The sequence below is a fragment of the Chrysemys picta genome, unplaced genomic scaffold (assembly GCF_011386835.1).
Source record: "Chrysemys picta bellii isolate R12L10 unplaced genomic scaffold, ASM1138683v2 scaf32, whole genome shotgun sequence".
NCBI classification, from domain to species: domain Eukaryota; kingdom Metazoa; phylum Chordata; order Testudines; family Emydidae; genus Chrysemys; species Chrysemys picta.
The window spans coordinates 196339-268427 of NW_027052739.1; the positions used below are offsets into that span (position 1 = coordinate 196339).

Sequence of the window (72089 nt, forward strand, 5' to 3'; positions counted from 1 at the left end):
AATCTAAGTCATCATTTACTAGCATAGCAATACATGGTAGGCAGTCCTTAAGATTGGTTCATAATAAATTTACTAACCAGTTGACCCAGATAATTCAGACATGTCCATGTCATCATCTTCAAAGTCATTGCTTTCTGAGGAGCATTTTTCATAATGTTGTTTCATTCTGATAGCCAGGCCTTGTATCTCTTTATTATTCACATTTGTTCCATTGTTCACATTTGGTGCACATTTCTTTTTTACCTAGAAGTACAGGACTTTCTTGAAAATATTCCCAGATAGGGTGGTATTTGTGACCTGAACCTAAGGCAGTTTTTTCCTCCAGTTCCCAGTCGTTGACAATACTAGAGGCTGCACTCTGAAGAATATTGCCCCTTCTTCCCAGATTGTGCTGCTTGGACATCAGTGTTGTTCCTTGCTGGTTTCACACACAGCTCCTTCTCCCTTGTTACATAACTCCTCTGCCACATCCCCACCCTACCCCCAGAAAAACAAAAGAACGAACAACAATCCAAGACTTTCGCTTTTGTAACTCATGTGCCTTTGCACTGCGGTCTTTTATTTGTTTAGAGAGAAAGAGAGGGAGTTATTGGAGAAGTTAATGGATTTCTGTTTGTTTGTGTATCAGTCTGTGTAAACATGTAAGGAGACTGAGCAAGGCCATTCACGAAGTGCCTAGAACCATCCAGAAGCAAGGGCTGATAGTTACTGGGCCTATCAGTGTTTTTCTAAGAGGTAGAGAGTTTTTCCTTGTGGATGGAGTCCTAAATATTCATAATTTGAGAACTGAACCCATCAGAGCTCAGGTAGGGAGACCCTATAAAATAGGAGTATGAGCCCAGGTGGGCTCAGTGGATGATCCTAATGATACAAGATGATGTCTCCTGGAGTCAGAGGCTAAGTCTCAACGCCTGTGATGACTTTTGCACCCAGTAGCACAGCCCCTCATTCCCCCACAGGACAAGCCCTTAATACAAACATGACCTATTGTGCTTGATCTCAGAAGTTAGATGTTTTTCTCCTCATTCTTTCTTCCTATAAAAAAGCAGCCTTTAACTTTCTTTATATAGAGAAGCAGTCTTCAATATATTGGTTTTATTTAACTGCTTAAAAGATTATAATAAGTTTAGGGCCATCCCTTAACATATTTTGTATTAAATTTGGATTTCATTTTAAAGTGGTCTATTTTTAAAAAGAAAAACATCTTGTAATTTAAAGAACAAAATAAAACAATCCATTTAAATCAAATCAGTTTCCCCCTCCCATAAAATCATTGATTTTTATCCCCCTTGCATAGGGAGGCCTGTGACATTCTTCATTAAAACTTACTTGAGATAAATCATATTGCACAATATGATTTATCTCAAGTAAGTTTTAATGAAGAATGTCACAGGTCTCCCAACTTATATGTTCATGAAGTCGTCATTTTGGCTCGGATACAAAAGAATTTGGTACATCAGATCAGTCTGGAAGATGAACAGTTCAGCAACCATATACATGTACTACACTTATTGAAGGGATGAGTGTGTATGCTCTGAGGAGCGCAGGGGAGTAGTAGTTTAAAAAAAAATGACATGAGCCTTTCTTAAGATATCTTATTCTGGAAGTGTTATGTACAATTTTACTGTAAGATATTCCCAAAATCATAGTTATGGGCTCGATCCTACTCCTATTGAAGGGTGAAGGACCGGCCCCTATATTTTTATTCTGTTAACATCCTGCTAGCCATATCTATGTGGCCATTGTTTCATAGAAGCTGAAATTCATGTTGAGAATGTCAATACTGCCACACAACCACCCCATGATTGCTTCTCAGACCGGACCTATCACATTCAGATCCAGCATCTTCTGGGAATACTGAGTGAAGCTTGCTGTGTGCGAGAACTTTGCAGTAACATCCCTTTCATAATGATCCTGTGGTGCAGTGCTTATTCATTCTGAAAAATGATCTATCTAATTCTTGCCTATGTGAGGTTTTTGTTGCAATGTACTCTTATGGAAGAAGATGTCAGGAGAGGAAAATTATTGGAATGTTCAGCTCTCTGTTTGGGGTGGGGAGGAAGACTGCCTCTGAGTTCAGTGCTTGCTTCCCATCTTGTACCCTAGCAACATTTGGAAATATTGTTAGTTTTGGTATGTCCAGGTTTTCTCCTAGTCATGTTTTACCTTAGTTACTTCTGTAGCATGTTAACCAGAACCTGTCAGTCAAACAATTGTTAGAGAATGTTATGACCAAGGTTTGACTCAGAACAGAAGCTACAAACAAATTGTTGTTTTGGAACGTACCAGACTCAACCTTCCAATATGAAAAGGTTGGCCAGACTGGAGCTCATATGTCATTTCTACATCTACCCACTTTTTCCACTTCTGTCTGCTCAAGCAAGGGACAGTACTGTTGGTCCTCAGCTCATTAAATTAGCTGTTGTCTGAACTAACCTAATGAACTGACCCTATGTTCTTTCTAAAATGTAGGCAAATAAAAGGGAGCAACATATTTACACGCAATTTTGTTCTTGATCCTGCACCTACTGAGCTCAGTTAAAAACTTCTGTTGATGTCAGTGAGAACAGGATTGGTCCCATAACTGCCACTGAAATAAATGGAGCGGAATTGGCCCTTAACCTATCCATAGCAAAGATTAACAACTTTGCTTAATTACATTAAGTTTTCTTTAAATATAGCCATGCATGTGTTTTCAAAGAAGGCTGAAGACTAGAAACAAGCCATTATTGCCCTAGAAGGAAATATTTTAGACTAAATTCAGTTTCATATCAGAATAATTTGTAATGACCTACAAAAGCAATTTCACAAGTTTTCTTCACACTTTGTGAAAACACTTACTGAAAGATCTGGCAGTTTTCAGGCCAATCTAATTTTTCAAGTCAAAGTTACAAGTATTTAAATAAGGCTTTGTAGTAGAAGCTGATTGTAACTTTTACCTCCCCATGACACATGAGTATTAATGCAACTATTTTGTTAAATTCCCTTCCTCCTGTGAAATTAAACTAATTTACCTCACATACTTTGCTGATACAGTATATAAGTAAAAAAGGCATATTGATTTAAGAATTTCTGTTTATCCTTGACTTGCCTCCCTTCTCTTACTCTGTGACATCATTGCATTGCCTCAAAGTCTAAGGAGCAGTTTTATTATGCTTCTCAGACTTGTTCCCCACTTTTCTTGAAAGAGATTATTACGCTGTTTCTAAATATTAGTGCGTTTGTCTGATCTGCATATAAAATTTATTCTTGAAGGGAAGCAGAATACAGACAGATTTTCTGAGTGTAAGACATAACTGAGTTTGGGCCAGAATTAAAATGATGTAGGTATTATGATAGTAATGTTGCTTAAATGTAAACATATGGCAGTAAGCTAATATATTACAACACCAATATTTCTCAAAGCTGTTCCAGAATAAAACGTTTGGAATGGGCAACACAATTTCTCTCTGCTGTAACATAGTTACAGCCTGTTGCATGTTTGAGCTCCGTCACAGAAGGGATTGAACTGTTGATAACAGGAGATAGAGCTTAAAAGTTTGAAAACCATCCATGCAAGACAAGTCCACATTTTAGCTATCTTTGCTGTACCAGTATTATAGGCAGCAACACATACAATTGTAGGTTGATTTTTTTTTAATTTGTCAAGAGAGAATCTTTTTACTAGTTATTGCACATAGTGAGCTTCAGCATTTTCTGTTATCAGTGAGAACAGTATTGGGGGCCATAACTCCTATTGAAATAAATGGGAGCATAATTGGGCTCAATCCTTGTTCCAAAGAGACTCAGTCTAAAGATAGACAAAAGGTGCCATATCAAAGTAGAGTGATGAGATAGTGATTGGCCATGTCTTGGTAATACAATGCTATATTAAAATGATTCTGTTTTTCTCCTTAAGCTTGCTGTTGCCAGTCAGCAAGTTTCCTATAAGCATCAGGGCAGACATGTCTCTTCAGAGGGAGTTGAACACTGCAAAGTGCTGATGAGCTAAGGAAGGGGTTCTCTGCATTGGATCTGGTATGAAGACAGTATAGAGACAGTTGTGGGAGAAGTAGACAAACGTTGTATAGAGGGAGGAAAAGGGAAGGGAACAACTTGGAACAAAATAAGGGTAGTGCTATGGAGTTATATAGAAGACAGTGACAAGAAACTTGACTTTGATGCAGTGGGAGCTACTGTAGGAATTCAAAGACAGGGTGACATGGATAAAAAATTAGGCAAGGAAGGTAGCCATTAGTGAGTGAGTTTTGTAATGTCTGGAGTGGGAGTGAAGTGGGTATTGGGGTGGCGTACATTGATAAAGATGGGAAATGATGAGGACCTGAACTCATGACCATAGTGAGGAGTTAAAAAACCATTTGATACTAAACACTGATGGCTGAGAAGTTTAGAATGTAGGATTTGTTGCCAGTACAAAACTAAGATGTTGTTTGTCTTACATTGAGGTAGATTTTCAAAGAGATGAATGGATTTTTAGTTTACATGACGTCTCTTGTCTTAAAAACTTAAACTTAAAAACTTATCAATTTTGCCTTACATAAGTATATATGGTTACTTTTGTATCTGCAGTATTCCCTTTTACTTCCTCTTATATACTACGCAGAATATCTGGAATTCAAGAAATATTGATGTAAAGTTATTTAAACCATTATCTAAAGCAAGTGGCAGGTTTTTATGAGTGATCATGTTGTTAACTCAGACTGCTCCTATCTGAATATTTGCCCTATTCTGTTCACATTAAAATGCTCTTTAGGAAAAACCCCATATGTGCTTTTAATTGGACTGTATAGCTGTAAATTGGATTGCCAATTGTTGTATATTGGCATTCTGATTAAAACAGTGTCCACACATTCTCGGGGAATCATTTCCAAGGTGATTTTCATTTTTCAAATCAACAGGACTCTCCTCACAGGGAGCTGTGCAGTCTTGTTACAGCTAGTTAGTAAAATAACATGTTCTGGTATTGCAAGGCTATTTGTGATTTAAATCAACTGTATCTTGGTTCCTAGTATTCAAGCCCATTACGGAAGCAAACAAACACACACTTCATGCCATGCATGTTGAAACAACTGGCAAATTCCTCATCTTTCAAGGACGTCTATAGAGCAGATTAATTGTAATTTCTAACTGTTGTTGAAAACATATCATTAGTGATGAACACCATGAAACAAAATACTCTTACAGCTTTCTCAGGACAAATTGGGAATAAACAGCTTGCAGTGATTCTCAGAAAAGGCTGTTTGGGATGGCACAATATTTTGGGTGTTACAGCTTTCTCTTAGTTAAAGTATGACTCTTTAAAACGTTAGCATGCTCAGTATACAGTACTTCATTATCTAGTAATCAGTTTAATTTTATTTATCCAGCAACTTTTGCCTCATGGGTGCCAAATATAAGGTGTTTATGTACAATAAATAGTCCAACAGGGGAATAGATCAGCACTAATATTTCAAATGCAGCTTAGTTAAGGTAGTTGTGAATTTTTTTCTTGTTATTTAGTGTTGTGATATGCATTTTATTTTCTTCTTTTTAAAGGATTTCTGGAATCTAATCAGAAATCAAGACAATTAGATTTTTCAAAGTTAAGTAGAGATAACTAGGAATGGGAGAATTAGTTGTATAAAATGAATAACCCAATGCGAAATAATGGGCTCCAGACTCTAGAACAGAACTCTACAGTTGTGGTTCATGTTCTGTTTATTTCTACCTTAAACATGAGATCTGAGCTGCTGCATATTTCTTTGTATTTTAACATATGTATCTTATAACCTTGTAGTCCTAGAAGAAGGGCCAGGATTACTTTCAAATAATAAACTTTAGTTTGTCTAGCCCAGCTTTCTGTTAACTGGAAGTAAAAGTTACAGTTAAATTTCTGTGGTATGGAAGTAAAAGTTACAGTTAAATTTCTGTGGTATGGTCTATGTTAATGCAGACATCGGGTTCTTCCTCCTCACTCTCTGTGAAAGGCAAGAAGATCACCTGTTGTGACCCAGAATCTAAGGCTTTCTCCTCTTTCTCTCCAGTTTGGTTCATCCCCTGCAACATGCAAAAGCAGTTCTCAGCTTCTCTCAAACTGAAAACACTTAAAAAAAAAAAAGTGGGTAAGGGAACTGTGCCTGTTGAAGTAACTCTTTCCCGGGTAGGTTATCTTAAGGGGGATTTTTGCTGTAGAGCTTATGCAGATGCCTGTTCAGCACAGGGAACATGGTCTCTCAGGGAAAAGAAAATCCCACGTAAATATGCATTAGCAGCAGGTAAAATGTATAATTTAATCCACTAAAACAATTGCTATCTGCTGGATCAGAGAGCAGAGTCAGCAGTGAACAAACTTTGCAGCAAACCTGCTGCCTAGCATTCCTTATACACTTCACCAGGCACTATTGACTGGAAGTGCAGGTATCTACGGATGCATCCCTGATTACAGAGTGCCAAATTTGTTGAAGTGCCTAACTCCCACTGATTTCTGTGGGAGTTAGGTGCTTACAAATCTTTACAAATCTGGCCCTGACTGCTTAGAGCAGGGCTTCCATAAGAAACTATGTCTAGAAAGAGCTGGTGAAGAAATCAGTGATTCCCTTTCTTTCTACTCCTTCACCTTCCAACTCAAGGCTCTTCTAGTTTGGCCTTGAGTCTCTTGTTCTTCCTCTGTAGGATGTTTTCTCTCTACAGATCAAGCCACATAACGCAATTATAAGGAACCAATCTGGAAAAGCAGAGGGAGAGTACACAAGAGAACAGAAAATATTGGATGGTGATTGGTTGTCATCCTGAATGTCAGGGTGAGGAGGAGGAAACAGCATCCAGGTTGTCTTGACCAAATCATAGAATGTGAATTAGCTGGTAAATAGGAATTTTCCCTTTTTTTCCCTTTCCTTTGACAAACAGTGGGCTAATGGTAAACCGCAGTGTGTTTTGTAAACCTCTTCACAAATCCCAAACCACCAGCACCACATTCCTCCTTCCTTCATGCTAAGTTTGGAGCATCCCTCTGCCTGGTACCAACAAGAAAAACAAAGTTATGCAAAAACTAATAATAGATGTTTAAATGTTTGTGGCTTCAGAACTAAATAGTCCGGAGTTTAAGCACATATCTTTCAAAGATACAACTGTACCAATCATGATTAATATTTTAAGACAATTTTATAAATATATGTTTGAACAGTTTAATCTGATATTTTCTCTGCAGATGATTCAGACCATCAAGACTCTGATTGAAAACGCAAATAGTGTATATGAGAAGATAGTACAGTGTCAGAAGGCAGGTAAGTGCAGGCTCTCTTTTTGAAAAATTAAAATACAGTAAGGCATTTTTCCTATATTTTCATTTTTTACAAAACCTTAGATTGGGTTCATTTATTCCACTAATGCACAAAACAAAATTATTCAAATTTATGCAGGCACAAAAGCAGCAAAAATGGACCTTCTTTATACTGATTTAATCATGGACAGTAGGGTCTATGGCATTTCAGTTGAATTTTGGAACTCATTCTTTTTAATCCTTTTAACTTTTATAATTGGACAGTAGCCTGCTGACATATTCTATTTTAATAAAGCAAAGATAAAGTGTAGAAAATACACATTGATATATTTATGAATGAGAGATACAGCGCTATTCCTACACACATTCAAGGCCATGCTTTTTAAGTGTATGCCCGAGGTGTTGCTCAACATGCTGATGTAGAGGAAGAGTATAATGTGCACACTCTGGGTCTAAACAGATGCTACTTTCTATAATGTACTTTATGTATTTTAATGCCAGAGTGGTTAAAACATTGTGTTCTTCTTCGAGTGATTGCTCAGGTGTATTCTACAGTAGGTGTGCATGCTCACCACATGCACCGGTGTCGGAAGTTTTTCCCTTAGCAGTATCCATATTGTGGAGTGCCGCTGTGACCCCTAGAGTGGCGCCTCTATACCGCTCTATAAGGGGAGCTGCGCACTCCCCCCACCCTCAATTCCTTCTTGCTGCTGGTGAAGGTAGTCGGAACGTCTTGCTCCAGCTTCTCTAGTTGACCTTAGTGGTACAGTTACTTTTAGTAGTTTTTCAAGTAGTTAAAGTGGGCTCAGGGCATGCCCCATGTCCCAGACTTCAAGTCGTGCGACTCCTGTCGCTGTTCTATGCCCAGAAGTGATCCACACGCTGAGTGTCTCCGCTGCTTGGGCAAAACTCATGTGAGTGAGCGCTGCAAGATCTGCAGGTCATTCAAGCCGCGGACTAAGAAGGAGAGGGACATCAGGCTTCATGCTTTCCTGATGGAATCAGCGCTGACCCCTATCCCGGCACGCCGAGCGGACTTGGCGCCCGGCACCACGTCTTCGGTGTGTAGCGAAGTCCCCTCCACTAGCCGGCACCGCTCCTCTTCCAAGAAGCAAGGGAAGACTTCCGTCTCACAGTGGCACCGAGAAAAGGAGAGGGGTGAGGCTGGTCCCAAGCCGGGCAGCCCTCGATCTCCCCCGGGCCCTAGGCCTCCGTCTCATGTTGAGCGGAGTAGTCCAGTTCCGTCCGCGCGTGCCTCCCCTGCCGTGAGGATGCTGTCGACACCGGAGGCTGCACAGGCTGCGCAAGACATCTTGAGCTTACCGATACCAGGGGCACCACCAGTGTCGGGCCCTTGGTCCTGAGGCAAGCCGCTCCTGAGCACTCATCAGACCTCCCCGGCATGGCACAGCTCCCGCGCTGAGAACCGCTCCTTACCGTGTTGGATGCGGTCTTCTCGCGGCTCACGCCAGCCCTCTACACCAGTCAGGTTGACCGGCTTGCCGCTCGAACGGGAGTCTCGAGGCTCCTCCATGCCACGCCGCGCCGATGCTCTTCCTCACGTCGCAGCTACTGCAGCCAGTCCCGATGCCATTGACGTCGACGCTCCCACTTGAGCTCTGCCAGGCATCGCACTCGGGACTCCTCCTGCAATGCACCAGAACATCGTAGCTCCTGGCGCTGAGACGAGTACAGGAGCAGCACTTCCCATGGGTACTGGTCCTCGGTGTCGAGGTCCCGGTCCTGCAGAAGGCACCATCGTAGGCACTGTCGCTCTCGCCGCTCCTATGAGACTGCGCAGTCGACGGTGACCTCAGCATCGACACCCAGCCGCCCTAGCCAGGACAGATGACGCCACCTGGCCCCCAAATCATCAGTGGCAAGGAGCACCGTGGCAAGGACAGTGGTGTCAATGGGCACTGTGGTCGCAGATGCCTGCTCAGACGGGAACCCGCTCGGTGGCCGGAGCGTCCCAGGCTCCTTCGGCCTCCTCTTCTCGGCAGAGGGACAAGTCAACGGGTCCCGAGTCGGTGGCCCTGCGCCCGGACTCCGACTTGGGGACTGACCCCCCGGTACCACCCAAGACTCTCGGCTCCGTGCCAGCCCCCTCTCCAGCACCGGATGATGCCATTACAGCACTGCTGCCCATTCCACAGGAGGACTTCAGGGAACATCAAGACCTCCTTAAGAGGGTGGCGTCCAACCTCCAGCTCCAGGCTGAGGAGATGGAGGGCCCGTCTGACTCCCTTTTCAATGTGCTGTCGTCCACGACACTGGGCTGTGTGGCTCTGCCCCTCCACCAGGGAGTAGCCAACATTTCCACTACCTTGTGGCAAACTCCTGCTTCCTTGGCCCCCATTTCCAAAAAGGCGGAGAGGAAGTACTTCGTGCCGGCTAAGGACCATGAGTACCTTTATTCCCATCCGGCACCTAACTTTCTGGTGGTGGAATCGATAAACCACCAAGAACGACATGGCCAGCCTGTGCCTACCCCCAAGGATAAAGACGCCAGGAGACTGGATACTTTTGGCAGGAAAGTTTATTCTTCGGCAAGCTTCCAGCTCAGGGTGGCCAATCATCAGGCCCTACTGAGCTGGTATGACTTTAACTTATGGGGGTCCCTACCAAAGTTTGAATCTCTCCTCCTGGAGCGGGACAAAAAGGACTTCAAGGCTCTGGTAGAGGAAGGGGCGGCAGCGGCAAAAGCAACCCTCCAGGCGGCGTCGGATGTGGCTGATACGGCAGCCCACTCGATGGCTTCTGCCATTTCGATGTGCAGGGCGTTGTGGCTCCTACTATCCGGGCTGTCGGCGGAGGCCCAGTCCCTCATGCAGGATCTGCCCTTTGACGGGAAAGCGCTGTTTGCAGACCAGCAAACGGATGTCCGTCTGCACGGGATGAAAGATTCCCGTACCACCCTGCAAACCTTGATCCTCTACGTCCCGCTGGCTAAGGATAAGCCCAGGCCGCAAACTTCAGCTCCACCTGGACGGAGCAGATACGAGCCCCCATCCAAGAGGCCGAGAGACCAGAGGCATCGGTCTCAACGTCAGTCCCGCTCTGCCCCACAGCCCGGACCCACTAAGGGCAAGAGGCAGGGAAAGAGGCGGTTTTGACTATTTGCAGGGGGGCACCAGGCCTGTTGCCAGGGAAACCCCCCTATTAATAAAGTTTGTGTTCTGCAACCGATTGTCTGCCTTCCGAGTGGAGTGGTCCCATATGACGTCGGACCAATGGGTCCTCAACACCATTTCCAAGGGCTACATGTTGCAGTTCACCTCGCCCCCACCTTACCACCCTCCGTCCCTGGTGAGCCCCGGGGACCCGGAGCATGCTCGCCTCCCTGTCTGCTCCACCTGGGGGTGGTGGAAAGAATACCAGTAAACTTCCAGGGCAGAGGCTTCTACTCCCGGTACTTCCTGATCCCAAAGGCAAAAGGGGGGCTCAGGCCCATCCTGGACATATGGGATCTCAACCGGTTTATGGTCCGCTCCAAGTTCCGCATGGTGTCCCTGGCCCCTATAATTCCCTCCCTGGACCTGGGGTACTGGTACGCTGCCCTGTACCTTCAGGACGCGTATTTTCATATCCATATATTCGAAAGGCTGCCTCCGGTTCCTGGTGGGGCGGGATCACGGTTCACAGTCCTCCCTTTTGGTCTATCCACGGCACCCAGGGTTTTCACCAAGTGCATGTTGGTGGTAGCGGCCTACCTCCGGCGGAAAGGGGTGCAGATTTTTCCATACCTGGACGATTGGCTTCTCAAGGGCAGCGCTTGGTCCCAGATGCAGGCCCATGTGGAACTGCTCTTGTCCACATGCGCAGATCTCAACCTAGTAGTGAACGAGAACAAATCTACATTAGTCCCAGTTCAGCGCATAGAATTCATAGGGGTGATGCTGGACTCCTTAAGGGCCACAGCCTCTCTCCCTCCAAGCAGGTTCAAGACCCTCAAAGGCCTCATCGCCTCGGTCACAGCCTTCCCTGTGACAACGGCAAGAGCGTGCCTTCAGATCCTCAGGCACATGGTGGCATGCACGTACTTGGTCCACCATGCGAGGCTCAGAATGAGGCCCCTCCAGCTCTGGCTAGCCTCTCAGTACTCCCAGGCCTGGGACGGGCTGGACAAGGTCATCACGGTACCTCCCCAGATAGTTGCCTCCCTACAATGGTGGTCCCTCCCGAGCAACATGTTGCAAGGAGTCCCTTTCCAGGAACCCTCCCCGTCATTAGACCTGGTGTCAGATGCCTCGGATCTGGGACGGGGAGCTTATATAGGGAACATTCAAACCCAAGGGAGATGGTCGGCCTCGGACTTGTCCCTCCACATAAATGTCAGAGAGCTCAGGGCGATATAGCTGGCGTGCGTAGCTTTCAGCATACACCTTCCCGGGACGGTGGTCAGAGTCCTTACGGACAACACCGCTGCGATGTACTACATCAACAGGCAAGGCGGGACTCATTCCTCGGCCCTATGCCTGGAAGCCCTGAGCCTATGGGAATTCTGTATAGCCCACGATATCTCCCCTGCGAACCTTCCCCCTACCCGGCATCCGCAATTTGTGAGCCGATCAGCTGAGCAGGGTTTTCTTCCAGCCGGAACAAGTGGTTGCTCCACTCGGAGGTCACCCATCAGCTCTTCCGAGAGTGGGGAGTTCCCCGGGTCGACCTCTTTGCAACTGACCAGAACTGGCGCTGTCTCCAGTTCTGCTCCAGGGGAGGAGTGGGGAAGGGGGCGATCTCCGACGCCTTCCTCCTGCAGTGGTCAGGCCAGCTTTTCAATGCCTTCCCCCCCTTCCCCCTGATCGACAAGGTCCTGCAAAAAGTAAAAACAGACAGGACGCAGTTATCCTCATAGCCCCGGACTGGGCCCGACAACACCGGTACAGGATCCTCCTGCACCTCTTAGCGCCAGCGCCCCCCCTCCACCCCACGGAGGCTACCGCTTCGCCCAGACCTCTTCTCCCAGGAAGGGGGCCTCCTCCTCCATCCCAACATAGCCACGCTCAGTGATGAGCTGCCAAAATCTTAACCGGTTTCCTCCTCACCCCATGAGGGGGTCGTGGCCTGCCCCCGCCCCCCAGGACTCCTGCCCCATCCAACCCCCTGCGTTCCTTGACACACACACCCTGGGACCCCTGCCCCATCCACCCCCCTTCCCTGTCCTCTGACTGCCCCTGCCGCCCCATCCAACCCCTCCTCTCATTCCTGATGGGCCCCCTGGGACTCCTGCCCCATCCAACCACCCCTTCTCTCTGTCCTCTGACTGCCCCTGGAACCCCTGCCCCTGACTGCCTCCCACCGCCCCATCCAACCCCTGCTCCTTCCTGACTGGCCCCCCGAGACCCTTGCCCCCATTCAATCCCCCTGTTCCCCGCCCTCTGACTGCCCCGACCACTATCCACCCCCCCGAACTCCCCCCGAACACCCCTGCCTTCTATCCAACACCCCCTCCCTGCCCCCTACCCCCTTACCGCGCTGCCTGGAGATGGCTGGTGACGCTACAGCCGCGCCGCTCAGCTGGAGCCGGGCCAGGCCTCCACCACCGTGCACCACATGGAGCACTGGTGGCTGGCGGCACTACAGCCGCGCCGCTTGGCTAGAGCCAGGCCACGCTGCCGCTGCGCAGCACCTGGAGCACTGCGTCAGGCTGAGTTCGCAGCCCACCTCCCAGAGCATGCACCAGCGGCGGGTCGAGCTGAAACTGCAGGGGAGGGGGAACAGCCGGGGACTAGCCTTCTCAGCCGGGAGCTCAAAAGCCAGGCAGGAGGGTCTCGTGGGCCACCATAGTGGGTGTCCACCCCTCCCCACCCCTAAGAGCCAGAGGGACCTGCTGGGGGGTGAGATGGGGAGTCCCGGTGGTGCTTACCTGGGGAGGCTCCCAGGAAGCATCCGGCAGGTCCCTCTGGCTCCTAGGGGCGAGGTAGCGTAGCTAAGGGGGGGGTCCAGCCGCTCCCCCTGCTCCCCTCCTAGCTACGCTCCTGTCACTTCAACTTACCGGTTTTTAAATTTAGAAGCCCTTTTAGAACCAGTTGTCCCACGTGGACAACCGGTTCTAAAAGGGCTTCTAAATTTAACAACCAGTTCCCGCAAACCGGTGCGAACTGCCTCCAGCTCACCACTGGCTGCGCTCCACCTGACAGCGTGGTTGCTCAGTGGTTAGATGAGGAGGAGGGGAGGTGTTCAGAGGACGTCAAACGAGTCCTGCTGGAAAGTAGAAAGCCGTCCACATGACGGACGTACCTGGCAAAGTGGTTCAGATTCTCTAGGTGGGCGGCGGAGCGGGGAACCTCTCCATCATCCGCACCGCTCCAGATTATCCTTGATTACCTCCTGTCCTTTAGGACCCAAGGACTAGCTCCCGCCTCTGTCAGGGTACATTTGGCAGCCATATCAGCCTTCCACCCGCTCGATGTGTGTAGGGCACTGGCCTTCTACCTGGACCGGACCAAGCTGTTCCGGAAATCCTCGCAGTTGTTTGTTGCATCAGCCGAGCGTATGAGGGGGCAACCAATTTCCACCCAGCGCCTGTCCCGCTGGATCACCTCATGCATACTCACGTGCTATGACCTGGCAAGGGCTCCCCCACCACCGATCGTCAGGGCGCTCTCAATGAGAGCTCAGGCCTCATCGGCTGCCTATGTAGCCCACGTCCCAATCCAGGACATCTGTAGGGCTGCCACATGGTCCTCTGTCCACACATTTTCTTCGCATTATGCGATCGTCTCCCAAGCGAGGGATGACAACGGATTTGGTAGGGCGGTACTGTGGCCCGGAAACCCTTAAACTCCTACCCGCCTCCATCAGATATAGCTTGGAGTCACCTACTGTGGAATACACATGAGCAATCACTCGAAGAAGAAAGGACAGTTACCTGTTCCGTAACTGGCATTCTTCGATATGTGTTGCTCAGGTGTATTCCATATCCCATCCTCCTTCCCCTCTGTCGGAGTTGTCCGGCAAGAAGGAACCAAGGGTGGGGGGGAGTGCGCAGCTCCCCTTATAGCGCGGTATAGAGGCACCACTCTAGGGGTCGCAGTGGCGCTTCCCCGTATGGGTACTGCTAAGGGAAAAACTTCCAACACCGGTGCACGTGGCAAGCACACACACCTACTGTGGAATACACCTGAGCAACACATCTCGAAGAACACCAGTTACGGAACAGGTAACTGTCCTTTTTCTTAATTGTTCATTAGACTGTGGAAAATATAAAATACACATCTTTAGACTTTTGTATGTTGAGGATATATGAAAGATTAGGGAGGTATATTTTTTACAATAACACCTGTATCAGTGATTCATTTCTCATCATTTTAAATTTGCAGTTTTACTTAAATATCATATGGTTCATTTGGGTTAGATGAAGCCCAGGAACATCAAGTGAATTGCTGCAAAATGCCATAAATTAGTTTAGCTGGGATAAGAACCCAGGTTTTCTTGGCTCCTGGTCATTTGATCAGTTAGCATCCTGCATCATAGAATCATAGAATATTAGGGTTGGAAGAGACCTCAGGAGGTCATCTAGTCCAATCCCCTGCTCAAAGCAGGACCAACACCAACTAAATCATGCCAGCCAGGGCTTTGTCAGCTGGGCCTTAAAAACCCCTAAGGATGGAGATTCCACCACCTTCCTAGGTAACCCATTCCAGTGCTTCACCACGCTCCTAGTGAAATAGTGTTTCCTAATATCCAACCTAGACCTCCCCCACTCCGACTTGAGACCATTGCTTCTTGCTCTGTCATCTGCCACCACTTAGAACAGTCTGGCTCCTCCTCTTTGGAACCCCCCTTCAAGTAGTTGAAGGCTTCTATCAAAACCCCCCTCACTCTTCTCTTCTGCAGACTAAATAACCCCAGTTCCCTCAGCCTCTCCTCATAAGTCATGTACCCCAGCCCCCTAATAATTTTTGTTCCCTCCACTGGACTCTCTCCAATTTGTCCATATCCCTTCTGTAGTGGGGGGATGAGAACTGGATGCAATACTCCAGGTGTGGCCACACCAGTGCTGAATAGAGGGGAATAATCACTTCCGTCGATCTGCTGGCAATGCTCCTACTAATACAGCCCAGTATGCAGTTGATGGTCTTGGCAACAAGGGCCCACTGCTGACTCATATCCAGCTTCTTGTCCACCGTAATCCCCAGGTCCTGTTCTGCAGAACTGCTGCTTAGTCAGTCAGTCCCCAGCCTGTAGCGGTGCATGGGATTCTTCCTTCCTAATTGCAGGACTCTGCACTTGTCCTTGTTGAACCTCATCAGATTTCTTTTGGCCCAATCCCCCAATTTATCTAGGTCACTGGACCCTATCCCTACCCTCTAGTGTATCTACCTCTCCCCCCAGCTAAGTGTCATCTGCGAACTTGCTGAAGGTACAATTCATCCCATCATCCAGATCATTAATGAAGAAGTTGAACAAAACTGACTACTGGGGCACTCCACTTGATACCGGCTGCCAACTAGACATTGAGGCGTTGATCACTACCCATTGAGCCCGACAATCTAGCCAGCTTTTTTCCCACCTTATAGTCCATTCATCCAATCCATACTTTTTTAACTTGCCGGCAATACTGTGGGAGACTGTATCAAAAGCTTTCCTAAAGTCAAGATATATCACATCCACCGCTTTCCCCATTTCCACAGAGCCAGTTATCTCATCATAGAAGGCAATCAGGTTTGTCAGGCATGACTTGCCCTTGGTGAATCCATGTTGACTGTTCCTGATCACCTTCCTCACCTCCAAGTGCTTCAAAATGGATTCCTTCAAAATGCATCCTTCTGAAAAGAAATACCTAGAATATGTTGACTGAGTAGAGAATTTAAGTGAATAGATTCCACTAGAAAATGAAAGTTTAATGGAGTTTTAAATTATATAGATATAATCACATAAACTGCAGGTTATATATTCTCACTGCATTATTTCTATCTTTTATTTGACTTCCAAGTAGACAAATTGTTCCAATGTGCTCTGTATTTTGTGGTTGTTGGAATTATGCCATGGCTGGTCCTTGACAGTTTGAAAGTATTACATTCATATTGGTAATAGGAGGAGGTTCTATGTTCTACATAGGACCGCATGATAGGAAGCCTTAAATTCCAATCCCAGATCTGACAATTATTTCCTCAGTGATCTTGGACAGCTTTCCCATCTGCAAACTGAGAATAATAATACTTACCTTACAGAAATGCTAATGTTTTTAACAGTCATGCCATCTTGGAAGTCTGGGGTTAATACACATAGGTATACATGTGCAGGGCATATCTATGGAAATTATGTTGTGCTGTTGCACTAATGCGATGAATCTGCATTGACAGAAGAGTTAGAAGTACTGAATAAAGAAAAACACCTTTGATGTTTGAATCATGTACTGTACTGTATTAGTGTGACAATTCATGTAAATATAGCAAATGGCTGGTCTGAAAAGTTGATATGATCGTGTCCAGTGTAAATAAGCCCTGAGATTGATATGAAGAACTGCTGGAGAGAACTTAGGTCTGGTGTATGTGGTGAGTTAAAGTGTGGCAAGCTAGAGTGGGAAGCTGCTGATGCCTTTCCCCACTGCCTCCCTTCTGCCGGAGCATTTCACGTGTAACTACATACCGCAGTGTGGACATAGCCTGCTTTTCGCTGCGGGTTGTAGCTACACATACACTCTGCGGCGCTGCCAGTGGAGTGGAGTGTTGATGTAACCAGAGAAAATAAAAAGTGGGAGATCCTGAAGGAAATCTTTTCAAAGTCAGTACCTTAAAGCTTAATTAAAAAGGGAGGAAAACAGACACATTAATGGGAAAGGTGAACATTAAGAAGAATAATGCCCTGCATCAGCACTACCCTTTGGAGAGGTACAGCATGCAATCTTTTCTGCGCTAACTACCTCTGCTGATGAGTGCAGGAGACAGGGCAAGATCCGGACCATTGTCCCACCTTCACCTCACACCTTCTGAGGAAGCTATGGCCGCTGACAGGACTAACATGGATTAGTGGCTTTACTCTGAGACACAGCATAGTTGGCCACTGTGCAAAAGCACAGGCCTGGGGAAGGCTCCTTGTTTCGTATTCTCCCCCCACCATTTTCCATGTGTTTACAGGATCAACCACAATTTGTTCCAAAGTAAATAGCTGGGAAATTGGGAAGAAGGAAAAGAAGGTTAGGATGTAGGCAGCTTTGCCAATGGTGATGATGCCTTGAAAATAAGCTCTGTTGAGAAGGTTGATGCGTAGGTGACTCAGGGTTACATGCCTTCCCAGATTTCTGCCAGGGTGGGAGTTGGGTTGAGCACAGCTGAAGGGACATGCCTGGGAAAGGCACCCAGAGCAGGGAAGCGAGACCAGGCTGTCAGCACAGCTGTCTGCCAGAGGGGGTGCAGGCAAGCCTGTTGAGTCCCATCCCTTCCTTGCCAGCCGCCGCAGTTACCTGCTCGAGTATAGGTCTGGACTAGCCTGGCTGTGGTGTGCAGAAAGGAGCTTGGGGAGTTGGGGTAATGGGGGAGGGGAGGCAGTGTGGACTGGGGGTCTACAGATGGGGTGGGGAACCCAAGGAGGCAGTGTGGGCCAGGGGAAATTGATGCGGGGGATGGGTGGGGGAGGCAGCAGGGGATGTGGGAGCCAGGGGAGGCAGCAGGGTCCTGGGGGGGGAGCAGAGAGGCAGCGGGTAATGGGCGGATCTTTGGTGGGCTGGGAGAGGCAGCAGGGGCCAGAGGGGATAAGTGGAGGGCCTTGGAAGGCAGTGGGGCCCAGGGACAATGGGGAGGGGTGGGGGGCCAGGGCAGCTGGGGAGGACAGGGTACCCAAATACAAGTTTGCCTATGGCCCCATTTTTTCTAAGGCCAGCCAGGGCGCTGTGGGTGGAGGGCACCATGGCCAAGAGGATGTTGCTGCAGGGTGCCTTGGCAGTCACCAGGAAATTGATTGTTGCTGTGGTGGCGGGGTTGGGGGCTGTCATTGTTCCCCCCTTCTATCAGCGGTTACCAGTCACCTGCGATTTGGTGGATTGCTTACTAAACATAAAAGTAAAGAAAATGAGAATTGTTCAGGCCTTCCTGGATCAGCTGGTGCCAAAGCTCAGTGGATAAGCAGATCTCTGGCTGTAGAACACAAGCCGTATGGTCTTTATTTCAAGAATGATCAATCAACCCCAGAATTCATCAGTAGAAGGAATATTTCACTCCAGTCTGTATTAACAAAAAAAAATTGAATGTCTCCTGCTTTGCACATATCTTAACTTCACCTTGGCGTTATGTACAAGCAGGAGACCTACTTTCAAAAATGTTATTTTCCTTTGATACTGTTACTATGCATTTTATGCTTAATTAATCTTACTGAAATTAATCCTGGCCCCTGCCCTCCTATGCTACTCTGGCACCATATAGGGTCCATGAAGGTGCTGCAACTAGGTGGGGGAGAATTCCCTATGCTGGCTCCCTTTACTACTCCCCCTGACTGTAGATTTACTATAATCTGTCCTATTGCTATATAAACAATCAATATACACATGTATTCAGTAATGTATTAACTTTTCTGCAGATGACTGGCTTACTGCAGTTTTTCTGTTTCCACACTTTGTTCTGAAAAGGAGTGGTTATTTCTCTCCATCCTCTGAAGAAGCCAGCGATACTGAAAGTAAACTGTTGGGAATAAAGTCCTGCAATACCAGTCATCAGGACTTAAACTACTTATGTGATGTAAAAATACAAAATGTACTACAAGGATCTTTGACTCGACAAGGGTCCCAATATTCAAAAAATGGGGGTGATTGATCTTGTATGCCTTGTACAGAAGAAATATTTTCTGCTTTATCACATTGGAACACATTGTGTATGTTCTCTGAAGGAGTAGTCCTATGACCCCATTAGATAATATGCTGTTTGTCCTGTCACTTTTAATTACTATTTTTAAAAAACACTTTTTGGTAAAATTAATGTGCACTATTTACCATAAAATATCGAAGTCAGGGGAACAGAATTAAGAGCAGTAGACTGATGATTTCACATACGATGTATATGTTTGTAGAGTTCCTAGGCACAAAGATGTACTTTTAAGTACATGATTTAAAGCACTAATTTTGCAGCAGAGCCTACTTGTGCCATGAACCCCCATTTAGAGTCTCTACATGGGATCTGGCCTCCAGTGGATCCCTCAGTTTCCATGGGTATTAGGCTGCAGGAACTGAACCTCCTGCTGGTTCTATGTGGGGCAAGATGTTTTGAACAAGCACTGGAAACTTTGAGGGGAACCTTGCACCTCTCCAATTCATTTCTCATCTGGATGGGGCAAACTGGAAATCCAAAATGCAGCAATATTTTATTACAAGCAATAATTATCACATGCCTATGTGGGAAACTTTTTCTTTAAATGGAAAAAGGTGAAATAACTCTTTATTAAAGATGAGCTGGTAGTAAATACACTAAATTCTGCCACCGAACTGACAAAATAATCTAAATATTGTTATTTAATGCAGAGCCCCCGGACCTGTGGCCAGGACCCGGACAGTATGAATGCCACTGAAAATCCGCCCGTGTGCCGCAGGTTGCCTACCCCTGAGCCACACATACCCACATACACTGCCGCCAGTGGTGTGCAGCATAGACGTAGTCAGAAAGATGTGGACAAATTGGAGAGAGTCCAAAGAGAAACAAAAATGATAAAATATTTAGAAAACCAGACCTATGAGGAAAGATTAAAAAAACCTGCACATTTAGTCTTGAGAAAAGAAGTCTGAGGAGGGACCTGATAACAATTGCAATATGTTAAAGGCTGTTATAAAGAGGATGATGATTGGTTGTTCTCAGTGCCCACTGATGGTAGGACAAGAAGTAATGGGCTTAATCTGAAGCAAGGGAGATTTAGATTAGATATTTAAAAAAAAACTTTCTAACTATACGGCTAGTGAAGGTCTGGAATAGGCATCCAAGGGAAACTGTGGAATCCCCATCTTTGGAGTTTTTAAGAACAAGTTGGACAAATATCTGACAAGGATGGTCTTGGTTTACCGCGCAAGGGGCTGGACTTGTTGACCTCCCAAAGCCTCTTCCAGCCCTACATTTCTATGATTCTATAAATATTGAAGTGAGACTTTGGTGTTATTTAAGTAAGTATAGAATATCATAGAATATCAGGCATGGAAGGGACCTCAGGAGGTCATCTAGTCCAACCCCCTGCTCAAAGCAGGACCAATCCCCAACTAAATCATCCCAGCCAGGGCTTTGTCAAGCCTGACCTTAAAAACCTCTAAGGAAGGAGATTCCACCACCTCCCTAGGTAACCCATTCCAGTGTTCACCACCCTCCTAGTGAAAACGTTTTTCCTAATATCCAACCTAAACCTCCCCCACTGCAACTTGAGACCATTACTCCTTGTTCTGTCATCTGCTACCACTCAGAACAGTCTAGCACCATCCTCTTTGAACCCCCTTTCAGGTAGTTGAAAGCAGCTATCAAATCCCACCTCATTCTTCTCTTCTGCAGACTAAATAATCCCAGTTCCCTCAGCTTCTCCTCATAAGTCATGTGCTCCAGCCCCCTAATCATTTTTGTTGCCCTCCACTGGACACAGTACTCCAGATCGGGCCTCACCAAAAGTATCCTACAGTACAACACAATAGGCTTAATTCCTGATTAGGAAATAGGATCTGCTATCTTGGACAGCTTTACCCCTGCAGAGTCCCACTGACGTACATCTTAAGACAAATGAGCTGATCCAAACCTTTACATAGTGGAGATGTCCAAAGACTTTGTCTAGAACTCTATTAATTTCCTGGTTTCAGCAGATGCTTTTTGCATTAGGTTTTTGTCAGTTTTCTGGATTCTGGAACTGTCAGCTTTTTGGATTTTAGTTGAAAATGAATTGCTTCATGGGATAGCATATTAACTCTGAGTAAAAGCTTATACGCTTTTATAATTAGTGTCTTTGTAAGTAAAAGGAAATTGCACTATTATCGTGCTATGCTCTTTTGTTCTATGGCTTGAAGAACAAGAAGAGAGTTGCTAAAATAAGAATAAATCCTCATCCTTACAAGCTGTGAACATACAGTAAATTTATATTGTCATTAACAAGCTCAGTAGGAAAATCTTTTAACTGGACTTGTTCTCTTAATTAAACCAATTCCTGGTTTAAGTGAATAATAAGATTATTGTGTATCTGTTAAAATTCAAAACTAATTCTGAAGTAAGTCAATAATTTTGCTCATTTTGGTTAACAATGCATTGAATAAGCTAGAGTTTTGCTCTTGTTCTGATTTATCCCATAGTGGTGCTTTTGCACCTGTCTTATACTTTATGAAAGCAAAAATTGAAAGGTATAAACTTTTTGATAAGCTGGATGTTTTCCTTATTATTTTTAAGTTTCAACAAAATCCAGATTGCTCTGTTGGTTTTCTAAAAGTCAACATATTGCTTTCAGCTGAACACAGTTGTGTTTTTCTGAATAAAATATCTGCATCCTTACAGGAATTTTATATGTGCTAAATATCGAAGATGTATAGTACAGTAGAACCTCAGATTACAAACACCAGAGTTACGAACTGATCGGTCAACCACACATCTCCTTTGGAATCGGAAGTACACAATCAGGCAGCGGCAGAGACATCAAAAAAAAGAAAAGAAAAGGCAAATACAGTACAGCACTGTGTTAAATGTAAACTACTAGAAAAAAAAAAGGGGGGAAAGCAGCATTTTTCTTCTGCATAGTAAAGTTTCAAAACTGTATTAAGTCAATGTTCAGTTGTAAACTTTTGAAAGAACCACCATAATGTTTTGGTTCAGTGTTACGAACATCTCAGAGTTTCAAACAACCTCCATCCCTGAGGTGTTCGTAACCCTGAGTTTATAATGTAAGGCAATATTGCTTTGGTTCCCATTCCATATCCATTATCTTTTATCATTCTTTGAAAGTTTAAAATTTTTGACACAGATCTTCAGCTACTTTAAATCAGCACAGGTCCATTGACTTTGGTGGGACTATACTGACTTACAGCCACTGAGGATTTCACCCCTAATCAGTTTTTGTATATTCATTTTCAACAATATAATAATATGCTTGTGACGAAGTGGGACTGTTCTTAATGTTTTCCTCATTTTCCCCTATGCAGTTCTTAAGTATCTAGGGGGTGGGATAAGGGTGTATGGTTGCTGCAGAGCAAAGGGCCAGTGTACATAAATGCCCGACACTCGGTTTCCTAGCAACTGATGGCCTGGGCCCCTCCTCTGCAAAGGTGCCAACTGAAGGTGTTGGAGACAAAGGGATCAGGTGACCTCCTGGCCTGGGAAAGAGACAAAGCCCAGAGAAGGAGGGGCTGGACAGGGGTTGGAGTTTGGAGCTAACTGGGGACAGGAAGGAAGGGCAGACGGGGGTGTCTGGCTCGCTGAGCCCCAGAATGGACCCGGCGAAGGGGTCCCGTTCGCTGGACCGACAAGCTCTGTTTTAGACCGTGTTCCTGTCGTCTAATAAACCTCTGTTTTACTGGCTGCCCGAGAGTCACGTCTGACTGCGAAGTGGGGGGTGCAGAACCCTTTGGCTTCCCCAGGACCCCGCCTGGGCGGACTCACTGTGGGAAGCGCACGGAGGGGCATATGCTGAATGCTCCCAGGAGAGACCCAGGAGGTGAAGCCGTGTGAGCGTCTTGCCCTGAAGACAGTCTGCTCCAAGGGAGAGGAGGCTCCCCAAAGTCCTGACAGACTTTGTGGGGAGCAGTTCCAGAGCATCGCCCAGGGACTCCGTGACAATGCTGCATTTATGTAGATCTCTTATACATAAAAACTTTGAGATAATCTTTGTGGAAGAGAAAGGGTAACTAGAAAACTCTTTTTATTGAGATTTTAGAATTAAATTAAATGATACAGCTTTTGACTAATTGAGAGAATACTTTTGATTTTGAGGTGTTTGTTTACTCCAGCTTCCCAAGTTTAGAAGATTCAAATTGATTTGTGGATTTGTGTGTGTGTGCATATCTATAGCGAAGACAGAATGAGAAAACACCTAATGCTCAAAGGTGAAATTGATTATTGTCCATCAGGCTTGTTACAGAGGAATAGTGTAAATCTAGTTTCTACAGCAGTCCCACCAGGCATAGCTCTCAAATCTGTAATTTAAAAAGTAGGTCCAGTTATCAAAGCCAGAAAAGGGCCACGTAGCTGCTTCAGTTTTCTGCTACCCTCTTGCCAGTCCATAGATCTTCCCAGGTACACTAATATCAAAATGTGTCTCCTTGCTTATTTTAGCATAGATTGGTGGTGGGTGCCAACACCAGATTTACTGGGGGATTGCTCACAGTGAGATAGGGTAAACAAGATTTTTATATACCACACACTACCTTTAAGGTGGAGTATGAAGTAATGTGAATCATGGATAGTCTTATACCCAACCACAAAAGGGTTTACATTTATTTTCTGTTATTTGGATGTTAAGTTTCAACTTGCAGAGGTGAGAAAAGCTTTAAAAATTAGTTAATTCATCTCCCTGCTAGTGCAGGGTTGATCCTTACAGTTTGTAGTTTCATAGGGTGAGATTCTATGCTGCACCTGTAAGAGTTGTAGCACAGAGGTAAGATGGGCTAAGGTGACTTTAAGTCACGTTTGCACCCTCCCAATCCATGTTGTGGCTGGATAGGGACCAAGTGTGATTTAGACAGGCCACCCGAGGTTTGTCCAAATTATAGCAGCCTCCTGTACCCTCAGTTTCCACAGTACCATGTGCTGTGGCGCTGCCCCAACGTGCTTCTCCCAACTTCCGATATCCCTATTTCAGGGCTAGGAAAGGGGTCTTCCAAAGACAGGCTGAAACAGCAGAATTTTCTGCCAGCCAGAACTCAGGCTTTTAGAGATTATTTACAGGGCTCCGGCCTGTTCATCTGGCATACAGACGCTGGAGCTCACCCTTAGATTTTAATACCAAAATGGACCCATTATGATTATTTAGTTTAATATAGGCCATAGAACCTCTCCAGTAATTCCCGCGTCAAGCCCATAACTTCAGTTTGAGCTATAGCAAATATTTTAGAAAGATATTTAATCTTGATTTAAAGACTTAAAGTGATGCAGAATCCCCATGTTTTCTAGGTAAATTGTTCCAATGGTTAATTACCCTCATTTTGAAAACCTGTTGCTTATTTCTAGTGGTAATTTGTCTAGCTCAACTTCCAACTGTTGGAACTTGTTATGGCCTTGTCTGCTAGATTAAAGAACCCTCTGTTATCAGAAATCTTCCTTCCTTGTAGGTACTTCCAGACGGTGATCACATCACCACCTAACCTGCTCTTGGATAAATGTAACAGTTTGAGCTTCATAAGTTTCTCACCATAAGGGAGGTTTTCCTGAGCTTGGATCATTCTTGTAGCTCTTTTCTGAACCCTTGCCAATTTCTCAAAACCCTTTTTGAAGTATGGACATCAGAGCTGGGCATAGTATTCTGATGATGGTGTCATTAATGCTGTATGTCAGATTAATTCCACTTCCTTGCACCTACTCAATATTCCTTTGCTTATACATCCAAGCATTGATTAGCCTTAACATCACACTGGAAGCTCATGTTCAAATCGTTATTTGCCTGACCTCTAAGTCCTTTATAGAGTCAGTTTTCCAGGACGCAGCCCCCAATTGTGTATGACTTGTGTTCTTAGTTTCTAGATGTATGATCATATATTTGTCTGTATTAAAATACATGTTGTTCAAATGATCCCATCTTAGATCACTCTGTATAACGGATGTGTCCATATCATTATTTACCACTTCACCAATTTTTGTGTCACCTGCATACTTTACCAACAATGATTTTATATTTTCTTCTGGATGATTGATAAAGATATTGAATAGCACTGGGCCAAAAACAAATACCTATGGTACCACATTAGAGAAACCCCAATGAATGATGATTCCCCATTTAATATTACTTTTTGAGATCTATCAGTGTTAGTCTATTTAATTTGTGCTACATTGATTTTATATAGAGTGCTTATTTTTTAATGCAAATGTTTTGTGGTGCTAAATCCAGTGCTTTACAGAAATCTAAGGATGTTATGGCAACACAGTTACCTTTATCAAGCAAACTGGTGCTCTCATAAAAAATTATATCAAGTTTGTTTGACAAGACCTATTTTCCATAAAACTATATTGAATGGCATTAATTATGCTACTGTCTGTTACTTCATTATTGATTTCTCTCTGTATCAGCGTTTCCATTATTTTGCCCTGGATCAATGTCACCTACCCAGTCTGCAGTTAGCCAGGGTGTCCCATTTAACTTTTAAATATATTGGCACACCATTATCTTTCTTCCAGTCCTCTGGAACCTCTTTAGAGTCTGAAGATTTGTTAAATAGCAACATCAATGGTTTAGAGGAGTGGTTCCCAAACTTGTTCCGCCGCTTGTGCAGGGAAAGCCCCTGGCGGGCCGGGCCGGTTTGTTTACCTGCCGCTTCCGCAGGTTCGGCCGATCGCGGCTCCCAGTGGCCGTGGTTTGCTGCTCCAGGCCAATGGGAACGTACTGGCCGCCGCTTCCAGCAGCTCCCATTGGTCTGGAGCAGCGAACCGCGGCCACTGGGAGCCGCGATCGGCCGAACCTGCGGACGCGGCAGGTAAACAAACCGCCCTGGCCCGCCAGGGGCTTTCCCTGCACAAGCGGCGGAACAAGTTTGGGAACCACTGGTTTAGAGAGCTCCTTTGCAATTCTTAAAAAAATTCTTGGGTGCAAGTTATCTGATTCTGCAGATTAAAAATATGTAATTTTAGTTCCTGTTTAATGTTTAGTATCAGAGGGGTAGCCGTGTTAGTCTGAATCTGTAAAAAGCAACAGAGGGTCCTGTGGCACCTTTGAGACTAACAGAAGTACTGGGAGCATAAGCTTTCGTGGGTAAGAACCTCACGTCTTCAGATGCAAGAACCTCACTTCTTCAGATGCAAGAAGTGAGGTTCTTACCCACGAAAGCTTATGCTCCCAGTACTTCTGTTAGTCTCAAAGGTGCCACAGGACCCTCTGTTGCTGTTTAATGTTTAGTTACTGTTTAACATCCTTCTTAGCTACTGTTGGAATAGGAATATTTCATTGCCACTGTAAGATGTGACTACATCATCCAACCTCTTTCCAAATGCAAAGAAGAGAGATTTATTGAGCACTTCTGCCTTCTCTGTATCATTAGTGAATAATATTTGTTATTAATAAAGTGTGACGTAATAAAGTCTTGTGGTGTTTTATCTGTAGGCATCCATCTGTCTGTTGTGAGAAACAGGAAGCCCTGAGGCAATGCATTTTTTCCATCTTTATGACTTTAATCTTTATATTGTACATTTCATTAGAGTGCAGTTTTATCTGAAACAGTTTGTGGGCCAGTTAACATTCATTTGCTTCTAAAATTTCGTCCTATTAATTATGTGTTTTGGACAATTTTTAAAATTAATGATGATCAAACTAATTTTTTAATTTATAAAACTATAGGTGATTTGATAGCTTCCTATTTAATTCACATACCTGTGGAAAAAGCTTTTAAACTATGACAAGTGAGTTTACCGTGCTGGGAATGATGTAATCTGAAAAGCCTCTATCAACTCCTATAAATAAGTGGTGATTTTTCCAGTAGAATCCCTCCCAAGTTATTTGCCACATGAATAAACATTTCACTTAGCCTTCTCTATCACTGGTGCTAGGCATTTTGCTGGACATGGTCACTTAAAGAAAATCCAGTTTCAAGTTATTTTGTGACCATACAAAATCTGTTTTAAGGAAGAGTTTGCTGTGTTCATTCTAGAGATATGAAGAGAGAAAAGATCATGAATCACCCACTGGAGCAGAAACGCTATCACTATATTAATCAATACTTTTGATTCTGAAGTGGAAAAGAAAGCCATCATTCCAAACATAATTTGTTTATTTATTTTATTCACTGGCAACTTTGAGTTTTGCTTTCCCTGGAAATAAGGTTGAGAACTGTAAGTTTTATTTCATGCAATTATTATTATTTTAATTCACTGCAAACAATGCTATACTGCTGCATTAAGCATTAAAGCTGAAACTTTCAAAGCCACTGAAAGGATTTTGATGCTCAGTTCCCATTATTTTTAGTGGAAATGGGGCATCCAGATCCCTTAGGCAGCTTTGAAAAATCTGTCTAAATGTTTTGCAATGTTAAATTTGTCATGTCTAAAATCAAATACTAGCCAACTTCTTCTATGAGTGATTGCACATGTGAAGCCCACTCTTTGTGTGTGCGTGTCCTGCACATATTCACTGGAAATTTTTCCCTAAGAGATCCCCATCGGGGCAGCACAAGCACCCTCGGTTGATGCTCATCACTGGTGTAAATTATTGTATCCAGGGCTGGCTCCAGGCACCAGCTGACCAAGCATGTCCTTGGGGCGGCACCTAAGAAGGGGCGGCCAATGTTGGGGTGGCGGGGGGACGCTCGTGATATTTTTGGTTTTTTGTTCGGTGGGGCGGCGCTCGAGGTTTTTTTTGTTTGTTTGTTTCAGCCGGGCAGCACGGGGGATGTTTTGGGCAGCGGGAGGGGGAGGGGGAACAGGGGCTTCGGGGCCCAGCCCGGCCCAGCATGGCCCTGGGGAGGCGGGGGTTTGGGCAGCTCAGCGTGCGCTGGGAGGGTTGGGCGGCCCGGCATGGCGCACCGGGGGTTTGGGCGGCCCGGCGCTCGGGGGGTGAGGGGGAGCGGGGTTTGGCCGGCCCAGCCCGGCGCTCCAGGGGTTTGGCCGGCCCAGCCCGGCGCTCCGGGGCGGGGATTTGGCCGGACCGGCGCGGCACTCAGGGGGAAGGGTTTCAGCGGCGTGGTGCTCGTGGGGGGCGCGGGGTGTTACGGCGGGGCGGCGCTCTTCTTTTTTGCCTGGGGCGGCAAAATAGTTAGAGCCAGCCCTGATTATACCTGGTACAAATATCCAAAAATGGAACTGGTTATTTTGAGGATAGAACATTGGCACTTCACAGCTGACATTCCTAATACACTGGACAGTACTAGAAATGTATTTTGTCTGCTGCTCTAGGTACGTTAAGCAACAGCAAAATGATAAATAATGTGTGGTGTCTCATTTGCAAATTAATAACGATACAGGCTTCTACATCTGCCTGATAAGTTGTTTCTGTCTGATAAGAATTGTTAGCTGTTACTATAATTATTACAGTTTAGGCTTCAGAAAGTGAACCTAAATTCTAAGCGATGAATTATTCTGACAACTGATGGCTCAAAATTCCTATTAGCCAGTTATATCATTCAATTTGCCTTGTATGTTTTATCATTTAAAAATACAGTTTTTGTTTGAGTATGTCATAGCAATAAGACATTCCAGTATGTGAATCGTCATATCAGTTCATGCTTAGTTTAGTTGACAGCATCAGCTTTCTGTCTCGTCCATCACAATACACTAGGTGTGAATTAATGTAAAACAATTCATGCCCTGTCATGTTGTATAGCTTACAACAGATACAGCTGCTATAACAGATGGGTGGAGGAATTAAATGGCAATCATTTTTTCGTGTGTGTTTGCATGCGAGAGAGAGAGAGAGAGAGATGGTGGGTAGTGGGGGGACTTGAAAATGCAGAGTATCCAATGTGCATGGGGAAAGCACAGAGTGATTTGCCGTGAAAGGAAAGAACTTGATAATCTAGAAATAATTAAGTGTTGATTATTAGAGAGCTTTAGATGTAAGGTGAAAATTTGTTGCAATTTAAAGCAGACATGTATGCTGTGAGAATCACTGAGTAAGAACTGGCAGTGTTTTGTTCTAACTTTCAGCTCTGATGTTGATCCATGCTACTCTGTTATCTTTTCTTTTAACAACTATAGAGTATTAACATGACCTGTGTTGTGAAGGTAGGGTAACTTGTAAAATGACACTGTTTCTCTTCCTAACCAAGTCCTTCATGTTAAGGGCCAGATTTTCAAACACTGACTTCCATTTTTGCACCCACTAAAATATGGTCTCCCCTCCACATTTCCCACTCAGAAGTATTTTTTGTTCACTATCTCATATAACAAAATATTTAGGAAGCTTTAAGCCTCGTGCATGTGAGTGAACAGTGCATGTGAGTTTGCTTAAAGTCCTTTGTTTTTAATTTGTTTATCTGGTGCATAAATTGCCTTATTTGTGTGTTATATCTTGTAAGTAAATGCTATATTTATTCAAATATAAGTGATTGATGCAGTCTTAAGGCAGAATCTCTATCCATCAGCTGAAGGGCAGTATCTAAAGTAACCCTATCTGCTTCAAAAGTTGAGAGGACACGTGTGTATTTTTTTAATTAGTCTCTCAGAGTCCCCAAAAGGTCATAATGTGAGTCAGGAGGAGTGGATGACTATGTGCAGGTGATATTGGGATGTACATTGAGGCGCTACTGTAAAAGGGAACCAAGTCTGGTTGGAAGTTAAAGGATGGTATTTATAATAGGGAGTGAGCTCCTAGGGCTTGATTCACCATGCTGGTGACAAACCCTTGTGTCCCTGGGGACGATTGTTCACAAAAGTGAGTTAATCCTGGAGGAAGACAGTTGTATTCACTGCTGTCTTCCCTGAAAGGACCTTCCAGGGGAAGGCAGATTTGATGTATTCTGTGATGGGGCAGAGGCCGCCTGCGAGACTGAATCACTTTTTGGGCTGTGTTGGCCAGCCCTTAATCCCTTAATGGTTGAATAGGGGGTTGGTTATCAGATACTTAAACTACTGCAACTCCCACAGCCTGACTTTCTGCTACTGAAGACCCATAGCCATGGTTCTTCAGGAAAAAATCCAGAAGAAAATCAGAAGTCATATTTTTAAACCCTCAGATTACCTATTCTTAGGGCCCTACCAAATTCACGGCCATGAAAAATGTGTCACGGACCGTGAAACCTGGTCTCTCACTATGAAATCTGGTCTTTTGTGTGCTTTTATCCTATACTATGCAGATTTCACAGGGGACACCAGCCTTCTCAAATTGGGGGTCCTGACCCAAAAGAGAGTTGCAGGGGGGGGTCACAAGCTTATTTTAGGGGGACCACAGTATTGCCACCCTTACTTCTGTACTGCCTTCAGGTCTGAGTGGCTGGAGAGCAGCAGCTGGTGGCGGGGCGCCCAGCTTTGAAGACAACACCCAGCTTTGAAGGCAACACCCCGCCAGCAGCAACGCAGAAGTAAGAGCGGCAATACCATACCATGCCACCCTTGCTTCTGCGCTGCTGCCTTCAGAGCTGGGCAGCTGGAGAGAGGCAGCTGCTGACTGAGGGCCCAGCTCTGCAGACAAGTAAGGGTGGCAATTCTATACCATGCCATTCTTTCTTCTGCGTAGCTGCTGGCGGCAGCTCTGCTTGCAGAGCTGGGCTCTGGCCAGCAACCGCCACTCTCCAGCTGCCCAGCTCTGCAGGCAGCTCCACCGCCTGCAGCTGCGCAGAAGTAAGGGTAGCAGTACTGCAACCCTCCCTACAATAACCTTGCGACCCCCCCTACAACTCCTCTTTGGGTCAGGACCCCTACAATTACAACACCATGACATTTCAGATTTAAATAGTTGAAATAATGAAATTTACATTTTAAAAAATCCTACGACTGTGGAAATTGACCAAAATGGACCGTGAATTTGGTAGGTAGGGCCCTACCTATTCTATTTAGCAGGATCTCATCTTCGTAATAATTGCTTTTGATAAAGTTAACTGAGAGAAGTTTGAACATGCACAAATTAGTCTGTCTATTCTTGGTGCAGTTACAATGGTTAATATAATAAGGAACCACTAAAGAGCTTTCAGTTAGCACAGAACGCGATTAGTTCCCTAATAATGTGGTGGGTTCATGTGAGCATATTACATCTCTGCTCCAGGAACTGCACTGGCTTTTCACCTCCTTCTGAAATAATTCAAGGTGTTTGTTTTAATCTATGAGGTTTGCTATGGTTTGGAATCTAGCTATTTTATGGACTGTATGTCGTTTTATGTGCTATCGTAATGATTGGGATCACTGGAGTACTAGTTCCCTCTGGTGATCTGCTGGAGCCAGAGTTTGCACCTTCAGACGCATCGTTTCAGTCAAGTATTTGATTGGCACATCACTCAGTCCAGCATCTGATTGGTGCTAGATAGCTATTATTATTAATAATTAAAAACATCAATCTTTCATTCTGGGAAGTGTTATACTATATTGTGAGCCATTTTAATTAATGGATTGTGGTGTTTAATTTACCAGTTAAGCCAAGATACTATGACAAGAGGTTTATAAAAAGTCATTCAGAGATAAATTGTGCCAAACCCATCTGCAGATATTGGGGGGAATGCAAGGAGCCTCTCACCCAACCTTGAATGACCCACACAAAGGCCTGTCATGGTTTTACTGTTTATTTATGTGTGCCTCCAGAGGTGCCCGTTGACTCAAGGGAGGCAGTGATGCAGTGGCCTACCAGCATGCACAGGGAGCCAGCTGCACTGAACAAAGCAGATTGCATCATTCCAAATGCACTTGGCTGCTCAGGGAGAGATTGTACTACACTGAAACATCGTCTCTCCACATGTGACAGTTTTGCTCCACATTATCCCCTATTCCTGTTCAGGCCAGTGTCTAAATGTTTCAGTTTGACCCTAATTACATTGATCATGCTGAATTAGAGTTGTAGCGTGGAATGAGCTATAGCCTAAATCAAGAAAAAAAATCTTCTTCTTAGACATAGTATAGCTTGAATTAAGTGTGGCATTTTCTCAAATCTAAAAGTTTGGTCCTAGCAAAGAAAACCAGATATTCTTACTCACTGAGAGTAACAGTGTGTTTATATATTTTGCTGGGGGTTTTCCTTGCATGAACACAGTGAATCATTAACAGCTGAAAGTTGGTTTAGCATTCTTAGGTATCATATGTAATCCTCATAATCTCTCAGAAACTTTAGCTTGTTGTCCATTTTTGACAGCTGTCAGCAAAGCTAGAAAAGATGGGTAACTAGTGCTTTGTGGATTAGACAGATGGTATATACAGGAATACAGCTCTGAATAATCTAATAATTCAGGTTTAGTGTAGTCTAGTATCTGTTATCAATCAGACAGTCCAACATATTAATGAGCTAAGAATAATAATAAAAGTAATTAAACCTGCTTGACTACTAAATTAATTTAATATATCTTAATGAGCTAAATTTGAACTTGCACTTGTAAAAAAAAAAAGAAAGTATACCCTGCGAAAACAATGTTTTTATGTCTCCAGTTAATATATTCTGTACTTAATTTTATAGATAAACTAATATATACTTGTAGTGAAAACTTAAGGGGTTTTTACGTGATTTTGTGCAAATGTGTTTCCCATTTCATTTATTTTTGAATGAGAAACTATGTCTTTCCTCCTTAGTTCCCTTTCTGTCTTCCCCACATCAATTTATAGTCATTTGTCTGTTACTGTTGTTGTTGTTGTATCAGTTGTTAGCTAGTAGTAATGCAAGAAATGGCCAGAAAGAATCACAAGCAAAACAAGCAGCCATTTGGTGCCCTGTTTACTTGGGGCTTCTGCAACTCACATAGAGCTCAATCCTGCCAAGTGCTGAACACTCTGGTCTTGATCCAGCAACTCAACTTTAAACATGTGAATAGGCACACTGACCTCAACGGGACTATGGCTTAAATGCGTTGCTGAATCTGGGTCATAATGCTTAGTACCTTACAAAATCATGCCTCTACTGAGTTTAGATCTCTCTCCAGCTGTGGGACTGGAGAGAGAGGCAACACCACAGCATCTTTCACACCCCTCACTATACAGCAACAGAACTGGAAATAGAGGGCAATTCATGAACTCATCTTTCTCCCTTCAAACAGCTTGAGCCCTACAAATTGTAAAGTGTGTTCCAGTCAATAGCAATGTCAATGCACAGAACTTTCAATACTAACATATTAGTACTGCTGATAATCCAGTGTGAGTTACAGTAGATTTTATATAAATGACCTTAAAATATTTTGCCACAAGTTAATCCTGTGGAAAAACTAGCATCCGTTAAGTACATTCAGTCAGAAATATCTGTTTGTTGCAAAGTTCCTAACATTTTGAAATATACATTTTTCCCAAGAGCAAAACATTTTTGCAAAAGCTTCGAGGACTGATTCAGACCTGAATCAAAATGAAGCTGTAAAAGATAGAACCATGGTTTGAAGATATAAAAATAACGTTAATGTTAGTGCTTGTTGATTCTATAATAGGATGAAAGCAATACAGAGAACTGATCGTCACAAAGTGTGAGATTAGTTACACCATATTCCTTTCCTAGTGTGTTAGCACTTGTCAAAGACTATATATGTTAAAAGACGGAGTTGACGGTAATTGATAGAAAATTAAATTATTTAATTTTACTAGATTATTTAAAAACTTGTTATCCTATTTTAATTAAGATTGGTGGTTTACGATAGGATGTTTTTGTTTTGCCTCTTTAAAAATATTTTGGGGTGTATGTAGGCTGGTGCTCATTAAGGTGAGACACATCACATGGTCTTAATCCAGGTTTACTTGGCAGCTAGCATGAGCTTCCTGAGCTGGTAGAAAGCAAACTTTGTTCATAGTCAACTAGTCTCTGTTCTGCTGAAGCCACTCTGCAGAGCGTACATGGCACAAAATGGCAATTAAGATAGCTGCAAATAGCGGAGCATTCCCCTTGGGGAATTTTCCACCAGCTCTACCATCTCCTATGTCAGCTGCCCCACTCCCATCCCAAAAGTAGGGAAATGAAGGTACTTGTCAAAGGTTTTCTGGGTGTGAGCATGCATGCATGATAGGGAGAGAGGGATGAATCAGAGCCTCACTATGCCTGACTCTCCACTGGCATAGAATCCATTGTGGGGATGGGAAATTGAGGATTAGAGACCTGCAACCAGTTCCTTGCAGCAGCCACTGGTCAAAACATCCAACCGCAGCTCAGTCATAGTGCAGAAGCAGCCCTAAAGCTACATTCCCGATCCCCAAACATCAATCCAATCTTGAGTAAACTTGTGTATGCTCTGAACCCCCTCATCCTGAATGTATTGCATCCGCACTTGCATTCCTTCCTCCCTGCTTCTCTTTGACTTTATTACTGGTGGGAAGATGGTTATGAAACAAAGAGGCAGGGCCTGTGTACCTATCTCCTGTAGAATTGGTCTGTGTTCCTTCTAAGATGCTGAATGCAGCACTGTGTATCCAAAACTGTGGATCTGGGGAAACAATGTATTTAGAGGACTCCAACTACACATAAGAAAAGTTGTATTTTCATGGCTGTAGTAGGAGTTGGACATTGTAGCTGTGGGTCTACAAGTCTATCCATAGGCATATTGTTAAACTGATTGTAGATTATTTGGACAGGAAATAAATACTATGGATGAATGAATTTTAATTTTTCACCTGGTTGATAATCTGTGCTGGGCAAATACGTAATGAATGGTTTAATTGAGGCTGCACTCCAGAGACCGAGTCAGAGTTATGAGGAAGTTAATGTTTTTAAATAAAAATGATACATTAGTTTAATTCAGATAAGAATTCACTATTTTAGTTTTCCTTGCAGTCAGTTTAAAAATGTAATAAATGCAAAAACAACCACTTTGTCATTCAAATCAATTTATGAAGCTTTTAAAAAACGATGGCTTTGGGATTCAACCTTTTTAATGTACCTGGGTTTGAGATATGACTGCATGTGACTGTTATGAACAGGTAGAACACTTAGTTTGTCCAGAACAGAAAAAGAAATCTAAACACAAAAAACGTAAATCTGACCTGTAGACACACAAGAGGTGGGGGATTAAGGAAAAATGTGTGTGTCTTGTTCGTATCTGTATGTTATTGCATGACATTACTACAGTATTGTACATTACGGACCACATCTTCTGAGTCAGGGAATTTAGGGGTGTGGAACAGAATCCCCAACCTGAGACTACAGAGTGGCAATGAGACAATTACTTGACATCTGTCCAGTGCAAGTATGTGTACACAAGCAGAGGAATCAAACCACTAGCTCATAGTGTAGACCTAGCCATAGATGGAGTGCCACAGAGCATAGTTCTCTGTATCCTGCCTTTCTCTTTGTGCAGCAGTACCATACTAGCTGCACTGCCTGGGCACATGAGGGAGCCAATTCTAGCCTTGTATGAAGAAGATATCAGTGTTTTTATTCTAAATTTACCATATATGACATGAAACAACAGCAATGTGGGACGTAAGTTACATTTCGTAAAGAGTAAACTTGCGTCCATTGGTATAAACAATGCTATGGTTCTGTCAAATTATCCATTATCTAGATTTAATGCATGAAAGACCAAGATGCAAAATACATTTGTCAGAGGATAACATTTCATGAAGTTAACTGTTTCCATATTACAGCAACTGACAAAAAGACCTTTATATATAGTACAATGAATTTGATTGCAAGTACTGTGGCTTTTTGTACAGTAAAGATCGTAATGCTTTTATATAACCCAATAATAACTTACAACATGCTACCTTTTTCTTAGAGAATAAATGTACATTGACATGTTGGTTAAGTTTGTATGACTGAAAACATGAACATTTGCCAGTATAGAATAAAAATGTGCAGATTTTTCACCCGTCCTTCAATTTGTTTTTTCATTATGACTTTATTTTCAGTCTCTCATCTTTGCCTTATTCCAGTTCAGATTTATCAAAGCTTCTGACAGCAGTTCCAGGAAGCTATTTATATTAAATGTTTCTAGAAAATCTAACTCTACTATCATGAAAATTCAAAGTAAATACCAAGATACTAAATTCATCTTTTTCACCATCCACAGCAATGGAGTTCCATGAAAACCTGCACAATATAGGAGCAAAGGAAGGTTTAAAAGAAAGGAAACTACAAAAAGCAGTAGAGAGTTTTACCTGGAATATTACAATTTTAAAGGTAATGTCTCTTCACTGGTGCTGGCAATTATGTTATTTATTCCATTCACACTTGGTCTTATAATTATATTGTCTTGTGTAGCTAATTAGTGGTCACTATGTGACCTGATTTCATTTCTTTTACTATCTTTATAAATTATCTCATGTATCCTGAAAGAGTAACAGGCTGTCAACATGAATTTAGACAAGTACACTGAATTTTACCATTGTAATTTCTTTGGGGTTTTTTGTTTGGTTTAGTTTTTGATATTTTCTTTGTAAAACCTTTTAATGTTAACAGGGTCCCCTGTGGTCCTGAATATCCATATAGGATAATGATTATTGATTTCTGGAATAAATAGGGCTCTGAAGAGGCTATGCAGCTGTTCAAAATCTATTCAATATCTATTCAGTGATTTGAAAAGGAGAAGCAGTATTGAGATAAATGCAGATCGAGATAGGAAATAAATACAAGTGTTGATTTATTGTAATCTATGATGAATAGTGTTTAATGATGTATACATAAATGTATTACTACTTCTGATTTGAGTAACTGAGTATGTTTGACTTAGAAATTCCCTCTGCGTTTTCTTAAGCACATTATGCTTACATTTTGACTGAACACGAAGTGGTGTAGTATAAACAGTTTTCAAATGGACACCCTCGGACAGTTAAAATGCAGAATGGTTTTCATATTTGTCGTCTACAGTCTTTCTGCAGAGTAGAGTAAAATAGTTTGATAGTTATCACAGCTGCCTCCCTTAACTTCTCCAATTTAGTCCTTCCAGCCTCGTTTTAAACAGTTTTCTATTTAAATTTAATAAAGATTTCCTGTCCCCTGTCCAGCCAAGTACCTCATCCCTACAATAAACTGTAAAATCTATTTTAATTACAAAAATTTTCATCTTTCTCCCTCTAATGCATGCTTTTTAAACTCTCTGTTTTAATTATTGAAAATAAATTTTCCTTCTACCCCCTTCTCAGCTTAATTCTTCTCCCCACACTCGTGTTGTTATGCCCGTTATAGAAGAACATTACATACAAAACCATCACCCCCATGTTGTTCTCCCACACTTGCTATTCATTTCAGCTGACAGATGCTGAGCTGTGCTTTTCAGAGTATTTAAGATGGCAAAAGTCCTCTTTGAGCCCAACTCTAGGGAGAAACAAAAATAGGTTAGATTCATTAGAGCATTCACAGGTAACAAATTATGTCGGTAAGGTTCCAAGTTCTGTTTAAAGTTAAAGGGGCCAGATTGTCCCTCAGCTTCTGCTAGATCTGGTGGATCGTGGCATCATTCCCCTGTGTCTTGGGACTCTGTGGATGCATCGGGGGATCATGGTCCAACATTCTGGGGGGCATGAGGGGAAGAAGTTATTATTTGCTGCACTTTTCTGTCCTGAGCATCAGAGATCAGCTTGGCTATTCCTACCTTATTTAATACTGCCTGAAGCAACAATAACTTAGACCTCATGTCTGCATCCTATTCAGAGTGTAGGGAGTTTTCTGTAATTGCAGTGAGTGGTCAGTGGCATCCCAATGTCTGCAGGAGCCATGATGCTAGGGTGCGGGGGGGGCAGAATAACAGTATGGTGGACCTGACCACTCACAGTACTGAAGGCCTGTCACCCTCACATGCCAGGCCCTTGGGACCAACAAGGTTGGGGGGTGGCAGGCTCTTCCTTCTGATGGGACAAAGCTCTTTAATGTTCACCTTGCTTTGTTTCCTCCCACACTAAAGTGGCAGAAGGGTGCCACTTGTGCCATAGAAAATGCTATAGCAGAACAGACCAATGAGCCATCCAGTCAATATCTTGTCTCCATGTGTGGCAAATGATGATGGAGATATGCCACACTGAAGATGTAAAACATTATTGAAAAGTGCTTTACAAATATTAGACAACCACAGCAGCCCTTTAGTTACTATTATCCTCTCCATTTTGCAGATGGGGAAGATGAGACAGATAGGTCTCTCTCATCTTGAACTCTGGTAATCCAGGTGAACCAGTCTCAGATACTTCAGAGTAAGGCATAAAAAATATCTGATGCCCCTCAATGTGGTACTGTCACTGATACAGTACCATGCCATTTGAGAAGGTGCTCTATCAGAGTGGCTTAAAAATTAAAGCCAACTTTATATGGCTTGGAAAAACTATGATCAATAGGGCAATTGACTGAAGTACATAACATCTTAAATACAGACTGATTCAACCCAGGTGGCTGTTCTCTGAACAAAGAGGATTAGATGAGAGCACACATGCAAAGTAAAATTAAATATATTCAGAACAGATTACGCAGCATTTTCTTTTATTCAGCAGCAGATTTTTATTCAGAAAAAAATAAATAAAAGTATATGTTAAATCCAATCCAATAATAGGCCATAACATAAGAAAGCGAAAGTCTATATGTATAGGGGAGCTCTGATTTACTCCTCATTTTTAGTGAGTACACCTTTTCAAACAATAGCAAAGTACTATCATTTCCTAGTAGTTAGAGAGAGAAAATATATTAATATGCCATTAAGTTAATTCTCCTGTAAAGCCAAGGTATTGCCCCTCATTCCAGACTTCTCTTACCCCAAAAAACCCCTTGGTGTCTCTACACATAAATAGGAGGCCTCTACAGAGAAGAGAACAAAAAATAAAAGAGGAAAAATAGCTCTCAAATCACAGAAAAATATCAGTTAGTTACAGAAATACATGAAAATACTTTACCTTATAGCAGAGGAGTCGAGCACATCATTAAATATTACAGTGTGATCAGAAGAGAAATATCAAAATAGAAAAATATAGAGTAAAAAGGTACAGCTAAGTAGGGCTCAATATGCTGCGGACCCAGATATGGCTAACATGTGGCCGACTACAACTGTTTATAGTGTTTTCTTGATATTAAAGAAGGTTCTAGGATTTTTCAAATTTAAATACTTCATCTGTTTAGGAACAGACTCATTTAGTGACCTCAGTGTTTTCCATACATAGATTAGTCCTTTTCACCTGTCTCCATCAAAAGGGTGAGGGATCGCTAAGCTAATAGCACTATAGACAACAGTTATTCTAGGTCTTGGTTATTTTAGTTGCAAGTTGTACACCTCACAACAGTGTGAACCAGGGCCAAGACTGTCAAAAGTGACTAGTGATTCCATTTTTGGGTGCCCAGGTGGAAACGCTTTAGAGGTAGGGGTTTAATTTTCAGAGAAGAGGTGCTCAGAACATAGTTAAATTTAAATTGTTTCAAAATGAGCACCCAGAATCTCTAGACACTTCTGAAAAATTAGACCTATATTGTTAGGCACATTTACAGCTAGAATTTGGTCAGCACATGCCAAATTTTGAATAGCTGAACAAAGTCCATATAAAGTGTGTTTGTTCTGCCTGAAAAAGTTGTGGGGCTGAGACACACAACTTTCAGGCACAACCAGACACCAGGGTCATTTTCCCAAGGTTCCAGCAATCATGATCTGTTGATTCAACCTCACACAGGGATTCAGCCCAGCCAGTTTCCTTTGCATTAAGTGTGCTGGGTGTAATCCTGACCCAATTAAAGTCAATGTCAAAGTTTCCATTGAGTTACTGGGCACAACATTTAACCACTTGGGTGTCACGTCGGATGGAGGATTTGGATTTATATGCATGCATTTCCTTGAAAAACTCACTCTTTTAGAACACTAGCCCGTTTTGTACACAGTTTATCCAGTATAAATCTGGTGTACTGGGATATATAGGGATTATTCATGCTGGTGTAAAATATATGCTGATAGATAGTTTGTATTGCATTTCTATTAATGACACAGGGAAGCATTTTTGGCTTCTAGCACAACTATTCTCAGGCCTCCAGCATGTACATATTCATTCAGCTCCTTTTCCCATTGATCCATGAATTACAGTTTTGTGGTGAGAGCAGAGCTGCTTGGAATTTGATATATATCCACTCTATAATACTTAACTGAAGAACAGTGAAATAATTAGTATTCTAAATCTCTAGGTAGTCTTGTGAAATGTAGTTATATATTTTTATTATTTGAAAAGTTTTGGTGTTTAAATTAAAAAGTAAAAAAAAAAAAAAAGGAAGTTAGAGATTTTAAACTTCTGAGTGCATTCACTGTCTACTAGCTTCAACCTGCTCCCATCCCTCTCCAAAGAAAAACTTTTAAGAACCATCACAGTTCAAATATTAGCATTTTCTTTAAATCTCTAGACATGTCAGGTACAAATGTCAATTCTTTTGCCAAAACTGGAAAACTGGATAGAATGTGGATAATTATTTCTTCCTCTAAATATATTGTTATGTTATACGAGCATAATGAGCTTATGTTGTGAAGGGTACAATATTGTGGAGCCCCTCAAAATAATTTAAGAAATAATGCATGTGGGTATCTTTGTGAAAAATCACTGAACATCATTAAAGGTGAAGAGACCCGGGTGCTCACTGACTGTGGAGGTGCAACAAGACACTGTATGTATGTCCTTGGTTTTCATATGGTGGTAAATGAAAAGGCAAATCCACTTTCTTAAAAGTGACCTGCAAATAATTTTTAAAAGTCCAGCTACTTTGTTTGGGACACTAGCAATTAATTCTAAATATACTCTAAGATAGGCACTGACCGCATAATTAATTTTAAATCTACTATTCTTGTTTTGCATATCACTGACATACAAACTTCTTGTTTGTGTGGGTTTCTTTCTCCATCAGTGCTGGGTGGGTTTCTAGTTTCATTTATATTTATTGTGTACTCCACAGGAACATTGCAAAATCTGCCCCTTCCACCACTACCATATATTAAAAAAGCATTTTCTAATTATTCATTCTAATGAGAAGTTTGAAAAACAATTGACATTCTTATGAACTTTAAAACCAATAGATATTCCTACCAACTGCAGAAACTTTATATATAATAATAATAATCATGTGTATAAATCACCTTTTATCAGAGGATATTAAAGTTTTTTGCCATTACTTTACACTTACAGTCTTTCTGTGAGGTGTCACTTTTTTAAAAAAAAGATTGACCTTTCTATTGGTATATTATATTTATAATGTAGATATTTTAACTGGTTTAATGCAACTGAAGTTTGACATTGTTTTCTTCACCTCTATGGGCAGGGTCATTAGGTAATAAGATTTTAATTCACTCTTGGAAGTACTCTGATTTCAGACTAAATGGAGTTTAATAGTGACTGAAGTGCATGTATTGTGAGCTAAAGAAAAAGTGTGAGCTGTGGTTATGAAGGTGTATATTGTGACTTTATATTAGGAAGGAACTACATGTAGTTCAAGATGTTGAGTGTAATGGTCAAAGTAAAAAGAACAGGAGTACTTGTGGCACCTTAGAGACTAACAAATTTATTAGAGCATTAGAGCATGGTTCCACTCTATATGCATCCGAAGAAGTGGGCTGTAGCCCACAAAAGCTTATGCTCTAATAAATTTGTTAGTCTCTAAGGTGCCACAAGTACTCCTGTTCTTTTTGCGGATACAGACTAACACGGCTGCTACTCTGAAAAATGGTCAAAGTACTAAATCAGAAATTTAGGGTCCGATAGGAACAGTTGAGACTAGAGAGGGTGCAGGGAGTTCCTTTCAGTACACCCACTAATTGCAGTGTCCATGCCCCATAATGTGTGTGTGGGTATGATCAGTACTCTATCCACTCCTCTGGGGAAAGCACATCTTAAATATTAAGAACCATTGCTGTGGACTGTCCCTCCAGCTGTTGCAGTATAGACATACCTTTTGAGGCTATCTTTATGCATCAGGAAGGAAAAATAAACAATACAGATTCATTTTATTTGCTCTATATTTCCCCATGGCTATTAGAAATCAGCCTACTTCTTTTAAGAAAAAAGCATAACCTCTTATAATAAAGAAAGGTCATGTTAATCTGAACAACACTACAAAAATATCCTCATGCTGAAAACCAAGAGTCAATCTCAGCTCCTTCATAGGGAAAGGTCAGGAATGTAAGACGCAGCTGATGTAATTTCTAAACAAATTACCGTATATACTCAATCATAAGCTAGTTCGTTTATAAACCGACCCCCCGCCCCAAGATGGATAAGTAAAAATGGAAAAAATGTTATAACCCGTTCATAAACCGACCCTATAATTCAGAGGTCAGCAAACTTTGGCTCCCGGGCCATCAGGATAAGCCGCCGGTGGTCCAAGATGGTTTGTTTACCTCGCACGTCCGCAGGCACGGAGGTAAACCTTAGTAAACAAAGTGTCCCGGCGTGCCAGCTGCTTACCCTAACGGGCCGGGACAGCAGCTGGTGGGGAAATTTTTTCAGGGGGAGAAGCTGGGAGTCAGGGGAGTAACCCTTGTGACCATCCCCCACATGACCCCACGCCTAGCCCAGGACCCCACACTCTCCCCATCCCATCCCTTCCCACCTTATCTGGGGAGGGTCAGGAGAGGATGTCTCTGACCTTGCTGGTTTCAGAGTAGCAGCCATGTTAGTCTGTATCCGCAAAAAGAACAGGAGTACTTGTGGCACATTAGAGACTAACAAATTTATTTGAGCATAAGCTTTCGTGGGCTACAGCCCACTTCATCAGATGCATAGAATGGAACATATATTGAGGAGATATATATACACATAGAGAGAGCATGAAAAGGTGGGAGTCGTCTTACCAACTCTGAAAGGCCAATTAAGTAAGAGAAAAAAACTTTTGAAATGATAATCAAGATAGCCCAGTACAGACAGTTTGATAAGAAGTGTGTGAATACTTACATGGGGAGATAGATTCAATGTTTGTAATGGCTCAGCCATTCCCAGTCTCTATTCAAGCCTAAGTTGATTGTATCTAGTTTGCATATCAATTCAAGCTCAGCAATTTCTTGTTGGAGTCTGTTTTTGAAGCTTTTCTGTTGCAAAATTGCCACCCACAGGTCTGTCATTGAGTGACCAGACAGGTTAAAGTGTTCTCCTACTGGTTTTTGAATGTTATGATTTCTGATGTCAGATTTGTGTCCATTAATTCTTTTGCGTAGAGACTGTCCGGTTTGGCCAATGTACATGGCAGAGGGGCATTGCTGGCACATGATGGCATATATCATATTGGTAGATGTGCAGGTGAATGAGCCCCTGATGGCATGGCTGATGTGATTAGGTCCTAGGATGATGTCCCTTGAATAGATATGTGGACAAAGTTGGCATCGGGCTTTGTTGCAAGGATAGGTTCCTGGGTCAGTGTTTTTGTTCAGTGGTGTGTGGTTGCTGGTGAGTATTTGCTTCAGGTTGGGGGGCTGTCTGTAAGCGAGGACAGGTCTGTCTCCAAGATCAGTGAGAGTGAAGGATCATGTTTCAGGATAGGTTGTAGATCTTTGATGATGCGCTGAAGAGGTTTTAGTTGGGAGCTGAAGGTGACAGCTAGTGGTGTTCTGTTATTTTCTTTGTTGGGCCTGTCTTGTAGCAGGTGACTTCTGGGTACTCGTCTGGCTCTGTCAATCTGTTTTTTCACTTTAGCAGGTGGGTACTGTAGTTTTAAGAATGCTTGATAGAGATTTTGTAGGTGCTTGTCTCTGTCTGAGGGATTGGAGCATATGCGGTTGTATCTTAGAGCTTGGCTATAGACAATGGATCATGTGGTGTGTCCTGGATGGAAGTTGGAGGCGTGTACAAAGTTACCTACATGCCTCCAGCTACAAGCTCAGAACCTTGCTTCCACAGCCCTCACCTCCTGCAGACTGCTTGCATGGCCTGGGCTACTGTTCTTTGGCTTTACTGAGGCACAAAATGGAAAGGCTGGATGTATTTAAAGGTTGTCCCAGCTGGCTTCATAAATAGTCCCCAGCCAAAGTTCAGGAAAGCCTTAAAGGGATTAAACATGAAAATTTAATGACAAGAAGAACTTTGCTATGTAAATATTAAATATCCTTTTTAAATATTAAACACAAAAGTTCTTCTGATGTTAAGCTACTGTTAAAGTACAAGTAGGATGGAAACTGGTTTCAGTCACCAGCACTTGGGTTCACAACCCATTATTGTCACAGAATGTCAACAGTTTTCTAAACCATAGAATGATTTCACCCATAGACTTAGAAATTCCGTTTGTCAAATATATCTCAGAGGTTCTTCACATGCAGCTTGTCTACACTACAAAAAATAATTCTTGACAATGAGCAGCAGCACTAGGAGTAGCTTAACTGGTACTGAATGTGGGTTAGCTCCCAAGTATTGACATACTGTGTTCAAACTTGCAGGTTTTTTGTGGGGCAGAGAATCCCACAATATGTGTGTGTGGTGAAGAGTGCTTCTCTTCAGTATTGCCAATTTGAGCAAAATGGGTACAAATTTCACTTAATAAATGTGAGACCATACAGTGCAAAGCGGTTGTTATCAATGAAATAATAAGGCAGGTACTGTACCTAAATACTATTTATAAATATACTTACAAAATTACCCTTTGTCAATTGCTGAGAGCCCACCCAAATGCCAGCATGAACTCCTTGTTTATTCAAAATGGCTACAAGACTGCACGTTTTAAACAAAACTTACCTAAACACAAGAATTGTTCATGATGGCCACTCCTTCTGAACTCTTTGGGGAAGACCAGGTATGTGTCTTTGCCATGTCAAAGACAGAATATGTAGTGGCACCAGCTCCAAGGCCTACCTTGTGGCACCTACACGAACCATTTCTGATTCAGAGCAAGGGGGTGTCCTCATACGAAGTCACATTTGCACAGGTGACTGATGGTTTGATGCTTTTTCTCATCAATTCCATGCCCTCCACCTCATAATCATCCCAAACTAAAATCGACAATGGTGATTATTTGGAGATGGCCCCTAAGTGGCCTAAAATTTACCATCCTGTTGGAAAGGAGGACGTGTAAGAACCTGCACAGACATGTACAAGAATCATCAGAAATACCTGCACTAGAGAAAAGATGCACAGTGTAACCAATATATATATACACACACAAGTCAAGATGAACTGCATTTTATCAAGATGCCAGTGCCAATCCTTTTCTTATTCAAATACTGCTGCCCTTTAGACCGACTACATTGGAGCACCCCGTTGAGCCAGCCAATCTGGTGGCTCAGTGCTGTTCTGTGACCACCACATTGTGGTGTCTGCCCTCCCATTTCTTTACATTCCTATTTCCTTTTTAATTTCTGGCCAACAAATCATTTTAAAAGCAAAATATACAGTAATAATAGTGACAGTTACACAATACAGTAGAATCTGTGACAAAAAAATCAAGCTTCAGTACAAGATACAGAGTAAAGAAAATGTAAAACTGTTGAGACATTCTACTTGTTATTGTGTCACATTGGATCAAAGCCAACATCTCATTTCACAGATGTAGAGGAGATGATAAACCCAAAACCCTTTCCTTTTTTAATTACCTTTCAGTTTCTATTCAGATCTGACATTACAGCTCATACCTGAAAATATCAAAGCGAAGCATGAGCTTTTCTATGCTGATGAAGTTGCTCTTCTAGGGTAAAATTCAGGCAAATGAGAACTTTTACATTCATTAAGGAAATTTAATTGACACTGCATATTAACTCATGTCCTCTTTTTTTTTAACAGTTTATAAATGAATATCAGTGTTGAAGTTTGATGTCCTTTAAAGCAATTACTACATGATGGGCCACAAAGCAATACGCTACTGAATTCATTTTGTGAATTATGAACAAATGTTAATACAGTAGATGCTCATTTGCAGCAACACCTTGTAAGAGCAACCACCACTTATGAGCAACATGAATATCTACTGTACAATATACTCCCAGTTATGCCAGTAACATGCATTTTATTTGGATAATTGGGAGTTCTGATGATGAAGAGAGCAGGAGGCCTTCAGCAGGGGGTGGCTTCACCAACAGCCGGGGGGGTCGTCATTGTCCTCCTCACAGTCCTGCTTGGAGATCTCTGCTGTCCCTTCTCACTCACTCCTGTCACAACAGAGCTGCAGAGGGTTCCATGTGCTGCTGCCGATCTGGTGACAGCCAATGCCTGCAGACACAAGGTGTGAGGGTGAGGCTGCAGTCCTGACAATGCAAAGAAGGGACCCCCCGGCCAGTGTCTACAGCGATTGAGTGTCCACAGCCCTACAGAAGTGCAGGGAGCCCTCTGCAGCTCTTCTGTCACAGCCCCACGCACTTACTCCCTGTGACAGTGGGGACTGAAGAAGGCTCCGTGCACTGTCACAGGAGCCATTCAGCATCAGGGTGGCCTCCCCACTGCCAGGTGCTCCTCCTCCTCCTCGCTGTCCTGGCTGGGGTCAGGAGGTTGCTCTTTTAACTGAACCTCCGCATTATCCAAATCCCTTCCTTGTTCCCCAGCATGAGATACATGCTGTAGAGGCAGATATCTCATCTATCTCATGATGAGGAATTCTGATAGTGTGGAGGTGCAGATAACAGGGTTTTGGATTAGCAGAAGTATTCTGTACATGAAATAGACTATTGTGCTTTATTCTGTTATTCCTTTCTTTAGTGGACAGCAGTGGTTACAATCCAGAATGGCAGCTTCCTTGCAATTTGCCTTGTGACATGCAAACCCCTTACTGTTCCCATCCCCAGACTGGTTCTCAACCATGTCAGATTTGGTCCCGGGACATCTACACAGAGCACATCACCGGCCACCGCCAATACCAAGAGTGAGCCGGGGAGACCTCGTGCACCCACAAGGGGGAAGAGACCTATAAACCCCCCCTGCTGGACTTTATCCCCTGAGCCCTGAACCCACCGAACCTAACTGAATCCCACCACGTGAGGGTCACCACATCCCCATTACCCAGCCCACTTACTTATACCCATGACTGTCTCTATTTTCTGTATGGGTGATAGACCCTCACCGCTTGTCGGCTGTATCCTGATCCCGCCCACCGGTTACCTCCCCCCCCCCGCATTGGGGACATTGCAGTCTGTATATATTATGTGTGCTGCCCAACCCCAAAACACTAACATCCCCCCTATACTCTGTATGTTACCCCCAATGACCAATAACCGACGCCTCAAATTTTCTGTATTGTTTATTTTTCAAATATTCACTAATAAAATTTATATCTTGGTTATGTGGACAGTTTTCCAATGGAGACTAGATTCAGAGAATTAAGTTCATTTCACGTTTGACCTAACCCAGATTTGAAGGCAACTCTTCAGAGGTAAAAGGCTGGTAGAACTGACATCGCCATAGAGCCAACAAACAGCATCTGGGTTTAGTTGTGGAATTGGTTCAGGCTCCAGGATTGAGTTGCCTTTAAAGATCAGGTTACTGTTGGGGTAGCTGATCGCATTGTTTCCTTGAATGTTGTTTTCCTTTAACTCATTCGGGATTATGGTATCTGCATATCACTCTTGTTTGAGCCATCGGTTAGGTTTGCATTCATTTTGGAATGCATGGGCTTTGCATACATCTTGGTTTTGCAGCATAGATCTGCAGAGCATGGGGTGTGACTGTCCATGACGAAGGATGAATGGCCCACAATTTCAATGCATACATATATTCCAGTTGGCAATCAATTGTATATAATAGTACTTTGTTTTGTGAATCAGGATCAAATAGTGTGTTAAGAAATTGGGGTCGTCTGTAACAACATGTAAGGAGTTTAGCATTGGTTTTGCATGTCCTAGTAGTTCCTCACTTAGAGGGCTTATAGGATTGGGCTTTTGTCTAGTTATTGAGACATTTAACCTCTAACAAATGAATTACTGTATTAGGCCAACTGTTGAGTTCTAAATTGAGAAGACAAATCTTTGAATCCGTACAAAGGAGCTTTTTAGTTTAATTTTATTAAGGTCCGTGTTACTGTGTTTTGCTGCTACTTCAGTAAGTGCTGTAGCTGAGATTGCATGACTCTTTCCATTCTGTCACACCACTCCCCCCATCTTCAGTCATTAAGAATTTTTTGAAACTCTTACCTTTTGGGAGACTTTTCTTTGAAGCTTTGCCACTTCCTGATTACAGTTTGTTTGGAAAGTTTTAGGAATCGTTCTTCCTATATCAGTGTTTCTCAAACTGGGGGTCCCAACCCAAAAAGAGATTGCAAGACTCATAAGGGGGTTGCGAGATCACAAAAAATATTGCTGGGAGGAGGGGGGTAGCTGGAAGGGTAGGGGTGGGTACAGCAGTCGCCGCTTTCTGGCCACTCCAAGTCTGAAGGCAGTGAAAATGCCAGCAGTAGCTCAGAAGTAAGGGTGGCAATACCACAAGTATGCTCCTATGCGTATGTTCAGTAATTTGCTGTCACTTTTTTTGTGGGAGCTGGGTTGTCACAGCCTGAAATATTTTCAGAAGGTGGGCCTAGCAAAATAAATCAGAGAGCCCCTGGCCTATATGAATGAAATATCAATGGGGGAAAATACACTTTACCCAAGCACTGGTAGCAAAGTCAGCACTGTCATGAGGCTAGGCATGGTCAAGGGTTGAACTCCAGCACTGATTGGATCAGCTACCCCGGACTACATGTACCAGCACCAGCCAGATTTATTGAGACCTTCCAATCCCGCAAGAACTGGAGTATTCACTCCTTTCAACCTAACTCACCCTGACTGTGCTGAGACTCTTGAATGTGGCATCAAGAACCTCAGCGCAGTTGCCAGCAACACCCAGATCCACAGCATCTGTGATGGATCTAGAGCAGGGATGACCAATCTGTGGCTCCAGAGCCACATGCGGCTCTTCGGAAGTTAATAGTGCCTATACAAAGAGCTGCATGACTCCGGGGCTGGAGCTACAGGCGCCAACTTTCCAATGTGCGGGGAGGTGCTCACTGCTCTGCCACAGGCCCTGCCCCCACTCCACCCCTTCCCACCCTCTCCCCTCAGCCAGCCGTGCCCTCGCTTCTCCCTCCAGAGCTTCCCGTACGCCACAAAACAGCTGATTGGGAGGTGCGGGGAGGGAGGGGGAGTTGCTGATCGGCGGGGCTGCTGGTGGGCGGGAGGCACTGGGAGTGGGTGGGGGGGGGAAGCTGATGGGGGGCTGCTGACGTATTACCGTGGCTCTTTGGCAATGTACAATGGTAAATTCTGGCTCCTCCTCCGGCTCAGGTTGGCCACCCCTGATCTAGAGTATTCATTCTCCTCAGCATCCTCAGTTACCTTGGGTGATGATCACAAGTATGATCATGTGTACTCACTGAGAGCATTACCACCATCCTTTACCTCCTTAGGAGTTCCAGGGGCCCTCATCACTCCCAGGAACCTGGTTCCTCATACCAGGACCTCATGGCCCATACTTCTGTGCCCCTGTGGCCCTGTTGGGCACCTTGGTCATCTCATGGGAAGCAAGACTACTCAGACTGACCATACATGCCTAAGGGCCTTCATTCATTTTTTCAGCAACTCAAGCAGCGCCCGAACTCCCACCAACTCAGGTCTCTCGTAGTCATGAGGAGGAGCAAGAGGAAACAAGCCCTTCCTCCATTAGATTCCTCAAAACCAGTTGCTTTGTCATCATCTCTGGGTGAAGCAGTGTTGCTCCTCAGGGCCCCACAATTAGATGACTTTAAGGCAGTGGCTCTCAAACTTTTGTACTGGTGACCCCTTTCACACAGCAAGCCTCTGAGTACGACCCCCCTTATACGTTAAAAACACTTTTTTATGTTTTAACACTATTATAAATGCTGGGGGTGAAGCGGGGTTTGGGGTGGAGGGTGACAGCTCGCAACCCCCCATGTAATAACCCCCTAAGGGGTCCCAACCTCCAATTTGAGAACTGCTGCTTTAAGGAGTTCCAAGAGCTCTGGAAAAAGACAACGGCACTCCAGCTACCATTGGAGGAGGTGCAGGAGCCCACCCACAAGCTAGTGAATATTTTGCAATCTACTGCTCTGGAATGGTAGCCTGGCCTATAAATGAGGCAATAATGAATTCAGCCCAATCACTATAACAGACCCCAGCTACAATTGCCGTCACATCCAGGAAGGTGGACAGAAAATATCAATTTCCACCTGGAGATGTGGAATATTTTACAGCCACCCTGGTTATCATGGTGGCCAACAAGAAGGCAAGACAGAACAGAGCACTGCTAAAGGAAAAGAAGCCAAAAGAAGCTAGATTTATTTGTCAGGAAAGGCTATTATTTGACTTATTTTGACTTGCCAACCATCAAGCATTTTTGGGGGGACAGGAGGCGTTTTGATGGAGTCCTGTGTTATACAAGAAGTCAGATTAAATGGTTACAATGGTCTTCTCTGGCCTTGGAATAGATTAATTTATGAATTTTTTTTAAAAGTCTTGCTTCCTTTTTTTGAATATCCCCAAAGCCAAAATGGCAGGGCTCAAAGAAAAGAAATGTGGCATTGTAATAGCCCTTACCAAGGAACGGTGCCTTATATTGTTCTGAGGTGAATTAGTTTGAAAGAATGATGAACCTTTGAAAATTGGTCCTGTGGAAAAACAGTATGTGATCATGTAATTAAAGACTGTGTCACACTGCCTATGCACGGGGGGAAATTAAGGGTGCTCCGGGGGGAAATTAATTCTGGCATTTCCTAACATTTAAGTGCTTTACTTTGCAACCTCAGTAGTGGACTTTTAACAGAGTTTGTGTGTAATTTCCTAGGTTTTTAAACAAGCAAACTGGGGTGGGGGGGAAATTCCATCCTGTGGCATCATATTGACAACCCCATGGTTCATCAGCAGGGTTGGAATCTTTAGAGCCACTGCATTGACCTCTGCCACTTGAGTTAATGGAGTACTGAGTCTCACTATTCCTTTGCTGTCAGCAACTATGTATGAAACCCAATGGGAAAAGAGTGCCATTCACCCCACACCTAGTCCATACAGAGAATGACAACCTGCTATTGCTATCTGTCAATCTTGAATTCCATTTCAGGCTCTGGATGGGAATGTGCTATAGTGGGCACAGATTCTTCTGCCTATTCCTCCCCCTTCCTCTCCCCTGACTTGACCCATTCTGCACCATTCCCTTCAACTTGTCCCAGTCCTGTCTCTTCTCCATCCCTGGTTCCTTGCCCCAGTACTGTTCTTCTTCGCTTACCCAGGCCCAGTCTTCTTGCCTAACCACTGCTAGTCTCCCTAGCCAGGCTCACAGTCCTAGACCCAGTCTCTCCTTTTCTCCCCTCTCCCCCACCATTCCCAGTCCCAGGCTTCTTGCCCAGCCACTCTCAGTTCTCTTCTCTTGGGTCCTCATCCCACCTATCCCACTTGTCTTCTGCAGGCTTGTCATCCAATGTCAGTCACCCTGTCCACTCCAGCTCCCAGTCAGTCCCTGTTCTCGCCCGTTACCCCAGCTCTTTCTCAGCTCTCCCCAGTAAGTTTTAGTCCTGGTCTTCTTGTCCAGTCAGTCCCAGTTGTCCCTCCGCTCCCCAGCTCCTTGTCTGATTTCAATGTTCTTCCCATAAGCCAACTATCTCCCAGCCCCCTGAATTTCTCTCACCGTCTCCCAGTGTTCTCTCCCAAACAGTCCCAGCCAGTCTCCTTGTCCAATCACACCCAGTTCCAGATTCTCCCCTCCCCCCCCAAGCCTTTTTCTCCCCCTGGTCCAGCTCTTGTTCCCTCTACATTTGAATCAGACAGCTTCCTCCCCCACGTGGCCTGGGCAGAAGCATGGTCATTAATAGCACAGGAGAGATCATCTCCCTACTCATAGTTCTAGGGCCCACCCCAAAGTAACAGGGAGCAACCATTACAGAGAAAGTCAGGCTTCACAAGTGTAGCCTTAGGCTGGATAGAACATGCAAAACCATATGCAGGTGCATGCTCCCTGAGGCCAGACTCTGGAAATTTAGCTGCTGAAATTGATGAAATCTCTACTGAGCATGTGCAAACTACAATTTGTCAAAGGTTTATCACTTGGCCAAACGAGCATGTTTTGATCGCAAAAGGCACATCCCTGATATAAAGGCCACCCCCCCGGCCGAATTACAAGTCCTTATTTTAAAATATCGAACACTAGAGCCATTCAAAGAAAAGGTCTCAAGAATTTTTTAATGGACGACAAAAAAAACCTTTTTTCTGTAATCTTGTTCTTGGAAATGGCTGAATATTTTATGCTGAAATTTTTCAGAAAAAAAAATCAGCTTGAGGCTGAGGCAGTATGGAAAATTTCAGCCCAAACAGTTAAAGATTCACATAGTTGTAAGCAACAGAGTCTCATAATGGGGAGTGTCAGGCAAGCTTAATTGTAGGCCGAGCCACCAGTACAACCTATAATAAACAGCCTAGTTAAAGTTCTAAAACTGCATTCTAACTAATCCACATCACAACTTGTGCTAGAAACAGATGCACTCTCGCTATGACTCACTTATTCTACCGGAATGTTTTAAATTAACTTTCTTGGTTGTCATGTTTGAAGAAAGAAAAAAAAAAGTCCTGGTTTCCTTTAACAGATGAAAGAATCAGAATGTTATTGAAGCCAGTGGCTGAACTTTCTGTTACTTGTCTCCCCATAGGTGGAACATGCATTGCCAATTGCAATTTCAAGGAGGAATTTTTTTTGTATACAGCAATGTTTTCCATTTGTGTGGCTCAAACAGAAATAATTTGGTACATTCTAATTCCATATGAAAATATTTTCCATCAGTTGTAAGTGTCAGTACCGTAACATTCTTTAGCAAGTTCTATACTGATCTGGTATGCTTATTCAGAGCTGCTCGCAGAAGTAAAACAGGATAAGCCAAAAGGCGGTCCTCCAGAGAGTGCAAATGTAGTCTCCTTTACCCCAAGAGCCTCTCTACACAGGTTCTGTGAAGTCTTCTATGTGCAGTGACTCAGGGAAGAAGCTGTTCTCTGTAGCATGTTCAGCCCATGGATTCCTGCATGTAAATAGCATAAGGAGGAGTTGCTGTCTGTAGCAGCATTGCCTCGTGGTGGTTCACCTGAGCACAGCTGCAAGTAGGGAGAACCTAGCTAATGATAGCATGACTCCACCAAGGGAAGGGAGGGAGTGATAGCAATTTCTGTTCTAGGCCTGCCCTTTCTCTGAGCTTCTCCTTAAACTCCTACAATTCCTTGGAAGCATCATCAATGTAACCCAGCTGAGTTTTCAGTCCTCTCTGCCCCTCTCACAAGGGCTTTCTCTGACGCCAGCCCTTATTTAGGTTTATCACCAGGCTACTGTTGAGTGAAGAGACTTCCTGGTAAACAAAAAAGAAAAGCATGTAACTGCTCTGTGAGGTGTACAAATGAATCCCCACATCTGTCTGCATTAATAAACAGCATGTGTTAAAACTGTAGCAGATTCTGTTACTGAAAGCTGTTGGGTAGCGAGGGTTTCTGTTCTTTTGTTTATACATCCAGTTGGCTCCAGAGAAAGCAAGCAGCATGGCTTCTTACTAACGCATAGTAATCTGGTTTTGATCTTCATGAGCAGGGCAACTGTACAATAAATCTGAAAAGAATCCTATTATTGATTGTATGTTCTAACTGTACTTGTTCTTACAGGGACAAGCTGATCTTCTAAAATATGCTAAAAATGAGACATTTGAGAATCTGAAACAAATCCATTATGCCGCTCTTTCATGTGGACTCAATAAACCAGGCACTGAAAATGCAGAAGTCTCAAAGCCCCGTCGAAGCCTGGAGGCCATACCTGAAAAGTCAAGTGATGAAATTGGAGAATGATGGAACTTTCTGCTCATAATTCTGGAGTTTATAACTCTGCAACCAACTGTAGCTGCACAGGACATTTGCTTTGCACTTAATATTGAAAACTATATTTGGAGTTTTTAAAGCACAACTGGAAAAGCTAATTACAATCTATTAAAACTGTGAACGTACTTTGCAATTCTGCGTGTGACGGCAATGAAATTGTTTAACATGGAAATTATCTTGCTGGCCAAAATGTATATGTGTAAAATATATCATAATTCAGTAAAGTGTGCTGAAAAGGGAAGGTGGATTCATAGGTTAGACGGTGACTGTGCTTGATTTTCAAAATAATTAGGTGTGCAATTCCTTGATTTTTGTGCAAAATTCAGTAATTGTTTGTAATACATAGGTATGCAATTGTGCACCTAACTTATGAAAATCAGGTCAATAAAATGAATTACACATTCTCTAAAAAATGTGGATTTTATTTTAGACACTTGAGGGTATTTGGATTTGAAGGGGAATTTTTTTTTCTTGTTGAGCCATAAATAAAAAGGAGAATGTAACTAGACAGTGCTCACTGACACTTCAGTGCACTATAGGAGAGCCATTGTGTGAAAGGAAAATGTGCAATCAGTCTGATATAGCCTAGGCCTGAAGAAGATACATACCTATGAACTTCAGCAAATGTGTACAGCTAATGTAAAAGTGACCAAACTGCGAGTAAAGTGTTATAAATAATTTTTCATTCTGTGAAGTGAAGTGTTCACATTAAAAGCAAGTTTTGTGATATCACTCCCATGCAAGTAAATCTTTTAACTAAACTTTAACTTTATTTTTCAGTTTAAAAATATTTTCTTCCATACACAATAGGTGATATCTCAGTTACGAGGTTTGTCAAAAACCTGTTTCTGTTATTTATTTTAGATAAAGGTACAGTAACTAATGTACTCAAAGTTATTATACAAACTTAGAGCCATCTATTAGGGCTTCTGATTTAAGTACAGTGTATCATCCCATAGTTCACTATATTAAAAGAAAAATAAGATTAAAATGCAGCTTCTATTCAGCAGGGGGAATTTTATTGAATCCTTGAGTGGCACTTTACACCATACGGAGGTTTCACTTATGCCAAACCAAGGCCCTGATTCTGCAATGAAAGCTGTATGAGTGGACCTCTGCATCTACACAGAATCTTGACAACTTTAATGGAGCTCTCCCTAGAGGCAGCAATCCACCTACATGGATCTGATTACACAATAACCTTTAGTCATTGAAGAAGTTGAACGCACTCTATGCAGTACCCTTTGAAGCTGCTTTTCTAAATGACATTCTATACAGATTAGGAGCTGATTGTAGCACGTGCTGCTCACTCAACTCCCAGTGAGCAGATCATATACTGCAAGCCCAAAATATTATGCTCCTACTTAGGCAAAACTTCCATTGACTGCCATATAAAGATGTAAAATATGGCCCATAGTCACCATTGCTCTTTAAGTGATCTTTCCCAAGGCTGTCAGCTGTGAGATCCCTGATTCCATGTGAAATTGATAGGAAGCAAGCAGCATCCTTAGTAGTAGTTAATACAGAATTAGTCTGCATGGGCCAAATGCATCCCTGGTGTATTTTTCACAAACTAAATAGGAATGAGGAATGAACTGGGCTACAAATGTACAAGGACAATTTCACTGTAAACAAATATTTATCAGAAACTTCAATAACCTACTTGCAGTGAGTGTTTACTGACAACTTTTGATTTAAGCAGAAAGCCAATAACTTTATAAAACAATCTGGAAAACATGACTATAATGTGTATTGTCCTTACATATGACCACAAGTCAACAAAGCTCCAATAGGAATCCTGGCCAGCATCACTTTGCACCGCCTACAGTATGGCAGATTATAATACACCATAAGTGAGACTGTTTCTTAAACTAAATCAGAATTCTGCCATCTCAGGTACTCATTCCATTTACACGTTTCTCTAAGGCATGTTACATCCTTGAAGGAGATCAGGGATTAAGATTTGCCTAAGATATTATTTGTTTGTTTCTTTGTTCAAAAGGCAAGCAAACTAAAAAGAAAGGAGAAAAAGGCAGTATACTGCATGAGTTAAATCTGACCTATGAGTAATTTTAAATTAGGGATTAAATTTTGAAACCAAAAGTACATGGGACTGCAACTAATCATGACTCCATGCTCACTAGATGTACAGTTACCCAACACAAACAAAACTAGTATTTCCAAAAATGACTGTATTGTGATGCCTTTATCTCATGCATGCTTAAATCATGTGCTTAGGTAAAGCACAATTAAACATAAAATGGATTCATTCAACCTAAAAAAACCCACCACCCCAAAACGTCAACATTTTACAGTCTAGTATTGCTTTCTGTTGCTTTGAATGGAAACCATTCATACATTATTCATACACGGCCCAGAGTTGTATCTAATATGTCTTAAAATGAGCTTATAAAACACATCGAACAATGAGAGGGACTTGGACATCCAGAAGGTGTGCATCTTGCATTTTAGAAGCACAAAGTGTTTACACTTGAAATGATGCTAGTGGTAATCCAGGCATTGTAAATTCAAGACCAAAGTTGTCAATGAGGTTCCTTCAATTATGTTTCCTTAACAAGGCGTCCTTGTATCCATAATGCAAGTTATTTTATTTGCTACTCCATTTTTAACACTGTTTATTTTCAGGTTATAAATGAAGACATTGTTTACTGGTTGTTTTCTAGGTATTCAAAACAAAACAAAACCAACCACAGTTGGTTTTAATTTTATATCCTTTGTTTTCACTGTACATGTTTCCAAAAAATGAATATGGGTTTTCATCAAATTGCCCTTTTTTGCCTTTTCTCAGCCGTGGTAAGAAATAGTCAATGTTAAGATAGAACAAAGAGTGCCATTTGAAAGAAAATGCACATATGAATTATTTGTCATTTAAATATTGACCCTGTGTTCTGCTCTGTATACAAGACAAAGGATGGAACAGTCCCTGCCCAGGAAAGGTACCAATCTAAACTGGAACCTCCATCTTCAGTTGCACTCAGAAAGCACTGAGTGCAGGTGAGGAGGATGGGCTGTAAAGAGCCCTTTGTGGCCACCTGATCCTGCAGCCTTCCATGGACCATTTCAGTTATTCCAGCATAGTTTAGAGCAGCCTCAAGTGGGCTGGTATAGGAGCAAACTAGTTCAACTTTACACCATCCTAGAAATTCCCTAACAAATGGAAGCCTTACCTGGGGGAAAACGGTCAATTTTAAGTTCTTTCTTGCCACCCCCCATTTCACAAAGAGTCCAAAATGGCGTTCAGGATTGAGTTCTACAGCTGAAATCCTGGCCCCAAAGACTGTAAGAGGGCCAGGATTTCATGCCAAGAATACAAGTTCCCCCATTTCTCTGTTATTTATCCTCCTACTCTCAATGCCATGTTTTGCCCCATAGGATCTCGCCAATCCTGCCATCCTAGGTAGTATGCATAATAGTGTATGAATCAGGCCTTTCAGCAATAGTTACATGCTGTATATAAATTTTTTTTATAAAACTCCATGGCTGGTTACCCATATTCATTTTTTCCTGTTTTGATGCCGAAGCAGAAGAAAGATGTCAGTGCTTTCGAGATGACTAAAAATGGCATCTACAATCTACTAATCAAATGAAACAATCTGTAAAGAGCCAGCCCAATGCTCTCGCAGTTAAGAAACTTCCATTTGTACAACTCTCCTGTTTCCACGGTGTGAATGTTATTTTATTAACAATACTGCTTTCTCCTTGCCGCCTGCAGTGATTGTGATGTAGCTCCCAGCAACTCCTACGTGACCTGCACGTTTTAAAGGCAAGCTGTCAGCCAAACCTTACCCCTATGAAAACGTGTCTCAAAATGTTGTGAAGAGCATTTTATGCTGGAGTTTAGTTCACCTAGATTCTAAACTGGGCTAAAGTGCAACTAGCCTTATGATTACACAGTATACATACAATGAGCTAGCCAGTCATAGTACTATGTTCCACAGCTAAGGGTGCCTTGGGATTTGCTATTAAAGCAGGACTAAGGGCTTATTGACATTGGGAATAAGGCTGCAGTGGCTAACATGTACTGGCTACTCCACACCAGCTCCCCATGTGGACACACTTTAGTGTGCACCAACACTACAGCTACACTTGGAGCTGGAGGGGAGGGGGTGATTCCCAACCCGAGCAAACATACTCATGCTAGCTCTTATCAAGCTAGTTGCCAAAAACAGTAGTGTAGCACAGGCAGCAGCAACAGCATGCCCCCCCCAACTACATTCCTGCCCAAGACCCCATTGGTTTGTTCTTAGGGTGGTTACCCTGTGCTGCCACTTGCCAGTGCCTGTGCTATGATGGCTACGCTACTATTTTTAGCACACTAGCTTGATCAGTGCTAGCGGGATTATGGGGGTGGGTGGGTCCCATTAGTCATTACAAGTTGTCTGTTCTCATAAGGAAACGCTAACAACTGTCAGCTCCTGCTGTTTTCAGATGCTGTTACACCTCCCACTCTGATGCCCCAGCTCTGCTCGGTACAGAGCCCCTAGGGGGCTAAGGAGCCAGACTGGGCAGCAGCCAGGTGTTCTGAGAGCACAAAGACTGGGCATGGAAAGGGGCTTGGGTGGCGGGCAAGAGGAGGCTTCAGCTCGCGATGCACTGGGGAGCAGCACCATAACATGCTGGGTTGGAGTGGTACATGGGGAGAGTCAGTCCGGCTTTTAGGCATCAGTGAGGAGTTAAACATGGATGTTTGGAGGGGCTGGTGACTGGGCAGAAGAGGGTTTTGTACAAAAAGGAGGGGGGGCGGTACAGGAGCTATATCCAGGAGGGGCCTTACAGAGGGTCTGAGGGCAGACTATTGCCTCTGCAACACTGGAGCTTGCAGGGTTCCCTCCGTGTTGCTGCCTGGGCTCCCTGGTGTGCTAAGGCAGTAGTGTCACAGGGAGTTTTTGGTGTCGTGTTGGTGTAGAGACACTTTCTTCCCCTAGCAATGCTGCCTGGTGTGTCAAAGAGCCAAGGAAGCTGTCCTGGGAGACCTCTTCAAATACTAGTGCCTTGGCACTGGGCTCTTCTCCCCACAGACTGCCCTGCACAGTCCCATTCTGGCCTGTATAGTCCTACCCACCCCTCACATGTCTCTTCAGCTCCCTGACACACCGGGCAATAGCATCATGCAAAGCTGAGGTGGGTGAGTCATGAGAAATGATGAAACAGGGTGAACAGGAAAGTGTTTTGTAGGGGTTGCAATGAGGAGAGATGGGCTCAAGCTGGGGTAGGAGAAGCACAGCAGAGGAACTTGGTGCTCACAAGCCAGCTATGGAGGACCTCTGCTCCAATGAGCCTCCTATGGTTCATAAAAGAAGAGCTCCTCTCTGAGGAAACTTAGGTGCCTCAGCAGAGAGCAGAGCTCTGTCTTGCAGGGGCATGTTATGTTCTTAACTAACAACTTCTTTCTTTTCCATTGTTTGGAGCATCCTTCACTGTTTCTAGCGGAAGTGACAGCATTGGCCAGTGGCTAGGGCACTGAGTTGAGAGCACAAGATGCTGTTCAGGACTCTGCTTCCTGATCTTGGGCAAGTTACCTAACCTCTCTGTGCCTCACTTTACTCCACCTCTTTAATGGGGATAATTATATTTAACATCCTTTGTAAACCACTTTGAAATGGGTTGTATATTACTGTTGGGGCAATGATGTGTATGCACAACCCACACCAATCCACCCTCACATATTGATGGAGGCAGCCAATTTTTGATGATCCTTTGTTCACTTGAATAGGTTTCACTGGATGTTGTTTTGCAAAGATTTTCCAGTGGCGTATACTGCTCAGACTTCTGATCTTAGTTCATTTGTATAGTAGGTTTTAAAATGTAAGCCACACCGTGAACATGGATATGAACTGAGCAAATAGGTTCTGGGTTCCCGAGAACTGGCAATGTCAATATTGTTAATCCATTGTGCAGTGCAATAACACAAAAGAACCTCTGTTACACTTTCAGCATGCTTGTTATTTACTTTGGCTTGCAAGCTTAGCACACCTTTCTCTTTGGAGTTTCTCCCATTGGATCAAAAAAGTCTTAAAGATAGTCCAGGCTTCAGATCCAGATTTCAAATCCTCATCCATTTCAGAGTTGTTGAGATCTGTGGCTCTGGTTTGGACCCATTTCTAGTAGTAATTACGTTCTCAAACACAAAGAATTAAGAAAAACATATTACCAGAAACATCTTCTCTTGAAGCATATAAAGTGCCAATATTTATTTACATTTCTGTCAGGTACACTGAAAATGAAGTTGAGATTTCCCTGGATGGAGAAGTAAGGACCATCTCTTATAGCATAGCTATACCACACTGGAAACTAGCTTCCAGAGATCTCCTTCCAAGGATCTCTGCTTTAGAGTGAATACTTTGCCAAGGACAACCCTTTCCTTCCGAAGATCCTTCTGCTACTGGAGGGAGATAGTAAGGATGCGCTGCCAGTAACATTCCATAAAGACCCTAGTGTAGCAGAGGCCCTTATGCGGAGTATTTTGTTTTTACATTTTCTGTAGACACTATGTTTTTAAAAAAATTCAATTCTGCCATTGCTTTTGCTGGCTTGGAAACATTGGTACTGGCCTGTCAACTTTGCAACTGTCTTTCCCACGTGATTTTAGCATCCAGTGGCTCACAAACCTAATGGAATTGGCAGAATACTGTGATTTCTAGTTTTGTGACTGTATAAAATATTTATTTGCAGCTCTGGTGGTTCCCAAGCTCTCCGAATTTAAAACTATGTTGGGTTTACTATGACCCCTTGCTCAACCCTGACACTAGCTGACCCTCCTCTACCCCCTCTTAAGTCAGTATGTGTGGAGGGCACTCCACACCTCACAGGAAAGAGCCTGCAGAGCTTTTATGAAACTGGGACTGGACTGAATATAGGAGCTGGGAACCTTGGATTAGGGAAATATTCAGTCCTTGGAGAGGAATCACTAACTGAGCCCTCCTTTTTCAGGGCTCTGCAGAGAAGTTGTACTACATTGGTTTTAATGGCAGGTATCTTTGGTATTATAGATTGTTTTTTCAGGGATAAATTGTCCAATTTCATAGGACTGACTTCTGAATTGTGACAGCTCAAAATTAGATGTAAATTCTGTATTAGATGTCCCACCATTAACCGATAACTCACCATTTGCACTGCAGTGCTGAACAGACTAGCAAAAGGAAATGTATTTTTTTTATGTGATTTGAGCTCTTCTTACATTTGTTCTCTGCTGCATCTATAACATCTGGGGGGAAATACACACAAAAACAATATTAATGCCTGCAAAAACAATGATCAAGTATAAACACTGTCTCAAAACAATTAGAAGCATAAATTATATGTTTTGGAATACTAGAAGCAAGTGCTGAGAAGAGTTATGATTTACCGCTGACTATAAGAAAGAAATAGTATGTGCCATTTTTAATGTTCATTACGTTATCAACAAAATGTAACACTGAGATGTGAGACCCTAAATCAAGGGGGAAAAAACAACACAGCAGCTATAGAGATGTCTCTGTTATAATGAATGATCCCTTTCAACACAATAAAATCACATACAGTTTGTCTTTACTATAGCTGTAAATTTTCTCTAACTTCTTGAGCGTTTGTAATGTCTCTAGCCTCTGTTACACCTGTGTAAATCCTACTCAACTCTTCCTTTTCCATCTCAGGTGCTATTGTAATACCCCATAGCATTCCCCAGAGAACCAGGCCTGAAGAAAATCACATCACGCTCCAAAGGAATAACCCAAGATTCAACCTAGAGCAGGATCTAAAACAAATATCCTGCTCTGTTTAGTGGCGAAGATTACACAGAGTAGGGAGGAGAACAGGCAGCCCACTGGGCAGTTCTCACTGTTTTGAATAGTCCATGTAGACCACTTAGATACACATCCATGGGAGATTGACCATCCTTCCTCTGATTGGGGAGCATCATGATGTTTATCACTAGTGGCTTGTCTATACTTACGCGCTGGTTCGGCGGCAAGCAATCGAACTTCTGGGTTCGATTTATCGCGTCTTGTCTGGACGCGATAAATCGAACCCAGAAGTGCTCCCCGTCGACTCCGGTAATCCTGCTTGGCGCGAGGAGTACGCGGAGTCGACGGGGGAGCCTGCCTGCTGCGTCTGGACCGCGGTAAGTTCGAACTAAGGTATGTCGACTTCAGCTACCTTATTCACGTAGCTGAAGTTGCGTACGTTAGTTCAAATTGGGAGGTGAGTGTAGACCAGGCCTTAGAGTCTACTAAACCTATGCTTAACATTTACAGGATGTAGGTAAATGGTAAATTCCTTAAATTAAATTAAAAGATGGCAAATCTGAAACCGACCAAGGGAAATGCTTTGTCACACAACTTTATTAAACCTACATGGCTGTAGGATGCCATTGAGGCCAAAAAAAATTTGCAAGCCTCTTCAGAAAAATGCAGATAATAATATTATCCAGAGTTACAACAGTTAATGCTAACAAAAAAATTAGGAGATATTCAATTTCATGCTTCAGGGTTTAAGCCAACATCTATTAGGAAGTTTCTTGCACCTAACTCTGAAGCATCTCGTGTGGGCCACTATCAGAGACAGGATATTGGACTAGATGGACCATGAGTTTAATCCTGCATGGCAATTCCTGTTCCTGTGTGCCTACGTAACTTTGAAATTAATTTTAACATGCTGTAGGGCACAGTAATTACAATTCATTGTAGCACACTGCCAAAACTGTAGAGAGGATTTTTTTCTGTTACATGCCACCTATGACTACTAGGAATACTTATACCCTGCAGAAGCTTTGTGAGAGAATCAGTTGCCACAGGTAACATGAAGGATTTCAGTAACTCAATCCTTCTTCTGGGGATTCAGGCCAATTCCGAGTGATCAGAATTAAAGAAGTTCTTTCCTGTGCCAAAATCTCTAGCAACTGTCCTATACGATGGAAAGGAGAGAAAGGCAGATCAAGACTGACTTCTCAGGGGTACAACTGAGGAGCCACTCCCAGCAGCCTGGGGAACCTGATCCCAGAGCATAAATCCTAATCTTTGCCAAGCTACTGATGGCCATTATGTGTATCTGGAGAATTGTCAAGTTTGTGAGGCAATTTGACAGGCAGCTGCTGACAGCTCCCATTCGATCTGCAGAAAGGGAGAGACTCAGCAAGTCTACCATCACATTCAATGTTCTTGTAATACTGACTACTGAGATGATCAAGAGATGGGTGTCAGCCCACAGGCAAACCTTGTGAGCTTTGGCACCATCCTGGAACTTCCAGTCCCTCCTCCTCACTCAGATTTGCCATGACAGCACTATTTGCCATTGCCTCTCTGGATGTGAATGTGCTTCCATTGGTAGTGCCCCTGCAGCATAGAAGGGCTAGTTTTGTTTACAGCCTTTCTGATAGACGGAGGCTCTTCTCTCAGGTACCAAAGTGCCTTGTTTTCCCAGTTGGCTCCAGCCTCTTGCAGACTGGCATCCTTCATGATTACTGCACAGAAGTGGAATAAGAGACACTCAGTTACCACTTCAGCTCCTTTTTTGCAAAAGGGAATGAGAGAATCACTTTCCTACCAGAAAGTACCGGAAGCCTATGATGGATATATCTTGAACTTTGCCCACTGGACAAGGTTCATGCAAGCTGCGACAGAGCCTGGAAACTTGACATGGTCGCACTAATTTTCCCAGTTCCCAACAGGCCCGAAACGTCCTCCCTTACCTTAGAGATCCTGTCCTCTGAGGAAATGACTATCCAAGTGCTGAATAGAGCCTACAGGTAAACCAATTTCAGGGGGAGAAGGGAGGAAATCGCTTCTTGAGACTGATGACACAGGCATCCTTGATGAATGCCTAGATTTTACTTGTACTGCTGCTGAATCCTCCAGTTCTGAAGGGGCCTGTAGCAACCCATCATGTAATTTAGGACTACCTTTGTGAAAGCTTAGGGTGGGAGGAAGTAGAGGTTCCCAGAAGTGCTTTTGAAACACACACACCTTCAGGAACTGTTTATGAATCAGAAGAATAGAACCATGAAGAGAAGCAACCTGAAGGGCTCTGCTCTCTAGAAACTGTTCTGAGTTCACTACATCTTAATGGTAGGCCTCAAGGTCTTGAATGAGAACAAGGCCTTCCTCAGATACTTGTTTAAATGCTTCAAATCCAGGATGAGATGGAACCCACTGGAGAGGTTTCTTTCAAATCCTCTCCAGACCAGCAGGAACTGACAGTGTGCTGAATTTGTAGACAATTAAGGTTGTGGCTACTCCTTTCCCTTTCCTGAGAGCGGGCAAGCAGTGGGAGAAACTGGTTGTGAACACAGACTGAAGCAAACTCCAAGGATCACCCATCAGTTATGTCCCGTGTAGAATGCTCTCAACACATCTATAAAAAAGTTTACTCCAATTAGCAAAGTGCTAATGTGGTCGGACACACTTTTAGAGTAGGAAAGTCCTTGCCTCCAATACGGAAGGAGACATTAAAAAGTATGGAATTATTTTAGCCTCTGAAGAGAGCTCCCAATGGACTTGCCCCTGTGCTCTGGGCCATTTGAAACACTTTTAAGCGGGGCGGGGGATTGAGGCCTTTTGCATCCAGTATTTGATGGAAGCACTAGATGGTTGAGCTTGGTGAAATTTTTCAAAATTTTCAACAGAAACTATTTTTTCAGTCAAAAAATGCAGATTTAATGACACCAGACTGTTTCACAACTTCATGTTCGTTTCACTAAACTGTTTGTTTAAAAATAAATCCTACATTGGTTTTTTTAAATCAGAAATGTTTCATTTTGACATTTCTTTTAATTTTATTTTTAAACATTTCAAAATGTTTAAAAATGCTTGAAATCAAAACTTTCTGTTCACTTGAAACAAATTTTTTCCTTTTTAGTTTTTGATTCACCAACAATTTCAAAAAAATGTTCATTTTCAGTCCAATCCAAAACACGTTTTTCAACTTTTCAAAATTGCCAGAGAACTGAAAATCCCATTATTTCCCCAGCTCTACAGGGCAGGTAAATTCTGAAGGACTTTTCCCACTTACAAATTCTTATATCCCTGAAATCCTTGCTCTCTTATTTAATGTTCATATGCATTTATTTTGTACATTGTTTTCTAGAGAATGAATTCTACCTGGTGCTTTCATAGTAAAGTGCAGTGTAAGTCAAATGGCATGTAATGGATCATAGCCTTAAATAGTTTGGCAGGCGATTTGGCAGCACACACTTTCAACTGTTGTTATGGAAGAAAGATGAAGTTAGCAAGTAAGTGGAAAAGCCTAAAGAATGCTCACAACCCCTCTATATGTATAGAATACAGAAGAGGGACAGGGATTAGGGCTATGCTTACTATCCATTTATAGTGCAATATGTCATGTCCACACATTCCTTTTTACGGCTTGGACTCAGATATATATTTAAGGAAAGAAAGAGGCTCTAAATGAAACTGTACAGTGTTCAAAGTACTCCCAGCCTCACCAGGCTTATAGAGGCAAAGGAAAAATCATGATACAAGTCAAAATTAGGTAACAGCCCTGACTGGGTCATTCTAGTCATTTTAGACTGAACATGGAGAAAAAGAAGCCCTTTGCCAGTAATTGGCTCTGTTACTGAACTTATCCCCACTTTTCTGAACTGTCACGCCTCATTTCTTCTGTTATTTGGATTGACAATATTCTCAATAGTGTTTCTCATTATGGCCTGAAGGACACCATGGTCTGGTTTCACTGGGGAAGCACCGAACAAGTGAAACATAGCCTGCCATTACTTTGTCCATCGTGTTCAGTAATGCTGATAATGATATTGGGTTCCTCTTCACATGCTGGTAATTTGCTAGACAGGACAACTGACAGAGATATAATTCATCAGCCGTGGTCTTGGGTGTAATAGACGGTGGTAATGTGGCAAGTGTCCGAATGTTAATGATTTGGGTTAAGCAAAATGGAGAGGCTTTCGACGGTCCAGCTGCTCTTTTCATATATTCTGATGCAGGCACATGGAATAATAATTCACCCAGGACCACATGGGGACTGGAGGGGATGTGTGTGTGTGTGTGTGTGCGTGCGTGCAAGGGGGAAAGACATTAATTAAATCATGTTGTGATAGGCAGGCTTTCCTTTGTACTTGTCAGTAGTCATCTGAAATAATATACTTCACAGAAGTCATTTCATTCATTACTGATTCCATATGAAAAAAAGGTTCCATTTCTAGCAAGCCTTTTAGCCTTTAATTAGATTTTCCTATTATTGATGCTCTCATAATAAAGGTTACGTTTGCATGGAATTTATACAGAAGAAATGTCTTAGAAGACATTTAAAACTGCATAGAAACATTGTGTGAAGACAACGCGTGCAGAGGGCTATTAACTGCATATCATTTGCCAGTAAACTCTATCTCTGTCTCCCTCTTTAATCCTCATTTTACCTGGTGTTGTGACATTTTATGGCATTTAAATGTCTTGCTGCGGGACTTTGTTCCCTCCTGCATGTGCACAGTGTGCACTGTCCCTTGAACACTGAGGCAGATCTAGCATGGCAGAAGAAAGAGAGAAGTGGCAGAATGATTAGAGGACATTGGTTGCATTGCCAGTTATTTCTGATGTAAATGATGTTGCACAGCGAGGCCGTAAAAACCAGCTGAAAGCTGAGACATTTCCAATGGTTTCTACTGATATCAATCTATCAGGAACTAAGAGGTGGGAAGGCTGTGGTAAACTAGATTTAATTCAACCTCAACTGGAAATTTCAAGAGAGGAAATATAACACTAGACTAGTGTCCCACAACAAGAGATATTACCACATACTGTACAATCTGTTTTGATACAGTTCTCAAAAGCTTAACAGTCAACTGGTTTTAGGCACAACATTTAGGTTGTGTAAATTGAAACCTGGGACAAACAGGCGTGGTTTCAAGAAATTGTAACAAACACCGCCATGAGCAAAACCTCATTTCTTTCATTAGCTAGTTCCCTGCAATGCTGAAAGTCCAAAGATAACAGCACTGGGCTTGAGGGTGAGCATGAGAAAGCGGTAGTGACAACAAATAGCAAGTGAAAATGCCATAAATTGAACAGTTTAGTTTCACTGCCCACTCAAGGTGAAACATTGAGTAAACAGCAGAAATGCTGGAAAAAATGTTTGATGCTTCAAACTCTTTCCATTTTGATAATCTAGAGCATTTTTAGTAACACAGATAAGGAAACTATTTTGGTGTGTGTAATAATATATCTTGTCTCGATACTTCCTATTTAGCACTTACAATAGTTTCTAGAACCTATTTAGCAGCACGTGCTCATTCCATATCCAGCCTACTGTAGGCAGGGAATCAGCTTCAAGCGACAAAAAAGTGAACTTTAAAGGTCAGCTATCCAAGACATTTAACATTTGAAGGGGGTTTCTATTGTAAAACATCATTCTTTTGTTTACTTGTGTCTAAGTTCTAAAAGACATATTGCAAAACAAAAAGTTGTGTTTGTTCCCCTTGCTGACAAAGGGGTGTTTTTTCTTTAAAGTTTTTCTGCTTTGTAGTTTATATTTGCAACATCAGATTCTTACTTCCTCCTTTATGGGCTGTGGTAACAGACCACTCGCTCCCCTCCTCCTCAGTTAAAAGGCTGGCAGAACAGGACAGGTTTCAATCAACCTCAATCAATCTCCCTCCAGATGCTCCAAAGTTCTTCCTAAAGTACTCCGTTAAAAAGCAGGAACTCAGGGCCTGATCGTTCAAAAAAACCCATGAAAATAAATATATTTTTTTTAAACCTAACTTTCAGTCTGTGATTAAAGGGCCCATACTTTATTTTCTGCAGCTCACTTTTAATCTGGACATTGTATTTCCCAATTCCTACAATCGACTTTGACTCCCTGGTTGGAAAATATCACAAGGAGGACTCCTACAAAGAGCAATGGGATGCAGTCAGGCAGTGTCCCAGCAGCCGGGATGGGACTTTGCCATTAGGGTAAGTTATATTCTCCTCCCATGAGCTAGCTTGGGTGGGGGCTGAAGGGGAGGGAGAGTTTGGAGTCAGTTCCATGCTGTCCAACCCCTGCTCACTGCCTATCTGCTTAACATCAGAAACTGTCCTCCCCATTAGCTCCTGACCCCCACAACAGATCCTGATTCCCCAACAGTTCATATCCTCTCAAAAGCATATGTTCCCTACCTATTTCTTCCACCCATCCCCATCTTGGCCCACCACATCCCCTGCCTGTCACACTCGCCAGCCACCGCCTTCTTCCCTTTGCGCTACTCCAAAAAAAGCTGGAACTGGCTACTTGTTCAGCGGGTATCTCAGCAACCCCTGGCCACCAAGAGGATTAACTATGGCTACTACCCAGTTGACTGCATGACATTCAGCCTGGGCTAAGAGAAGGTGTGATGTGCTGGTCTGAGTGTGTAGTGATGGTGTGCTGGAGTTGGGAGGAAGGTACCATATGCCCATTCCCCTTGGGCCAGTACCAGGGTCAATCTGGCTCGCAGTGTTTTCTATACTCATTTCCTTCTTAAGTATTTAATCTGCACCATAAAATACACAATACTAGGCTACAATGGGTTAATTGTGGCAGAAACGTTAACTCGAAGTTGCCTCATTTCTGAATGTTTGATTTTTCATTCTGAAACATTGCATCAATTACTGTGGGGAGGGATAGCTCAGTGGTTTGACCATTGGCCTGCTAAACCCAGGGTTGTGAGTTCAATACTTGAGAGGACCCTTTAGGGACCTGTGTCAAAAATCTGTCTGGGGATTGGTCCTGCTTTGAGCCGGGGGTTGAATTAGATGACCTCTTGAGGTCCCTTACAACCCTGACATTCTATGATTCTACTATTACTAAGAACACTTCACCACTAGTCCCAGAGAGCTGTCTTGGGGACACACAACAGGCCTGGCTCTGAACCGATCACCACCATCATGGTGGAGGCTGGGTGTTATGTTGTAGCTGCTCCTACCTTTTCAAGTGTGAAAATTGGGGCATGCAGCCTAATTTTCAATTCCTGTAACTCCTGTTTATTCTGAAGCTTAAGTAAAAAACAAAGGAAACTCCAGCCAGAGGCACCTTTTCTTTGGCATGAGAATTGTCACTGTGCAGGGATAACATTTAAGTTTTATCCAGTCTACTGAAAGTTACTAGCAACTTGCACCTCTTCTGCTTCCCCTGGACACCTGAGAAGCATTTATAGTTTTTAAGGCCAGAAGGGACCAGTTATGATAATCTAAACTGGCTGCCTGCATGACACAGGTCATAGACCAGTGGTGGACAAACTTTTTGGCTCGAGGGCCACATCTGGGAATGGAAATTGTATGGCCAGGCATGAATGCTCACAAAATTGGGGTTGGGGTGTGGGAGGGGGTGAGGGCTCTGGTTGGGTGTCTGGGCTCCGGGGTGGGGCCAGAAATGAGAAGTTCAGGGTGCGGGAGGGGGCTCTGGGCTGGGGCAGAGGATGCGGGAAGAGGTGCAGGCTCTGGTTGGGGGTGCGGGCTCTGGGGTGTGGCTGCGAATGAGGAGTTTGGGGTGCAGGAGGTGCTCCGGGCTAGGATCAAGGGGTTCGGTGGGCAGGAGAGGGATCAGGGCTGGGGCAGGGGTTGGGGCATGGGAAGAGGCTCAGGGGTGCAGGCTCCGAGTAGCGCTTATCTCAAGCAGCTCCTGGAAGCAGCGGCATATCCCTCTCTGGCTCCTGTGCAGAGGCGCAGCCAGGTGGCTCTGCGCGCTGCCCCATCTGCAGGCACTGCCCCTGCAGCTCCCATTGGAGCGCATAGGAGCCAAAGGGGGGCCATGCCACTGCTTCTGAGAGCCCCCAACCTTGCTACCCAGCTGGAGCAGGGCCATGTGGCTGATTGCATCCCATATGAATTTACCATGCTTTTGCCTAGGATCAATTTCAGGCTAATTGGTCTGTAATTCTGTAGGTCATCCCAATGATCCTTTTAAATATTTGCAGATTACTTTTTTTTCAGTCTTATAGAACTTCGCCAGTGTCCCAAGATCACGGTAAAAATCAACAGTAATGGTTCAGAGAGCTTCATGGACAGCTCTCTTAATATGCTTCCCTGGAAAGATGCATCCAACTATCCATGATCTTGGGGCACCAGTATCTTACCTGAAAGTGTTGAGCTGAAGTAACACTAAGGTCTTGTCTACACTACAGAGTTTTGTCAGCAAAAGGCAGCTTTGGGCAGCAAAACAGTGGAGATCTACACACTGCAATGCCACTTTTCATCACAAAACTGCCTTGTTTTGGCGACAAAATAAAACCTCCTCGATGAGAGACATAGGGTTTTTTTGTGCCAAAGTTTTAGCGGAAAAGTGCCAGTGCAGACACCGTGCTTGGTTTTGCTGCTGTAAATGGCCTCCAGGAGGTCTCACAATACCCATCCTTATGGCTCTGATCAGCAGTGAACTCCACTGCCCTATAGCCAGATAAACAACTTTCCATCCCCCTTTAGAGCCCCACAATTTTTTTAAATTCCACTTCCTGGTTGCTCAGCATGGAGAGCTCACATCACATCTTTCCAGCTGACCGTGGTGGCTCCACGCAGCAAATGCTCTCCCGCTTAGACCACTGTGTGATAGTTGGATCTGCTGAATCTATGGGGAGAGGAGGCTGTACAGTCCCAGGTGCACTCCAGCCATAGGAATTTTGATATATATGGGCAGATTTCTCGCAGCCTGTGTGAAAAGGGTTCCAATCGGGACACAGTGCAGTGCAAAGTGAAGATAAAGGAGCTGAGGCAGGCGTACCAGAAGGCCAGGGAGGCAAACTGTCGCTCCAGTGCTGCACCGAAAGCCTGCTGGTTCTATAAGGAGTTGGTCGCTATCCTTGGCGGCAACCCCTCCTCCACCAGCAAGAGCCCTGTGGACACTTCAGGGTAAGCTGCAAACAGAACGGGGCAGACAAACCCCAAAAGCTGGTGGATATTCCAATATTTCGATTTACCAAGCCAGCACAAGACAGCTTCTGTAGTACCTCACTGGTTACTCAGAAGTCCAAACAACGCAGTTCTCTTAAAGTACCCAGCCTCAGGCCTCCGTTTAGACACACACATCAGATATGATGATGATTACTGAGAATCTTATCTCATCATATAAAAGAAAAGGTTCTTCCAATCCCAAAGGATCAGCCACATACCCAAGTTTAATTATAACTTAGATTTTACCCAAAATACACACTATAGCCAATTCTTATTAACTAAACTAAAATTTATTAAAAAAAGAAAAGTGTGTGTTTGGTTAAAAGATCAATATACATACAGACTTGAATTCAATTCTTGAGGTTCAGATGCATAGCAGAGGTGAGCTTGTAGTTGCCAAAAGTCCTTTTAGATATAGTCCATAGGTTATAGTCCAATGTCCATATTCAGGGTGGCTCCAGTCAGTGACTGGGGATTTCAATCCTTGTGGCTTAAGGTTTCCCCCTCTTGAAACCCAAAGCAGATCTGAGATGAAGTAGGATCATGTCCCAGGGTTCTTATACATTTCCAGCAGCCTTTCAGCCTGAGAAAACAATAAGCTTAATTCTCCTTCCAAACATCCTGGCAATTAGCACAGGGTAATTTATCCATTAAACAGTACAGATACAGGTTATCACAACTTTCAAAGAGACATATAGACAATAATACTATTTCACTCAGGTATCATCATAAATGTTAATATTCCTTTTTTGATCTTTGAATTAAAACCATCGCAATAGACAAGACTTGTTTGCTTACATCACAAGCCCTGAGCAAACATCTACCCTTGAGATCTCTAACAATGCAGACCTACATTTCAAAGCTCTATTCCTTACATATCTTCCTAACCAGTCCTTAAGGTTCACCCATGGGTCAGGTCAGTCTGAGTTAATTACTCTTTCTGGCCCTGTCACCTTCTAATTAAATATTATATTACACTCATAACGTCACAAGGGGAACCGCTACACACACACCCCTGCCATAAGAAAGTGGCCAAGACAGAGCAAGGAGGACATGTTCCGGGAGGTCCTATAATACTTTGATGCAGAAAAAAGGGAATGCAGGGAGTGGAGAGAAATTGAAAGGTGGGACAGAAAAGAAAATCAGGACTTTGTTAAGGATGCCACCAAGCAAATGATAAAAGTAATGGAGCAGCAGAGATGCTCAAGCCCCTCATAACGCTGCAGTCAGAACATATGTGTGCCTGCCCTCCCCTGCAGCAAATTCAGAACTGTTTTCAAGCCCTGACCCCCTCCATCCATGCATTCCCTGATGCTTTCCAGAAATTCTCAGTTTCCCATTCACTCCACCCCCTCGGACAGCTTTCAGAATGATAGCTGGACCTCTGCCCAGTTCTGACGGTCTGCCCCTCCCTGCTCCCTTCTTGTCCCACCAGGCGTTTGTATGTGTGCTGATTGCTTGTTTAATCAAAAAAAAAAAAGAATCTGAAAGATAATTGATCTTTATTTATGCTCTACAAATTGAGATGGCAGGCAGCAGCAAGACATACACAGGCAGTTTGTTCTTTTGCTTACTGAAATCCTAAACCATGAATCATCACAAGTGCTTCCTAGGAAAGTTCAAT

At 43.2% G+C, this 72089-nt stretch overlaps 1 protein-coding gene and 1 long non-coding RNA gene across 2 annotated transcripts; both read left to right on the top strand.

The window, feature by feature from the left end:
- Nucleotides 1-1453: 1453 nt before the first annotated feature.
- LOC135977761 (inactive phospholipase C-like protein 2) lies at nucleotides 1454-54332 on the top strand. The gene is made up of 3 exons (XM_065579010.1): nucleotides 1454-7262; nucleotides 35943-36052; nucleotides 53391-54332. Exons 1-3 carry the CDS (start codon nucleotides 7046-7048, stop codon nucleotides 53568-53570), a joined length of 507 nt encoding a protein of 168 aa, XP_065435082.1. The 5' UTR covers nucleotides 1454-7045; the 3' UTR covers nucleotides 53571-54332.
- On the top strand, nucleotides 36063-52345 carry LOC135977762 (uncharacterized). The gene is made up of 2 exons (XR_010595208.1): nucleotides 36063-40234; nucleotides 40336-52345. It is a non-coding gene; the product is annotated as an uncharacterized LOC135977762 (long non-coding RNA).
- Nucleotides 54333-72089: the final 17757 nt, after the last annotated feature.

Excerpts from the sequence above, each read along its gene's own strand:
- LOC135977761 (XM_065579010.1), top strand. The coding sequence starts at position 7,046 with ATGTTTGTGGCTTCAGAACTAAATAGTCCGGAGTTTAAGCACATATCT. Across the intron at positions 7,263-35,942 it reads AGTACAGTGTCAGAAGGCAG|CAATGGAGTTCCATGAAAAC; the intron begins GTAAGTGCAGGC and ends CACCATCCACAG. Across the intron at positions 36,053-53,390 it reads GGAATATTACAATTTTAAAG|GGACAAGCTGATCTTCTAAA; the intron begins GTAATGTCTCTT and ends TTGTTCTTACAG.